General features: G+C 35.4%; 2 protein-coding genes across 5 annotated transcripts; one reads left to right on the top strand and one right to left on the bottom strand.

Annotated features, from left to right (window-relative positions):
* Window positions 1–11,590: 11,590 nt before the first annotated feature.
* On the top strand, window positions 11,591–59,584 carry LOC143235982 (uncharacterized). 4 transcript variants are annotated; one of them, XM_076474128.1, is made up of 10 exons: window positions 11,591–11,744; window positions 24,722–24,848; window positions 47,936–48,093; window positions 48,248–48,320; window positions 49,519–49,674; window positions 50,417–50,615; window positions 52,987–53,174; window positions 54,331–54,418; window positions 55,998–56,138; window positions 57,021–59,584. In XM_076474128.1, the coding sequence occupies exons 1-10, from the start codon at window positions 11,710–11,712 to the stop codon at window positions 57,131–57,133; spliced, it is 1,278 nt and encodes a 425-aa protein (XP_076330243.1). In that variant the 5' UTR covers window positions 11,591–11,709; the 3' UTR covers window positions 57,134–59,584. The 4 variants fall into 4 exon arrangements, with proteins under 4 accessions (XP_076330243.1, XP_076330242.1, XP_076330245.1 ...); XM_076474127.1 differs by lacking the exon at window positions 11,591–11,744 and adding an exon at window positions 17,603–17,759; XM_076474130.1 differs by lacking the exon at window positions 11,591–11,744 and adding an exon at window positions 22,227–22,354.
* LOC143239890 (uncharacterized) lies at window positions 28,082–29,327 on the bottom strand. The gene is made up of 2 exons (XM_076481509.1): window positions 28,936–29,327; window positions 28,082–28,813 (listed from the first exon to the last, which is right to left on the bottom strand). The coding sequence occupies exons 1-2, from the start codon at window positions 29,141–29,143 to the stop codon at window positions 28,539–28,541; spliced, it is 483 nt and encodes a 160-aa protein (XP_076337624.1). The 5' UTR covers window positions 29,144–29,327; the 3' UTR covers window positions 28,082–28,538.
* Window positions 59,585–71,936: the final 12,352 nt, after the last annotated feature.

The raw sequence follows: 71,936 nt of genomic DNA, 5'->3' as shown, positions 1-71,936 counted from the left end.
TCTGCAAGTGCAACATGTGCAAAATCCCTATAAAGGTGACGGGTTCTCGGTTTCCATAGCTCAGTGTTAAGCCACCGACACGCAATACAGTTACGCCAAGACTGACTGAAGCACAACGCAACAACGCCATTGTCGGCTTGGAAGCAGGCGAATCTCGATCAGATGTTGCCAGAGCTGTGAATGTCCACCCAAGCACTATCACAAGGCTATGGAATCGTCACCAACAACATGGATCAACTCGTGACCGTCCACGATTTGGCAGACCTCGTGTGCAGGATGTTGACAGATTTGGTGGTGGCAGCGTCATGATGTGGGCTGCCATCGCCTACAATGCCAGAACAGACCTTTTGCACATTCGAGGGAATCTTAAGGCTCAACGATACGTCGACGAGATTCTTAGGCCCCATGTGCAACCCATCATGGTGAACGTCAACGACGTTTTTCAACATGACAACGCCCGTCCTCACACAGCCCGACTCACCACTGTCTTCTTGAGACACCACAACATCAACGTTCTTCCTTGGCCCTCCAGATCACCAGATTTAAACCCCATCAAACATCTTTGGGACGAATTGGACCGACGTCTGCGACGGCGACAACCTCAACCGCGGACTCTACCTCAGTTTGCAGCAGCTTGGCAGGCTGAGTGGTCAGCCATTCCACAGGATGTGATTCGTCATCTCATCGCTTCCATGGGCAGGAGATGCCAAGCAGTTATTGATGCTCACGGGGGGGGAATACTCGTTATTGACGTTGAATGACGTTAAACTTTACCTAGTGAGCGTGGACTTCACCTTTGCAGACTTTGGATGTTCAGTAGTGAATGTGCAAAGTTTGACACATGTCATACAGAACTACCCGGAATAAACTTGTTAACAATTTGTCTCATATTTTGCCTTTTGCGTTTCTTTTTTTGAAGAGTATATAAATCCTCAAAGTTCGGGCACACTGTAATACTAGCCACACCAGATCCAAGTGTTAGGCTTTCTGCTATCTAATTAAAATGCTTATGAAAAGTTGATGTACAGATATGGATTATCAGAGAGAAATCTTTAAAAGAGCTGGAATAATTTGGCAGAAGTTTAAAAATGGTGTAAATAGTCTTTATTGTCACTATGTAATATGATTTGTAAGCTTAATTAATATACATATATATACACATATATCAGTATTATACAGTGAGTGTTACATGTACTGAATGAAACGAGACGACTCATTTATACGACAAATGCAGTCTGTTTATTCAGTAACCATAAACATGGCCTTATTTGGCGAACATACATTTGATAATAGCTATGTTTTCTCGTGTGTTAAAATATACAAGGTAAATTATTATTACAACTTATTAAAATGAAGTGATAAAGCAAACAGAAATCCTGTTTCGCCCGTTTACAGATTTACAGTATTAAAAATCCAAGTTCGATTCTCCATGATGAACACAGCCTAATGCGACTTTTTTGTGAAACTAACTATATTTAGCATTCAACAAGTATCTTTTTTTAACTAAATACACAATATGTAAAAGTTTAAGTTTTTATCATGTATTAGAAAGGAAGTTTTTTAGGGTTAGAATGATAAGAAATTCGTAGCAGTTTACTTGATAAGTAGGGTAATGTTGACATACAGGCGTTAATTAAAATTTTAAACTGTTATGATTGTGAGAGAGTTAAACAGAATCATACGAGGGCTGTTCAAAAAATACGCGGACTGTTTGAATTGCGCTGCTCCAGTTGGTTCCAGGGGAATCCGCTTGGTGTCGCTAGGTTTGCACAGATAAGCTAATTACGACGCCATTTCCCGATTGCAGATATCTTCATTTGTGTATTAGCTACGCGGTTTTAAGTGAAGTGCAATTTTTTCGTTTGGCGGATTTCAGAATGAATGACCTGAAGGAGCAACGACTTGCTGTGAAATTTTGTGTTAAACTTGGCAAATCTGCGACTGAAACTTTTGCTATGCTTAACACGGCTTACGGTGATGTTGCTATGAAGCGTACGGCATGTTTCAAGTAGCATGAACGTTTTAAGGATGGTCGACAGTTCATTGAAGATGGACGTCCTTCCACGTCAACTGACGACCCACACGTCGACAAAATCAACACCCTGGTGCGGGCAAATCGACGTCTGACTGTCAGGGAGCTTGCTGAAGAGTGTGGGATATCAGTTGGATCTTGTTACGAGATTTTGACCGAAAAATTGAAGATGCACCGCGTTGCTGCGAAATTCAGCCCTCAGAACTCGTGAGTTTTTGGCCAAACACTCGATCACTGTTCTTCCCCCCCTCCCTACTCACCTGACCTTGCTTCTTGCGATTTTACTTGTTCCCCAAACTCAAAAGACCCTTGAAAGGAAGAAGATTTGAGACGACTCCTGAGATTAAGGCAAATGCGACGAAGGAGCTGGAGGACATTACAAAAGAAGAGTACCAGGACTGTTTCAACAAGTGGAAACACCGTTGGGATAAATGTGTGCGTTGGGGAGGAGAGTGCTTTGAAGGGGTCCCAGACCTGTAACTTCTAAATAAAGTACATTTTGTTTTATGACGTCAGTCCGCGTATTTTTTGAACAGACCTTGTATGTGCGTCATACCCTCCTCTCAAAACAACAACAAAATCATAGCAAGTTGATGAAAGTAAGAATACAAGAGATATGAATCCACATAATTTATTTAATAATAATGGTTGATTTCCAATAAAGTTTGTTTCTTTAGAACAAGTACTAACAGAACGAAAGTCGACTAAGATATAAGTAACAATGGAACTTTATCTAAATGTGACGTTTATTTATTTACCTGGCGGAAATAAACTGTTTCAAATCACGTTATTTGTCAATTTATATTGATATATGTATCGTACACAGTAGTTTCTTAAGGGGGGGTTCATAATAATCATGGTTTTATTATGTTAAAATATAATTGAAGATAAATATTAATGGCAACACTACTGCTTATGCTTTAGCAGTGTAAGACTAGAAGGAAGGCAGCTAGTCATCACCACCCACCGCCAACTCTTGGACTACTCTTTTACCAACGAATAGTGGAATTGACCGTCACATTATAACGCCCCACGGCTGAAACAATTATTAAACCGTGTAACTATTAGGCCTAATGATCATTCTCGTTTGACATAACTACTAGTTTGTTTGGGCGAGCATGTTTGTGCGCGACTCGGGCACGAACCCGCGACCCTCAGATTACGAAGCGATTGACGCCTTAACGCGGCTGAAAGGGCGAGCATGTTTGGCGCGACCAGGCCCAACATAACTACTAATCCAACCGCATCGTGTAATTATTTAGGCCTAATCATTATTTTACGCTATGAGAAACCATATCACGTCTTTCACCCACTCAGTTCTAGAGCTTGTGTGAATGTTGTAATATTCAATGAACTAATTAATTATCTTACACCTGTGTTTTTTTCAAATGATACAGAAACTATTGTTTTCGGCCAATCAGTAAGAGTTAATTTTTAATATAGGAGTGTTTTCTAAAATATTTTGTGTCACTTCATTATTTACTTACATGTAAAATTTACATTATTAATGTAATTTTTTTTACAGAAAATAGGAACTTATATATTACATTATTATCGTATTAAAATACTTTATTGCTCACTTAGGCTTAGCAATTTCTATTTCAAAACACCATATGTTTCACTGGCGGTCAGAAAATCCCGACATCCGTGTTTTAAGGCGATACACAATACGATTGATCTCAGATATAACACAAAGACAGCGTATGTTGAAGGTTCATTGACTATAAAAAGAAACCTATTACATACCGATTAGAATGTCTGATGATGAACCACAAAGAAAAAATATAATGAATGGATATTTTGGAAGTAAGATCCTCCCGTTATATTGTCTGAGTGTTTCTGTATGTATATATGTAATTGGTAAAGGTATAAATTTGTTTGATAAAGTATTACATCAAAAGGAAGGATAGTGTGAATCTTACACAGCATATCCAAACCTTAGAAAAAATATAATTAAATGTAATTTTATGAAGAGAGAGAGAAAAAACACAGCCCCAAAACAAATATTCAACACCTGAGCACAAATAATAAGGTGTTTTTTCTTGAAGTACTGTTACCAGTAAGAACCGTCTATCGAGTTTAATGATGTGGTACATCATCTATCGAGTTTAACTTCAACTTCTAAAGACGGCTGGCATGGGTATTAAAACTTTAATTTTTACTTCAAGTGGGTTTCTCGTCAACGTGAATAACTTCAACTTCGTTGGTTTCACATATTTAGAAAAAAAAAAAAGAGATAAAAGAAGGAGATTGTGGGTGTTCTAGCCACCAACGTCCCAGATCTATACCACCTTTTACTGTCTGCAACCAGTGGTTACTAACAGAAAGTAACAAAGTGAATAAAATAAAAATAACAGGAAATAATTAGAATACAAGCCATCAGTGAATGAGATATCGAAATTGTTATTGAAGTTAACATTCCAGCTCCTTTTTACCTCTTTCTCTCGATAAAAATTATATTTAAATATATATACATCATACAACATAAATAATTTAAGCATTTAAAGTTAAAGTTTTTAAATGTATAACGTGTTTTGTTTCGAAGTACATTGAGAGACATAAAAAAGATCCTTACACCTTCAAAGTCAATAAACTTCCTTGAGTGTCAGAAAAAGGAGGTGTACGAATTCCGATGGGAGGAAATAATTTCATTTCCTCCGAATTTCAAAACCTGAGGTCTTTGTCTCTCAAACATTCCACAAGTAAAGAGCACCGACCCACCTCATCAACACCACCTCCTTTCAACGTTTACTGTGCCTCCCTTTTCGAGGGCATGTGATGAATGATTAAAATCATAACTCTCTAACGACCAACGTGATCTGATATATGGCACAGATATATGTTTGTAACAGGCGTTGCTAGTATCTTCATATTTCAGTCTTCCCAGTGACGGAAAGCCAATATTAATGCGATTAGGCTTACACATACACGTTGGTTTGTTACTGACTCTCCCCTGGCGGCAGGGGATAGTTTGATATCCTATAGGTCTAAGACATAAACTACAATAATTTTAATTTTTAAAATAATGTATATTCTAATAAAATCAATTATAAATAAACTGAAGTGATGTTGGACAATGGCTAAATAATTATACTTACAAAATGATTGATAGTTTGACTGTGTTTTTGAAAATTACACTGCACAACAATTTTTTTACAAAAGTTTTGCTTCCTGAAAAGTTTTTACTGATTGTGACAGGAACCTAGTGTGTATGCACAAATATAGGTATGTTTTTGCTTCATCACGTAGGGACTCTGAGAAATAGACAGTTAACTGTTTACCGGCAATAACGTATGTAATTGCGTTTATGTTTCTAATACGCTATTAAGTTCAACATAATTAAAAGTGTTTTGCTCCTGATTTTCGTTGTATTCATTGTCCGGTGCATCACGTTGCTATGTCCAACAGCAGTCAGCAAGCATTGACGGATTCCAGTTGCCCTGATATCGTTTTTCCATTGTAGTAAAACTGAATATTTCGATGAAACGGTACGTGATAGACAAATTGGAATGTGATTTTCGTGCTCAGCAGCTAAAAATCTATATGAAACACCCAACAATGTTCAAGAAGCAAAAACTTTGTTGTGCAGTGTTATTGAACTATATAAGTGGGCTAATGTGTTCTATTTGGTTATGAAACGTACTTAAACTTGGTTTCATGAGAAAAGTTGTGAGCGTATATTGCTTATTACTAAACCTTAGTATTATCCAATTATATCACTATGAGCGTGTTATTTTTGGCTTCGATCATAAAGGATATTAAGACTTAGGTTTCTTGATCTTTAGTTGGTATTGTGGGGTCACTATCATGCCTAGGGGCAAGTCACTAAAACATACAAAAATAAACTAATAGATGAGAATTAGAATTTAAAACGGATTATAAATAACAGTAACTGAGAAGTTTCTTGGAAAGTATGGAACATAGAAACAGAAGACAAATTCACGATTCTTCAATGGAACATAAAGACACAATACAAACTCACGATCATTCAATGGAACACAAAGATACAAGATAAACTCACGATCCTTCAATGGAACATAAAGACACAATACAAACTCACGATCCTTCAATGGAACACAAAGATACAAGACAAACTCATGATCTTTCAATGGAACATAAAGACACAATACAAATTCACGATCCTTCATTTAGAAACATTCAGTGTACAATAAAGTAAGCCAGTTTTTCTAGGAAAACTAACGTAACTCATGAGATTGAAAACAATGTTTGCGTCAGTTGACACCGAATATCCTCTTCTTAAGATACCACTTCATCAAGGGAAGGAGTCAATACCTGTCCTTCTTTTATTTTAGAACCAGAAAGTAAAACGAAAAAAACAAAGTGTAATATTAACATATTCATTCTTAACTTTTCTTTCATGAAGACTGTACATTACTTAATATAGGATTTACACCCGATTTTATTAGGAAGATAGTGTGACTAGCCGTATTAAAAAGTTTAAATTTATAACATTCCATACAACCTGAGACACAAGAAAAATTTGTAAGCAGAGAAATCAAATCTTTTTTGTCATAACAATGTTACAGATAAATCACTGGCCCCAGCCCCCACCCCCATGAAAGCCTTACTAAAAATTGATAGGTCTCACAGAACACCAACAGAGCTTACAGAGAACATTCCTCACTAAATCCCCTAGTGGTATAAAGACCATTCATCATCAGCCCACTACCCTTTCCAATTGAAAGATTTCATATCCACAAGAGCCCCACAAACCCCAACCAAGCAAGTAGCTGTCTAGAAAGCATCTTCAGGATGAGAAAAGGTTATACAATCACTACTGAGATGATTTATAACCACAAGGTTCCCTGTGTTTCTATATGTCTTTGGCACCATCGAGATCTGTGAAGATCATCCTAGACAGGAAACGTGTAGATTGGTTATGCAGAAAAAAGCCCGTGAGGACCTATTTAAAGTGCATATTGGGTGGTTATTTGTCATCATAGCCAATCATGGTTCCTGCACCACAGATAGCGACAGAGATAATTGGACATTCATCGACTCGTGAAGCAACAACAGTGTACTTAACGCTGATGGATAATTCATACTTACTACAAGGATGAGACTGAAAGCCACAATAGAAGCTCTTTGTTGGAGTGAAAGCTCTTTCCTCTTTCGTCTAGAAAGCAATCGGTATCTGGGAAAGAAGTCAGTGAGGAGTGAAATTTTTCACCCAGAAGACCCTCAAATTCACACTTCGGTCACATTAGGCCACTCCAACCCTTGTCACTTATTAACTGGTGTAATGACCTATTAAGTCAAACAGCAGGCACAAAAATAAAAAATACGACAGTTTCCAGAGAAATGATCATGCAATTCAGAAATACTAATACACGTTGTCACAACGAAGAACCCAATTTGTTCAAAAGCGCAGGCTGGGAATGGTGTCTACATGTGTAGCAACATTCTGAGAAGCGTTACTCAATGAAATTGCAAAATCGGATGATCAAATATTGGTCAACTGTTTGCCAAAGGATTTTGACCACAACTCATAGAAATGACGAAACATTAACTTATAAACTACAGTTTTAAATATCTTCATAATTGTGTCTCCGGACTCTTGACCCCGTAATCTTAGTTTTAACTGCACGAATTGTGTTTGGTGTTAATAAATACTCCGATAATCGTCAGGGGAATATACAATTAAACAGTGGTAAACATTTTGTGAACTGTACGGTAGTTTGTGTCTAGTCGTGGATTATCGCATGACCTTACTCGCCCACTCATACATTAACAAATCAGCAAAAGCCACATATATCTTTGTTTTATACTTTTTAAGTAGAATTAAGAACATCTTATCTGAATTAGATACTTTTCATTTAGTTTTGTGAACATCCGTTGATTCAACACTTCTGTATATATCACTTTCATATTATTTTGCTGACATATATCAGTATAAGTTCAATACTGGAATTGTAAGACCCGATGAAAATATTTGTTTTGAATTTCGCGCAAAGCTACACGAGAGCTATCTGCACTAGCCATCCCTAATTTAGCAGTGTAAGACTAGAGGGAAGGCAGCTAGTCACCACCACCCACCGCCAACTCTTGGGCTACTCTTTTACTAACGAATAGTGGGATTACCGTAACATTATAACGCCCCCACCGCTGACCTTCAGATTACGAGCCTTAACATATCTGGCCGTGCCGGGCCAACACGACGTCGCAACTACTAGCTGAAGAACTCTTGTATTTGGGCTGTAATATAAACAATAAAATAAAATATTCATAAAGCATTAGAACTGTTACTAGTTTTTTCAGTGGCCACCAGATGTTTTGATAACGACACCAGTGTATATGTAAAAACCGAGAGGAAGGCTTGAAAATATATATCAGCTGAATGATACATCATTAAACGACCACTTGAGGAATTCCTTTGACATTATCAATAACAATTAGTTAATTAAAATATCAACAAATCACGTTTTCGTTTGACCAACAAAATGTTATTTGTTTGACGATGGCAAACAGTGGTTTTTCGTATATGAATTGCACAAGTTTCCGTGACTAATTTCAAAATTACTTCGTTTAATAATAATAATTGTAATCTAACCACCTGAACCGTTCTGAACTGTGTTATGCATTGTCTTATGTTTAAATTTTAAAATGTCCGCTTTCACGTTTCATCACATAATGTTAGTAAGTATTGTTATAATGAACGTGCGTGTTTTAATATATATTGTTATACTGTTCGTCACTCTATAATCACTCGCACCCCTTCTATATAAACGTAATATTAATTATGCATATAATCACGATCTCATTTCGGTCTCTCAAACACTCTGACAATACAATCTGTGTAATGTATATATACATTTTTTTTTTCAGTTAAATTACATTTATTGTTTGTCATTGAAGCTGAAAAGGTTCTACAGCAGCTGTGACCTTTGGATACAGTACTGTGACGTGTGTTAGTTTGTGGGCCAGAAATAATTAACATTAGCAAACTGATAGTTTACTTAGTCTCAGACTCCCTAGAGATCCCATTGTTACTGTAAAGATTTGTTTGTTTTTTATATCAAAGTAATTTCTTCATCATTTCTTTATTTACAGGAGAATATGTGGTTGGTTATGTGTGGAAAATCGTCTGTACCTTGACAACTTTAACTATTATATTATTTTGTCCAGCACCAGGGATCATTCTCTATTTTCACCGAACGGCCCGGCATAGCCAGGTGGGTTAAGGCGTTCGACTCCTAATCTGAGAGTCGCAGGTTCGAATCCCCGTCGCAACAAACATGCTTGCCTTACACTGCTAAATTAGGGACGGTTGGCGCAGATAGCCTTTGAGGAACTTTGCGCGAAATTCGAAAACAAACAATGCTACGTCGTGACTTTATATTTGACCACTTACAAGTTTTTACGAAAGGTTTTTCTGGAACTGGATAGATACTACCTTGTGATATAAATTAACCATTGGAAACATCATACTTATCAGCTTATTTAATCAGGAACCTCATGGAAGTTATTTTGTACTGTATTAAAGAAGTAAGTTATTACTGCTCTTTGTTTTAAATCAAATTTTCCTTTACTATATCTTTTCTTCGTATTTTCAATTTGAAACATATCTACCCATTGTTTCTTAAAAAACAAACAGGCTTCTAAAACCTAATATGTTGAAAGAACTCGAAAGCCTGGTATTAAATAATCAATAGAAAAAGTCTAGAGGCGTTGATAAATGATTAAAAAATTCGAGTTCGGAGCCCAAAGTCATTGGAATTTTTAGGGTCTCAGTGTGACATTTATAAGACTTTTCTATTCTGATTTTTTCGAGACACCAACTGGGGACAAGCAACTCTTGTACCAGTGCCCAGCGACCCCTCTATGAAAGCCAGTTCAAATTGTTTATTCGAATCACTGTATGTACCTTCTAGAGACATCTTAAAGTCTATAGACTTACAATGCTGAGATCCGGGGTTCGATTCCCCATATAATGTGGCTTTACTTTATAAAAGAACAAACAAAAATCATTGCGTCTAAACTTTAAATTTCTAGCAAATAAACTACAAAAAGATTGAATTATTAATCATGTAATTATCAAAAATCGATCAAACTCTATAGGTTTTCTTACTGATCATGGTATACGAGTATAGGTGTAAGAAAAAGAAATTCATTTTAAAGAACACAGACCTGGTATTTTGTGATTATCAACTGTAAATAAAACTAAACATAGAGATTTAGGTTAGTTTCTTCATGTTATAAGGTTTTATTCTATAACCTTTTTTCTCCTTGCTAATTATTTTACTGTATCAGCTAGTTTCTCCTTGTTAGGGAGTTTTATTGTACAAGTTCACTCATCTTTCTATCATGATACAGTTGTGATTATAGTACAAACAGTATAGTTAACTGTTTTGTCTATGATGATACAGTTGTGATTATAGTATACAGTATAGTTGTAGTTACTGTTTTATTACTTGATTGTAGTTACTGTTTTCCTACTTAGTTGTAATTACTGTTTTATTACTTAGTTGTAGTTACTGTTTTGTTTCTTTTTTGTAGTCACTCTGTTATTACTTAACTGTAGTTACTGTTTTGTTACTCAGTTATAGTTATTGTTTTGCAACTTAACTGTAGTTACTGTTTTATTACTTAATTGTAGTTACTGTTTTGTTATTTAGTTGTAGTTATTGTTATAGTGCTTAGTTGTAGTTACTTTTTTGTTATTTAGTTGTAGTTATTGTTAGGTTGCTTAGTTGTAATTATTGTGTTATTACTTAGTTGTAGTTAATGTTTTGTTATTTAGTTGTAGTTACTGTTTTGTTATTTAGTTGTAGTTACTGTTTTGTTATTTAGTTGTAGTCACTGTTTTATTACTTAGTTGTAGTTACTGTTTTGTTACTTATTTGTAATTACTGTTTTGTTGCTTAGTTGTAGTTACTGTGTTATTACTTAGTTGTAGTTACTGTTTTATTACTTAGTTGTAGTTACTGTTTTATTTCTTTTTGTAGTCACTCTGTTATTACTTAACTGTAGTTTCTGTGTTATTCCTTAGTTGTAATTACTGTTTTGTTACTTAGTTGTAGTTACTGTGTTATTACTTAGTTGTAGTTACTGTTTTGTTACTTATTTGAAGTTACTCTTTTGTTACTTATTTGAAGTTACTGTTTTGTTACTTAGTTGTAGTTACTGTTTTGTCCTATTTTTGTAACTTCCTCCGTCATCTTTATTACTATCAATTTAATAGTCTAGTTTTTTTTTACCTTCTTGTTCGAACCGATGCTTTGTTGAAGGTTTATGAAAAACATAATATTTAATTTCTTTAGTTTTCAAAACGTCTCTTGTTTAGCTATTGTATTATAAACTGTTTTACAAAGTTATATGAAATTTGTGTTTTACATGAGGGATGTTTTCTCCGGAAATGGTGGTATGTTTCTTTTTTCCTTGTCGTATTTCTTACATTTGAAATTTGTATAACAACAGGATACAAATAGCATGAAGGTGATGCAATCTCTCTTAAACCTTAGGACCTGTGACATGTTTGTTTTTTAAGGATGGGCCTTCCGTTCTTCCAGACTGCCTTGCCGTTGGCATAATTTGTTCACTCACCTCATTCGGGTTATCTTCGTGACGTATAAGTACATCAGTGGTCGTGAGTTCGTGCACATAGAAGTTTAACTTTCTGACAGGTCAGCAGTGAAAGTTCTTTGTGCTTCTTTACCATGAGGGTCATCCGACTCTTTAAGTCAAGGCCACGGTAAGAGGACAGTTGTTTAAGAAACTTAATGTTTCATAATTATATTTAAGTATTTTTTTCTGTTGTCTAAATTACTGTTAGATTTTCAGTATATATTAATGGCTCAAAATGATACAGCGGGAATAGATGTGTTTCGATTTTTATCGGTAAATGAACAGGCGGTTATCTATACTTTATTTGCATAGTTCAGTTTACTAGAATTACGTTAGAAAATCGCACATTCAGGGTACATAATCTATCTGTAAAAACATTGTAAACTAGCTTAGAATTAAGACCCTTGATAATACTGAACATGGATTAGATCTCTGCTTTTTTATTGGCATTGGTTTAAGGATGAGATTAAAGAGTATCCGCATGGGTTTGGACTGGCAAACACAGCTATTGCTGCTTTTGAATAGTTGGTTTTAATTAACGATTTACCCTAAGTGTGTCGCTGTTGTATATTTTGTATGCATTATTTGTGTCCGCGCTATTCTAGCAAATGCATATGCACTGCAGGCTATTGAAGAACATATAGATGTGTTATGCAGATCTAACAAAGGAAAAATCTTTGTGCATCTGTTTACATTTAATTAATTGTTGTATTATCTCAGAAGAAACATTATTTTGTTTTGATAAGATTGCTTTATTACTGCTCGTCTTTTGTTACATTACACTGTGACATTGATAGAAGCCTATCTTTAAATTTTTGATAACACTGTGTAACACAAATTTTGTTCCTGGATAGTATGTGTTATTTCTTAATTGCTTATATTGTAAAAGTACAGAAAATGGCCATTATTACCTTCAAACTTTGCTTTTGTGACCTGGATAATGAAATTTAGAAATTAACCTATTTTCTATGTAAAAACAGGCAAATTTCCACATTTTTATTTACATAAGATCTAAATAAAACAACATATGAATCAAGATTTACATGTATTTATACTAAAGTTATACAAAAATGTTTAGAAGTGAGTAATTGTTTTTGAGATTTGCGACTATGATGTAACTCACTTTCACGTGTTAGCCCCCAAATATAGTCTCCCAACATGTTTTTGTTATACGCTTCCAGGTCACAAAAGTAAAGTTTGAAGAGAAAAATAGGTCTTTTCCATTTACTTTAGGCATAAGGAATTGGGAAATAACCCTTTCTGCCCAGGAACAAGAAAAAGTAGAAACTTTGTTACATAGTGTAATACAATCTATGTCTTCAGAATAATTCTTTGAGAACAGTACCCTTAAGTGTGTGTTTCTTATAGTAAAGCCCCATAAGACTATCCGCTCAGCCCACCAAGGGGAATCGAACTGCTGATTTTAGCATTATAAATCCGGAGACATACCGCTGTACTAGCGGGGGACATTTCGAAAACACCTTTACATGTTATTTTTGTAGTTGCATACCAGTACGTGTGTTTATTCACTGTTGTTCGTATGTTATTTTAAATAAGTTTAGTGTTGTTGTTGGGTGGGAAAAAGAAAGAAGCCATGCTAGAAAACATGTTGTAACGGTCTAAAGCGAACACACCGCTACAGTCAGGGTTGAACAACAAAAGCTCAATTTATTCACAATAAGAATAATTAAAAATAAGTTTAATATAGTTAATAAACGAATGCCTGACTCAATAGTAATATTAATAAACACTTTATCATAAGTAGCAGTTAATCAGTAATAACAGTATCGAAAAAAAATTAGAAAGAAAAACTTAATTAGAAAAAAATCCAGCAAATACAGTATTAAAACAATATTTTTCAATATTAATAACTATATGCATGAACAGTTCTTTCTCTCTCCTCGTGAAACTTCTGACAAGGTGTTTATTGACAGAGTATTTGTTTTGTTTTGTTTTTGAATTTCGCGCAAAGCTACTCGAGGGCTATCTGTGCTAGCCGTCCCTAATTTAGCAGTGTAAGACTAGAGGGAAGGCAGCTAGTCACCACCACCCACCTCCAACTCTTGGGCTATTCTTTTACTAACGAATAGTGGGATTGACCGTCACATTATAATGCCTCAACGGCTGAATGGGCGAGCATGTTTTTGACAGAGTAGGTCTAGAGAGTACATTTTCATGTGGTTATAAATTAACATACTATTCTGCTACATTAACAGTATCTGTACGTCACCGCTAGACAAGTTAGTGTCGGTTTCATCGTACAGACAGACATATATATTTAATAAAAGTAGAAATGATTATGAGTTAACGTTTTAATGCAACAAAAAATTAACAGAAAAACTAAACGATATAAGAAAGTAATAAATAAACGGAAAACAATCATAATAATAAAAGACATAATTTGCTATTTAACAGTGCGTAAAATTACACTTTTAAATAACAAATTTTCCTAATATATTTTTCTAATAATATGATAAAATGGGTGAATTTTTATTTTATATACAGTCACTGGTTTTGATTGTTATCAATGTTTGGGTGGTCTTTACTATTGAGAAAGAAGGTTTTTATTGTTTTTTTGAAGAATAAGTCCACTTTTAAGGTAATTTTTGCTCGAATATTCTACTAGAGCGTTATCCCTATTATGAAACACTGTCGCCGTTCATAATTAACATGATGCACATTTTAGTTGCTATTGTTCTCAAGTTTAGTGTAAAACTGGTTTAGAATGAAAGTGGGTTACATAATATCTTAAGGGACAGTTTTGTTTATTTTTTAATTTAATGAATTATAAATGAGTTAATAACAAATACCCAAATGTACTTTACTTTAAAGAAACTTTATTTCTATTAAAAAAATTTCATCTGTTATTTACCTTCTTGACTATACCGAAGGTAAGCATAACTGCCTTTAGCTTTCTAACACCAAATGCTAATTTGAAATTTGGCTAAAAAGAAAACACATTATTACGACAAACGAAGAATAATCCTTAGGACTAGTTCTATAAATTAGCTTATAGGGTGTGATGCATATTATAATCCTTAAGCCTAGTTCTATCGGTTAGATAATAGAGTGATGCATATAATCTTTAGGCCTAGTTCTATCAATTACCTAATAGAGAGTGATGCATATTATAATCTTTAGGCCTAGTTCTATCAATTACCTAATAGAGAGTGATACATATTATAATCTTTAGGCCTAGTTCTATCAATTACCTAATAGAGAGTGATGCATATTATAATTTCAGTAATTTGTTACTGAAAGCTGTTTAGCCAATGTTTAAAGAATTGTTGACTTTTGACTGCATGCAGATAAATTTTCAGTTCTTCCCGGTGACATGAAATGTGCATTAAGAAAATTTCCTAAAATTTTAAAAGTGTGTTTGTATTTTTCGACAAAGCTACTAAAACTGTATTCCGCCATTTGTAACAAAGCAGTCAGAAACACTCTACCATTCACCTTAGCGAACTGACTGCCAACTTTGTAATGCGTCCAGACTTAAAGCGCAGGAAATATTTTGTGATATCGTACGAATCCAAACACGGGTCTTCAGCTCGATATCCGAAACTTTACCAGAGGATCACTCAGCTCCCTTTGAATAAGCCACGGAGAAACGATGTTTGCCCTGACAATTTTTTTCATAATTTTGAAATTTTTTTTAACAAGAACTTGCGCAGAATTGAAGGGAGAAGAAGTGACGAAGAATGGAACCCAAAACAACCCTGAAATGTAAAACAATTAACAAAAGAATTAGAGGGAAGGTAATTGTGAAAAAAAAATTATAAATCAGTTATAGATTCTCGGGAAAAAATGTTTTTATTTTATGCCTATTGGTGGAAAATTGTATGTATGAAATATATATTCATTTGTACCTGTTGTAACGATGTATATTAGGTAAAAAGTTACTAAGAGATATAATTATTATTATTAATAGATAACAGTTATTGTGAAAGTAAACAATGATAACTACCTCTTGTGCTGTCAATGTTAAATCATTTTTATAATAAATGCAAGATAATGCATGTGGGTTATCATAGTTTGAATTATAAGTATAATTTGGATGGGAATCTTGGTGTAATGGTTGATCAGTCTCTAAACCATCCAATCAGTGTGCTGCTTATAGTTATAAGAGCAAATAGTATTATATTACAAGTCTAAAGAGGTTATAATGTTATTCCGTAGAAAACTGGTTAGGCCATATTTGGAGTATTGTGTTCAGTCTTGGGTTCCTTACCTTGGGAAAGACGTTAAATTATTGAAAAGAGTTACTAGAATGGTGCCTGCGATGGAGGATTTGTCATACGAGAAGAGGCTGAGATCTCTCAAATTGTTTTCTCTTGAGAAAAGAAGATTCGGGGAGTTTCTGATTAAGGTGTTTAAGATTGTAAAGGGAACTGATAGTGGGTCACAAATGCAAAATAAGTTTAACAAATTGCTTATTTTTTAATTTATTAAAAAGCGATCAGTAAGTTTTCTCCATTTATTTTGATTTCTTAGGTTTATATTTAAGTCGTACATTTATTTTCCATGGAAACTCATTTGAAGCCCTTACCGCATTTATGAAAATGCTCACTAGATGGCACTGCCATACGTATTTGATTTAACGTGAATCCCGAAAAACCAACAATCAAATTTTATCCACTTAGAGAACGATGAAAATGTAATGAGATATTTTTTAAAATAAAAACAGTACATAAATAAAACCTCAAAACTTATCTGTAAAGTTATTTCTTAGAAACACTGTCTCTCGGTGTCACCAAAGGTAAAAAACGTATCGCGTAACTGATGTTTACAAAATATTTGAATAATAATAATGAACAAATAATTTAAAATTCTTTTATCCCTTTGGAATTTACACGATTCCCCCCAGTGGCACAGCGGTTTTTCTGCGGACTCACATCGTTAAAAAGCAGGTTTCAATACCCGTGGTGGGCAGAGCACAGACAGACCATTCTGTACCTTTGCTCTCACTTCCAAACAATCAGAATTTACCCAGTGGAGTTCCTCTGGTTTTAGCTGTTACTGTGCCTCCCACTAAATTTCGCACGTATTATTATGTAAAGTTAGAATTGTAGTTAAACTAAACATTTTTTATTAAAACTGTAATCGTGTGTTTGCTTTTAAGTACACACACCACATGTTTAACATAACACATATTATTTTAGTCTGTTGAGTTACACTGTAAAAGCTGATCTCCTACATGGATGGCCCGGCATGGCCATGTGGGTTAAGGCGTGCGACTCATAATATAAGAGTCGCGAGTTCGAATCCCCGTTGCATCAAACATGCTCACTCTTTCAGCCGTGGGGGCATTATAAAGTTCAGTCAATCTAATATTCGTTGGTAAAAGAGTAGCCCAAGGGTTAGCGGTGGGTGGTAATGACTAGCTGACTTCATTCTAGTCTTACACTGCAAAATTAGGGACGGCTAGCGTAGATAGCCCTCGTGTAGCTTTGCGCGAAATTCAAAAACAAACAAACAAAAAACAAACTTCCATACATGATTTGCTCCATCACTACCTGAAAACATTTCTTTAATCGCCCACGCTTAAGGTTCAATGCAACATTACAACAATATTATGGAATGAAACAATTTTATTGAAGCAAGCATGTAATTATTTTCTATGTGAACTTCAAATGTTAAAAGTTGGGCTTTGATACCCACGTCGGGCAAAGCCTATATATAGCCCAGTACTTACGTAGATTTTCCCTTGACGATAAACAGACAAACTTTCTTGTTCCCTTCTTTAATGGTGCAAGCAATCAAATAATACTGTTACGTTTTGTAACATTAAGGACAGGAGGGTGGGGCAAATACAATTTCAGAGAGTAGCCAACTCACTCAATAAAAAAATTTTGTTTCATTTTTAACACGCCGTTTCAAAGTTGTTAAGCTCTGATTGGTCTATCAGACCAAGGACGCCTCGATTCAATTCCCCGTGTTGGTAATAATTTATGTAGGTCAGGTCTTATTAGACTACAATTCGATGTAAAGGTAGATTATATCTGGGGGTTTGTGTCCCAAGAGTTAGGTCCACTTTCTGTCAGTGCTCTTCGATTGCAGGTCTTCCGTTTTAAAGCACGCTAGAAATGGCAGTATCTTCCACTGTTCGGTTCATCGTTGGCAGTGGAGAAAACAACCGGAGGTGAGTAGGTTGACAAATGCTGTGGCATTTTCATCATGAATAACGTTCATTCCTTGATCACAAAATTCCAAACTCGTGCTATCAAACGTTCATTTCTCTGAGTCAACCCTAGTGGGACAAACTGTATTCTGAGTTTGGGTGTGAATGCGGAGAAAGTTAACAAAAACACGGTGTACTTTTTACCAGTTTAGTTAATAGAAACACTGTGTGTTATTTCCATAGTTTATACTTCGCACAACGCTCTTAAGCGCTGCATATCGCACAGTGGTATGTTTATTGTCAGGTATGTCCGTATGCGCATGCCTAATAATCGAATTCAAATCATTCTTACAATATAAAAGCATACGTATTGCTCCCAATCCCGTGGCTCAACGGTAAGTATGCAGGCTTAAGATTCGGGTTTGAATATCGGTGGTGGTTTAATTTGTATTACTTTGTAAAAATAACTCGAAGTTAAATCCATGTAACAATAACGAAGGAACTTGTTTATTTCCTGAGTTTCTTCCAGTCTAAATTGAGTTGCAAAACTGTAGGCCTAACTTTAGATACGAAGGTAATCCTTTAACAGAGCTTCCGAAAACTGACTCTGTTCCTCAACTACAACTGGACCACAGACGAACTAACTCGCTGTTAAAATGACACAATAATTTATTATTAACTATCTCCTCAACTGGCATTTAGTTATATCGTTACTCGTTTTCAAGTTAATACAGCAAACTTGCAGTTTTTAACCGCGGCCTAGGGGCTAGTAGAACAGCTGTTTTGTTGTTTTTCCTCTTTAAATACAAAGTTTTCGCTCGTAGTTCCGTCATTTCTGCCTGGCATGGCCAAGTGTGTTAAGGCACTCGACTGGTAATCCGAGGATCGCGGGTTCGAATCCCCGTCACACCAAACATGCCCGCCCTTTCAACTGTGGGGGCGTTATAATGTAACGTTTAATCCCCCTATTCGTTGGTAAAAGAGTAGCTCAAGAGTTGGCGGTGGGTGGTGACGACTAGCTACCTTCCCTCTAGTTGTACACTGCTAAATTAGGGACGGCTAGCGCAGATAGCCCTCGAGTAGCTTTGGCGAAATTCAAAAACAAAGAAACCATTTTTGACTGATTTTAAGTCTAATAACTGTTTTGGACTCGGGAGGTCAAACTTTTTCAATTGGTCTATTTAACCACCCCTTAAGATTAAATCACACTGATTGTACCTTAAAAAATAAGTATGTACCTCATACTTGGTATTGCTGACGTAGAAAAATATATTTGCTAAAGAGAGAAAAAATTGCCATAAATTATTTCACTTTAAACTTGCCTAAAATAGTTTCAAGCGATGTGGCCATTATGGATTTCCTCATTTTATTTTTACAAAGTTTACTTACATCAAACCTCTAAATTCTATTGTTGAAAATATAGTTTAAAACAACTTATAAACTAAGGAAAGAAATGTTGGACGGTAACTTTCTTATCATTAGCCGAGGGCAAAATAACATGCAAAGTGGTTTCAATTCCGCAACTCGACTACCACTGCGTTCTGGACGAACGGAGAAACAGGTTTGTACTGTTGTACAAGGACTGCGCATAATAAATAGCACGTAAGACTTTCTGCGTGTCCTAAATAGTTGTTTAAGTTAAACCTTGTAGACTCCTGCACAGCGAGTTTTACACCTTTGATAGTTTTTATATGAAGTATCTTGATTTTTAAAGTTTAACTGGCGAATAAGTACAGTCGCGGCCCTGTACGGCCAAGAGGTTAGGGTGCTCGAATCAAATTTTGAGGGTCGCGGGTTTGAATCGCGTCACACCAAACATGAGGTGTTAATCCCACTATTCGTGGGTAAAGAAAGTAACCCAAGAGTTGGCGGTGGGTGGTGATGACTAGTTGCCTTCTCTCTGGTCTTACACTGCTAAATTAGGGACGGCTAACGCAGATAGCCCTCATGTAGCTTTGCGCAAAACTCAAACAAATAAACAAACAAGTACACTCGATGCTCACCGTGACGAGTTTGTAAGTAAGTACAAAGCTACACGGTAGGTTATCTGTTCCACACACCACGGGCGTCGAAACCCGGTTTTGTATGTCCACAGAGATAACGCATTACGAAGAATAGATTCTTGTCATTTAATTGTATAAAAGAATGGACGGATCTAGCTCTTACGTGATACCAAACGTATGATGTCTTACTTATTAGGTTGTGGTTTTATGAACCAGTTATTAACCAATCTCGCTAACGATACAGTTTCAATAATGGCCGGAGTTACCAAAACGATCAACTCCCCTGAACTTGATAATCGTATTTGTAACTGATACCACATCTATAGAGAACCACACGATCTCTGGTTAGTAGAATGTATCTTTAGAAACACACAGCTAACTCTTTACAGTCTGCAATATTTAAAGCAACGATTGTAATTGTTCTGTTGTCATGCTGTTGAATGGTACACGACATACGAAGTTTGACCAAGTGAACCAGGACACTTGCAATGTTTCTGTTGGTCTTTCTACGGACACTTGGTGCTAGTCTTGAAGGATTGTGATAGAACAAGGTCACATCGGGTTATTGCTGTGTCCACCTCGGGGAATCGAACCTCGCATTTTAGTGTTCTAAGTTCGTAGACTTACCACTATCCCACATGAGGTAACCTTCTGGCCTGCTTGGTTTCACAATGATAATACTTAACGAGAAAACCTAACTATAACTATTTCAGGATTTGAAGATGTCACTGAAAAAAGTATTGAATAATTAGACAAATCAAAGCATACTTCGAAATTCAGGTATTTTAAAATCGTCCACAAGTTAACAATGTAAATTTATCTTTGTTAGGCTAAGGTCAATGAGATAGTAACAATATTAACACAATCTGTTCCTGAACAAGAAACTGTCTTTCAACATTCGTAGTGTATACTGGAGGGATTTAGACACACTGGCGTATTGTGTACATTAAACTTAAACAGATAGTGGAAATAGAACATGGTAAACGTATGAAATTTATCGATTCTGGATAAGATTATATATAATGTAGCATACGATGAGATATGGCTATTACAAGATACTGTGGCTGGTCCCATAACCACTTGCAGAAAACCTATGGTTCATGTGTACTTGTTGTGCAGTTCAAGTCTTTTCATATCGTCCATTCTATGTTTTGTCTGTGCGTGTACTTGGATAACATTTTACGATAAATTTGGAAAAATTCTTGAAAAATATGTAGTTAAATTTGTATCTTTGTTAAAAGATAACTTCTTTAAAAGTTAAATCTAGGATTTCCAAAATAGTACAAAATAATTCTAATCGCAGACACATATATAACGGAAAGCCACCCGTCTTAAGCCTTACGTTAGTTCCTTTAAGTGCGGCCCAATTCGATAAAGCAACCCTAATTTGTATACGTATTTTGCGTTAGTTAAAACTAAACTTTACTGTAGTAATACTATCGGTAAATACTTTTTTTCTTATTCTATGACCTAACGTTAGACCTTTATAAGAGCTTTAAGCTTTTAATTTTTTGTACAAAATTTCTACCAATGTATATTTGTTTCTTGTTCACATAATTTGAAATAAAGCGCATACGTGTTTTTTTTTCTTATAGCAAAGCCACATCGGGCTATCTGCTCAGCCCACCGAGGGGAACCGAACCCCTGATTTTAGCGTTGTAAATCCGGAGACATACCGCTGTACTAGCGGGGGGCAGCGCATACACATTTAGATAGTAAGGTGTGCGAGCATTTTTGGAAAAGATAAAAACTTAGTATGCGGTAGAGATCTTCCTTCGTTGATTAGTGGGTGTGGTTTTATTCCCTTTTCATTCGTGCTCTTCAACCAACTATAATACTTATATCCATTCAGATTCAGATATTTCAGAGTTTAATTTTGATTCGCGAAAATAGATTTAAAATTCTCAACTAGTGTATCAGTTGATTTTATGTACCAGTTCTGCCTTTACTTAATGTTAGTCACAATGATAAAACCCGAGAACTGTATTTAGGTTTGAATCAATGAAATATTTCGAGAACTCATAATAGAGGACAGGTTCCAGTGGTTGAAGGTTATTCGAACAGTTTATTTTGAAAATACAAAGATGCACATTTATATTGGGAAAACAACGGGAAATGTCGTTAGGTTTATATCAATAGGAAACAACACTAATTGTTGAGAACTGTCTCACGCACGCACACACACTAGCGCGTGGCTTGTGTAGATTTCCGATTATTAGGTATTAACCCCGACCCCAAACCCGCTATGAACTTTCTCAAGTCATTTTACGAACGGGATATTTGCAGTACCAACCTCTTGTCTTAACAGGAAAGATGGGTTACGTAGTGTTAAAACAAGATTACACTAGGATATTTGCCCTAACTATAACGGGACGTCCAAGTAACCCACTTTACGATACGTAATAAGTGACGTTGTAATTTTCAGAGACCGGACAAACCTGTCGTATAGATTATGTATAAAAAACTGTCAGGAAATTATTGAAAAAGGTTCTCTTTGTACAAAGAGAAACGATTTCTCGCGTCGCGTGCTGTATGGGATCTAGGAACGTGCTCAACAAAGAACCCCCTTTTGAATGTGTGTTGGAGTTTGTAATAGGTTTTTTGATTTTACAGGTGAGTCTGATTAGAGTGTACGTTATTTTTAAGTAGTGGTATTTTAATTCATGTAAAACTGTAGTTTTAGAAGGTTTAACGGTACAATGTAGTCATAATGCAATTACGTATTAAATTGACGCGAATATATAACGATAATTTTCAGAGTTAATTACACTCGTTAACATATTTTGTTTAATTGACCCACGTGTTAAGTTATTGCGTATATAAACAAGGTAATCTAAACAGTACTTCTTTTTTAAATATTTTCACTTTCAAAGAAAAGTGAGCCTCAACCAGTGGAAGTGAGATAAAGTAGTCCTGGTAACCACGAAACGGTTTCTAACCGAATAGTTCGAATAACCAGAAAACCGTTATTGACTGATTTGAAACAGATTTCCAAGGAAAAATGAAATAGCATAATTTACTCCAGTTAATGCTTGGTAAAGTATAGAAACTTAACCACCAGCGACAAATTAAACAGTTGAACATATGGCTAATTCAATGAATGAGAAATATATTTTATTCAAATAAAACGTGCGACTCGCGACTTTTTACCCTTAAATTAAGTCGTATTTCCATTAGGATTTCATAAATTGTAACTTTGTATTAAACATTCGAAACGCTTTCTACCCATGATCCTCCAGTGGAAGCAATCTTGCCTGTCGGCAAGAGGACCGGATGTGGCTACAGTATCCGGACTGTGAATTCATGGTTTGTGTCCCGTTGCCGTGAAAATATACTCGTACTTTGGGACTCTGCTATAAGCAAAAATAATTTCTCTTTGGATTTAGCAGGATGAAGAAGAGTCGAAATGTTTCTACTTCCGGGTCCGGATATCCTGGATGTAAAAATATCTAACTGTTGGACACATAGCTACAGACATGGCTTATCTGGTTGTCAGCATGTTAAAAACCAGTAGACCTGCCGTTGAGTCACAGGGTTGAATGGTTTTGCGTTAACAGAACTCTGATTTGTTTGGTTCGGTACCATATTGTCACAGATTTACATTACCCTAAAATATGTATATAGAGTTATTGGCTATATAATGATGTCTCGTGTTTCTATTACATACATAAACCTTGTTTTAAATGAGTAGCACTTAGCCATAAAGATAATTAAATACTTCTGTCAATAAGAGATGATAAAAACTCGTTTTCTTGATGAATGCGTAAGATAAAACTAGGCTGTCATCGAAATTCCTCAAGATAAATTAATTAATCTTGTTAAATATAAAATGTTGTTCAAAGATCCCGTGATGGGCATACCGTAAAGTGCTCATTGAGTAACTTTGCATTAAAAAATCTACGTAACTACAATATTTCGTTTCGAGTACAACTGTTATCGACCTAAGAGTTTTTATTTTTTCTAAGAATCAAGGTATTTTCTTGGAAAATAAACTTAATTTGTTTTGATAATGTTTTTAAGAAACGTTATTTCGTGTTTTTCAAATATTCCTTTATTATTTAGCACTAAATTAAATCGGACAGTTTCTGCCAGTAGCTTGGCGGTCAGTGTTTGTTGGTTACTTGTCGCTTCGCTACCCTTGCTCCACGGGTAGATGAATACGAAACGCTGTATTTATACAATATTTATTAATTAAATATTTCAGCACAGTAATGTGAAATTAGAGTTGCTCGAGATCCTTTAATTCTAGGATCGCGCGCGTTGAGGTGTGTATTTTAGCCTCACTTGACTGCCTTCTGTCGTGTAGAGGATGGAATTATTAAAATATTATTGTTTCCCGATAAACTGAAGGCGAATCCGACCTTTAGCATACCAAATGTTTGGTTCCGAATTAAGTACTTTGGCCTAGAACCTGTGCCGGTTTAGTATTGTGTTTCCTGTCTGTCTTACGTAGATTTTTTTTTACTGTGTTATTGGGAACACTTGATACAGGATTCTGGGTATCGTCGTCACAGCGGGACGAAAACCACGAACTCTTGGATTGACATATGGCACTATAAATTCTAGACCACACTGGCTTGCTATCTAATTTACATTAATTAAAATAGCAGATAGATTTTCATTCAGACTATAAAGTTTAAAAAATTTTACTCAGAAATGATTTAATTTCTAAATTAACCCTTAAACAGCGGAAATATAGGTAGCGCCATCAGTTGATGATGGTCGCTGTTGAAGGGTTAAAAACTCACATTTATATCAGTTTTATTCTACTATAGGGCACAAGAACTGTTTCTTAGTACACTAATTCCGTATATGTGGTAGTTAACTATTGCGAGCGCCAATCTTAAAGCAATAGTTTTACAAATCATTAGTACATGAAAATAAAACTAAAACCTATACAAGTATAGTTAATAGGTGTTATTAAGCCTACTCCATGATGTTGGGTCGGGTTTCTATACCTTGTTACATTTATTTGTTCAGTGGGAAACAATCTCAGACTGAGATGATAAGTAGACGGAAGATTTTATCTCGATCCAGGGACGACTTGAACTCTAACTTTGGTATTGAAGAAGAGGATGTGTGGTTCCAGAAGGATAAACTCTTCAAGGTAAGGAAATTTGGTTGTCTGACTATCTCGTTAGGTGTAATTGTGTACGATTGAATTTAACTAGGTCTGCTGGTTGTTTGACTGTCTCGTTAGGTGTGTGTGTGTAAGATTGAATATAACTAGGTCTACCATTGGGTTACAGTTTACACGAATAAATAACAACCGGGATTGTTTTAATTGGTAAGAAATTGTGGGTTAGCTAATGAAAGATCCGCAGGGGTTAGGGTTGTATAGGTTGGAAGGAAGTTATCAGAGGTTTAATTTTCTCTAATGTGTATTTTAATTTTTTAATATCGTCTTCTTTTTTACATAAATATACTAATTTACATAAAACTGTACAAAAGCAACCATCAATCCCCTAGCAACGAATATAAGATAAAATGTAATGTGGTTTGCTTTATTACTTTCAATTCGATTTTCACAAGGACGTCCGTAATAATCAGGCTGTCAGACATTCAACGATGATATAAACCTGTATATAAAACCTAACTCTTCATTCTGTGTATGGGGATATTTTATTTTTAGAAAAATTTATTGTTTAAAAATTAAAACAAAAAACATATTAATTTCAGGCTTGTTATTTTTTATTTTAATGTATAACACTGATATATTTAAGATACTTTCTTGGACGCTGTCTGAGAACAATTTGCAGTGTTTCAGAATTTGCAGTGCCAACCGAAGAAATGTGGGCATGACAATAAAGTACGAAAAACGCGAGATTTCGACCAACATTTCGTCATTGCGGTTCGTAATTTTTCTTTTCAGGGTAAGGCTATGTTGTGCTATCTGCTATGTGTACCGCGAGGAATTTAACCCCATATTTTAGATTTGTAAGTCCGTAACCTTACCGCTGCCCCACCGGGGGACAAGTTGGTAATACACGGACTTTCTTTGTAGCACTGTCCATGATGAAGGGCAGTGGCGACACGTTGGTTGTAACAGTCGATTTTTATAATTATGTGTAGAATTTCAAGTCGTTTCTCTGGTTGACGACATATCGATAAAACTATATATGTAAGTAGACTTGTATCCTGGTTCTATACTATTTCACTGATGTTTTTCATGGTCCCCCAACCTCTATGTCTCAGACTAGTGTTACAATCAAGTTCTATATTACAGCTTCTCCAGTATGATCGAGTCGACTCGGGTCTAACTGGGTTACTACAGACACTCTTTTACTTGCAGGTTTATAGTAAATTGCAATTTTCATTTTCACGCATAACCCCCCCCCTACAAAAAGCAACCAAAAAACTACAGGGTTGACTTGTAACAAGCAAAACAGGTCAACATCTTAAATGGTAAAAGTTAACTACTCATTGTTTTTAATGTTTTACACTCGTGTATTAGCATGTTATGTAATCACTGCTCACTTACTGACATATCTTGGATATAGCCTTGTGAATTGGTCTGTTTGGAAACATAAATGACCTATTGTTTATTACATCTGGTTGTTCACCCTAATTTTATTTTTAATACGCCCACATTTGTGTTTTTAGGTTTAGGTTACATAATACACAGCCGTTTTTCATATCTGTGTTTTTTAGGTGATAGGTATTAACGTGATAATACTGTTGAATTATGAGTTTAACCTTGTTGGTAGGCTTTCTAAACACTACCCGAGTGGGTGGAACAAGTAGGTGTGGTCATTCTTGCGGGTACATGTGGATGAACAGATTAAAGAAAAAAAATTTCTTTTGTTTGATAATTCTTTCTTTCAGCGTACAAAAGATACAGACCTGTCAGACGTGATATTTATTAATTATACAAAAGTCAATCGGTTAACCCGTTACGATGAACCTGTCACTTCGCGGTATTCGGTCAGGACGTACTACACTTTATTTTCACAAGACTTATCGGGTATTGTTGTCATTCGACAATAGGTTATATATGTTTGGTTAAAATATAAATCAATTCACCATTTTAAACAATGCGAACATAGGTTATTATTTTTAACAATAGTTTTATAGAATCCGTTAATAAATCAAACCGTGTAAGTTGTTGAATCTCGATATTGTATTTTGGTGTTAACTATTTAGTCCAGTATGTTGTTCACTTGAATAACATCCGTTTTTCAGAAGGTAAATTTCTGACCGTGAACAGCTCCATACTTCATGACTGAATGATATAAGGAATAGGTTAAAGTAGCGGGTCATATTCATGTATTAGCTATCTGTAACCTGCTGCCATAGGTCAGTGTTTGTTTGTCCAACAAGGTAAAATGTATGATTTCTACTAAAATACTTGTCGAACTAAAATAATTCTTATATTATCTGGTTTTATATCAATCTGCTGTAAAATAAAAACGCAATTAATTTGTATGATTTAATACGTATACGTTTATGTTTTTAAACAGTATTCTAATGACAAAGCGATTAACGTAGTATCCTCTATTTTCTAATGTTTTAACGGATTTTTCGGGTAATTGTGTAACGTGTAATATCGTATGGACTGTGTCCTCGATCAACTTGTATATCTAGCTTTACTAAGTAGGTCAACTCCATGTAATGAAACAGAGCAGCGCGTAACTGCACAGTAGACAATCGTACAAAACATAAGGCGTTGTCTTATACCACTAGTTTAACTTTTACTTTGTTATCTGAAATTTGTCTCTTCATTCTACATCATTAAAAATAGATACTTTATTGTTAAAGCCACAAAAATGGCAGACGTAAAGTAACATCTTTGAAATATTTAATACATTTTTAAAAATATATACTTGTGAACAGGAGGTGTTTATGTGTGACTCATTATGGTCGTCAGAACAGACTCAGCTTAGTCTGTTTGTCATATGTACCACTCCTCTGTAAGGAACGTCTGATAATTTTTCTAGACTAGTAACGAACTGGTCCAAACGTGCGTGTCGTTGAACTGTGAAGCACGTGAGATCAAAGGCACGTTGGACAATCTGCCGTGTCCGTTTAAGGAATAGAACCTCGGATTTAAACGTTTTAAATCCATAGACTTGACGCTGTCCCACCGGGGAAGGATTATGTGGTGGGGCACAGAAAATAAAGCACATTGTACAAGTTTGTTTTGTTTCCTGTTTATGTGCAAAATTTCCGTGTAAAGTCAACGTATCTGAAATTGTGTAAACTATTTTTGAACGTGTAAGTTTTGGAAATCAAACATCTATATTATACTTGTCATAAGACATTAATGTTAGACCTAGTGTATTTTTAACACTATGATAAAAGAATTAGAAGTATGTAGTAGCATTTCAACCATACTATTTAATAAGCAATTAAGAAATAACACGTACTATCCAGGAACAAAATTTGTGTTACATAGTGCAATTAATCATATTTGTGTTGTAAAAGTACAGAAAATGACCAGTATTCCCTTCAGACTTTGCTTTTGTAACCTGAATAATGAAATTTAGAAATTAACCTATTTTCTATGTAAAAACAGGCAAATTTCCACATTTTCATTTACATAAGGTCTGAATAAAAGAACATATGAATAAAGATTTACATGTATTTATACTAAAGTTATACAAAAATGTTTAGAAGTGAGTAGTTTTTTGAGATTTGCGACTGTAATATAAATCACTTTCACGTATCAGCCCTCGGATATAGTCTCGGCATTTGACTTTGTTAGACCAAGATCTCTGATCAAGTCATTGAGGTCTCTTTGGTTGTGGTAGTATGGGTTTCTCTCACCAGCTGCACCTCTGAAATTGTAATCTGGATCTTAAACGTCTACCTCCTCTTCTGATTTTTTGCTCTCTTCTGAGGATGGCTGCTTTCTCTCTGGTGGAGTGGGTACAGGGGGCTCAGGGCAGTGTGGCAGTGGGGTGATGGATGATGGAAGGTCCGGATACATTATAGCAGATGCATTCTTGCCAGTCCGACGTTTGATAGGGTCCACCATGCAGAAGTAGCAATTGCTTGAGTGGTCAGTGGGTTCACACCAAATTCTTGGAATAGCGAACTTCATGGCTCTCTTTTTTTCCCCTCTGTACCATCCTGCAAAAGACCAAAATATTGTTATTATGAAGAATAAATTTATTTCATCCACAACTAAAGGGTCTAGAATTTGTATAATATAAAATCTTACTATTCAAGCAAGCAAAAGTTGTCTGTCTTACCTTCTAGAGTTTTTTTGCAGTGCTCGCAGGTAAAATGAGGTACCCAGAGTTTGTCTTGATGTCCGACAGGCATGCCGAAATATGCCTTGTAGGCTTCACACATTTTAGCATATGCTGTCACAGAGTACATTTTCGCTCTTGTCTTGATAAATTGGCCGCATACGTAGCAGAATGTGTCTGGAGAATGCTTGCAGCTTCTTGATGCCATCTCTGATAAAATCAAATAGGTCTGTGTGTTCACTTAGGCAGCTAGAACTAAACTGAAGTAGCGAGTGGTGAGCCCTTGTATATATATTTCTATGGAAAGTTTTAGAAATTTCTAAAATGTTTTTCAAAATTCTCGTTAAGTTCTACAACATTCTAGAAAATTCTTGTAAGTTCGAGAAAATTCTCTATCAGCTACTCGGCACTGAATCTACCTGGAATGTTCTACAAAATGGGTACATTTGAAATTTCATTATCCAGGTCACAAAAGCAAAGTTTGAAAAGAAAACTAGGCCTTTTCCATTTACTTTTAGCATAAACAAGTGGGAAATAACACTTCTGCCCAGGAACAAGAAAAAGTAAATATTTTGTTGCATAGTGTTATAATTGTATTTCTCCAACTTAGAAAAGGGGCTGATACCATATCAGTTACTATTTATTGTATTACGTGAAGAGAGGTTTGTTTATTTTGGCTATTTTAAAGCAAAACCACATACTGCTATTTGCTGTGTTCACCAAGGAGAATAGAACCTCAGATTTTAGAGTTGCGAGGTCAAATATTTATTGTGTAAGGGGATGGTTTGGTACTATTTTAAAATAACTATTCTGGGTGTAGCAGGCCAATATATTATTTAGAAGTAACAAAAATGTATTTTTTACTAGGCCTAACTAGTACTAGATACTGTGTTAATTTAAAATAACCATTTTCTGATATGACATGCAAATAAAGAAAATATTGTTTTAGGCCTAATTATTACTGTTTCTTTTTGAGGTGATGACAAGTTTTTGACTTTCCTTTAAGAAAATTACTTCTGTGTGTATTATAAAGTTGTTAATGTTTCTCACGTTTCAAGTAAGATGTAGTGAACTGTAAGTTGTGAAAATGTTAATAAATCTTGGAAGAAAAGTATCGTCCAATGACGTAGCATGATTGGCATGTACACATGTGAGACGCGTCAAAACTAAAAAATAAAAACTAAAGATAGAATACTTGAATTAGATTACAAATCAACATTTTCACAAACCTAACACAGTGAAACAGTTTTTACACTGTTTTTCTAACTGATTGAAAGGCAAGATTTGGGAGTCTGTCCAAACTTTCATAATGCATGACCTATGTTGAATTAATATATTTGTAAATGTTTTACTAATATAAGTTCATAATTATTAATTTAAAGTATTTCAATGCTTTGATATATTAATGTGTGTGTGTGTGTGTGTACAAACTCTCGGCTAGTCAGCGGTAAATATATAATTTGCAACTCTAAAATCTGGGGTCGATTCTACGGGTGGACGTAATGTAGATTACTCACCTTGTGTGTGTATGCGTATTTTTTGCTGTAAACAAATTCCCTTTACACAATAAATTTTTCAAAGCGGATACTAGCACCATGCATGACGTTACTTTATCGGGAACTCAAAAGTACCACGTGTTTCAGTTCACATGAAATGTAATTTTGTCCAATCGGATGTCAGTTAATACGTAACAGGAAAAAACAAACTCAATAGTGAAATTAATGTTGAAGAGAGCTTTGTTTATTTTGGCTATTTTAAAGCAAAACCACAGTGTTATTTGCTGTGCCCACCGCGGAGAATAGAACCTCAGATTTTAGAGTTGCGAGGTCAAATATTTATTATTTATTCGAATGAAAGGTAGTGGTCAAGTTAGCACATGAGACACCTTTAACGCAACTGTTTAATGTTTCGAATCTGCTGGTTTTACTTATTTCATATATGGTAAAGGTTAGTTACTACATCAGTTTTTCTGAAGTAGTTCAGTAGAAGTTTCATTATCAGTTTACTGACTTCAAATGTCCTTTCTTGTCTCCGGTCACTGAAGTTATTCCTTGTCCCCTCGGTAGGACAGTGATGGCTTTACGGACTTCCAACGCTCGAATCCGAAGTTCGATTCTCCGTGGTGGATGCAGTAGATAACCCAATGCGTCTTTATTCTACAACATTTGCTGTAGGTCAATTAACCGCTACATTACAAACATCTACCACAAATAAACAGTCTTGTCATTGTTTAAGTAGACCAGGGCTACCTGCCCTGGTTTTGGAATAGATTAAAGAGAGATCACCTACCACCCATTCATGGGCTATTTATTTACCAACGAAAAGTTAGATTACCCATCACTTTATAGTGTCCTCATGACTGAAAGGGCGTACATGTTCAGTGATGGGATTCTAGTGCGAGTCTACTGCCCTAACCACCAGCCCATGCCACGCCCACAGTAGGAACAGCATCGCCAAATAGCAGTTTTTTTCATAGGTCATTTCAATTTGAACATAATTTTCAAAGTATTAAGTGTTATTTCGCATATTGGTTTTAGACTTGCCCAGCATCACGTCTTTAGCACAATTAAATGCAAACACGATAGCCTTTCACTGGATCAACTTTAGTACACTATAACCAAATACTATACTTGAGACCAGTCTGACTTCAAAGTAAAGCTTAAATACAGTTTAAAAAAAAAGGCTGAAATTCGATGCACGTAACAAAAAACTGTGCATCCGTTCACACCGAGAAACAAATCAACTTAGAAAAGTCAAATATCTAATGTGACGTCATCGGTTTCATCTATTTCGGAGCACAGATAATCTCGTATTTGAAACTGGTAATTTAGGCTATTTTAGTAAAAATAAATAAATAGGTCTTTATTCAGTTGCACTGAGACAATGAACTTGTTTTGTGAAGTGTAAACAAAGATGTTTGAAAAATAAAACCGGATGAACACTTTCTTTTAAAAGTTCTACAGAATGGTTTTTGTTCTGTCTACGGACAGAAAACTCGCTCTCTTTGTTTAATGATATTGTTTATTTTTTTATCTGCTCAAGAATTTGAACACACACACACACACACACACACACTTCAATTTGTGATAAAACTTTTATTCGTACATCCGTCAACTGGTGTACTACCATGCTCAGGTCTGAAGATCCAACCAACAACATATGACCTGTTGATTTAGTTGGTATGGTAAACCGTATTAGGAAATACAAGAACAGGTGAATTACCTTTCTACAATCGAAGCTTATCTTGGACTTTCCTTGTTTTTGGTTTGGATCATCGCTACTGCTAATAACCGTGACTAGGATAGTTGTGATAGGCTTACCACATATAGCCCATTCTTATCTGTGGGCTTAAATAGCAAACAAGACATATTAATAAGATATTTTCATTCAATAACTGGGTGGGGGTATTAAATAGATAGTCCACAAGATTATTTCTTGTATGTCAAGCGACGTACCACAACTACTTTTCTTAGTAAACTGACAATTAATCCTATCTTTAGCAACATAGAAACATTTTGACTCCGGACCTGTCGCTACTGAATAATTGAGTTGTGTGTCATTAATATTACCTTTAATACTTTGATAAAACTAGGGTAAGGGTAATAAAATATAACCTTCTGTAATTGCCTATACACTGCAGTTGTGAATTAGGCTTAAAACCAGCATGTTCCTAAATATCTTTTTTGGCAGTCAAACCATTTTAAATAAATAACCTGAAACGTTAAGTTGGTGACAGAAAAAAGATTACCTGGACCAAATCTACAGTTAGATAAGTAAATATAGCGTGTGTGTGTATTCCTGCATGGTTATTTGTTCTATCAGAAAGAACGTACAGATAGTTGTTTGTATATTTATAACTAGTTACCGGCACCTATCACCATTTCTTGAGTTGCTCTTGTATCGTCCTCGGTGTTCGAAGCTTGACCGTTGAGTACTAGGCCATACCTACCCCATACAGTTTTGCTGGATAAAGTGGTGTTACTATAATTATTGCCCCTCGCTAATACAGCGGTAAGTCTACGGATTTACAACACTGAAATCAGGGGTTCGATTCCCCTCGGTGGGCTCAGCAGATAGCCTGATGTGGCTTTGCTATAAGACAAACACAAACTACAATTATTAGTGTTAGCACATGTATAGAAATGAAGGTAGAATATGTTTAGTGATCGATGTTAGCAAAGTTCGGTGGAAGTAAGGCAAGAAGATGTATTAGTTATGTTGTCCTTTGTTGTATTCGTAAATAAAACATGGACTACAAAGTATCTGTCTTATTTTTTATTGCACTTTGATACACATTAGGTTAATATTGTTTATAAATTTGACTGTTTCTACTTTTTTAATTCATTAAACGTCCTCTCAATACGTAAAACCTTTTCCAACTACCTGATAGTTCAGTGTTTCTACGGTTTACTTTATTTGTTTTGAAATATACGAGAAGCAAGAAAAGTAATTATTTCTATCTAGTGTCAAATTACTAAACAAACTGAGTTATTCTTGTAGGGTGGAATGGTTCTCACAATCACGAAGTGTCCTACAATGTTCGAGCTTTCTTGACGACACCTACTTTAGTTATCCAGTTTTACCACCAGGAACAAGGAGAATGTGTAGACTTATGTGTTCAGTGAATTACTAGGCTACATATCTGGCTGTCATAGTAATTGCGGAATTAACCATAAAATAAGACGAGTTTGAAACTTGGGGAAGGGGTAGTGGGTGGTAATGTTATATCCCTGCTATGTATCTTTTGTGTAACTTATCACGTCAGATTTAAACCTCTGTTCTGGTTCTCTTATCTCCTTTACAAAAAATAAGAGAACGAGAGAAGGAAAGCCTGTCGTATTCGTGATGACTAAAGTTTTGTCGTACTTAACGACAAAAGATAAACTTGCTATCGTTTCGTTAAAAAATTGGGGTTCGATACGAGAGATGGGCAGAAAATAGACAGCCGTTAGCTGCACGTGTTGTTCAACTGGTTTCGTTGTAAAGTTTTGAATGTTGGCAAGCGTTGTAACCCTCAGTAGTTACCACGTGTAAGACCTTTTGTCGCTCCGCGAGCAACGTCACCCCATCTCCCCACCACCACCATCTGTTTATTTTACTTTATTAAAATAGTTACACATTTAAGCCTTGTTTACTGTCGGGTTTACAGGGTATAACACTTTCAGCTGTATGTGACGATAAACATGTTTTAAGATACTTTCGTGTCATTTAAATATTCAAAACCTTCTAAATGCCAAAATGTTTATTAACAGTTTAACTAGAGCTAACGAAAAAAGAATCTCGTTGCCATAGAAACGGAAATACTTATTTTCTGTGTTGTAATATGAGTGCGTTTTGTTCTTATAGCTTAATGTTCCCAAACCAAGAGAAATGAAAACTTTGACAGTTCATTAACCCTAAAGAAACAGGTTATAATAGGCAGGAGCGAAGTAATGCACGTGGCTCGGTGTACTCCTCTATTCAAGATATCAATTTTGGTCGAATTTTTTAAATTATTTCTATCTATCTATATTCTGTATTTCAAGACTTCCCGTTTAATGCTTGTACGTCCCATCGTCCCTCTGCCAAAGTTAATTCCCCTCTGTACACTAATTAAATGTCTGTCTCTTCCCAGAAGTTTCTCCATATAACTTGTTCTACGTTTGTATCCATGACTCTTCACCATCTGTGTTAATATGTAATATTAGACTAATGTGCATGACATATTTAGATACCATACATTCACCTTAATCTTTAGTTACCGTGAAGGTTAGGTACATCTGACTGTAGTGAGGGTCACGTTGTTGTACCTGTGTGACTGTAATCATATTGTGTCATATATTTTTTTCTGTTGGTCACAACCTATCTGTGAGACGAGTGCATGAAACCTCAAACATTACTGCTAATCCAGACACAAATTACTTTGGTATGAACGACACTGAGAAGAAACAGTACATTAAATATAGAACATAATATAGCCCTAAATATTATCAACTACGAAGTATAAACAGCTGTTGACAAACTAGTTTTAGTAGTTTCATTTTTAGTTTACTCGCAGAGTAGGTTTGTGTGTGTGCAAATAAAAGTTTTTTTCTGATGTCTCATGTTTCAAGCTTAATTCTTGTAAAACTAGGAACTGGTATCAGTTTGGAACTATTTACTATCATGATAATAAGATACAAACCGCAGGATAAACCATGAGAAACATTGAAGTGTTACTCAGCATTTGAACACGTTTTTTTAAATATGTCTGGTTGAACTTAGCATCTGGATGCTTAAAGATCCAAAATCGAAAAACCGGATTTTATGAATTGTACACGAGGAAGTAGAGAGGTATACAATGTTTCATATAATACATTAAATCATACTGTTTATTCTGTATCATAGAAGGAGGTTTGTTTGTAATAGATTACACCATCCGAACGCGTAGAATTTCCACTCGTGGTTAAGCTATCTTGAAGCTCTGTTTTTATAACAAAACCAGTTTGAGAAACGCCCATTTCTCGTGACACGTTTTATCTCACTCAAAAATGGCATATCAGTTCTCTTCTTTTCGCTAATACCAGCGATGTCAGTACCAAAGAACCGATACTAAAGATATAACATGTAAGTATGGTAGGTATGGCCAGGTGGTTAGGGGGCTCGACTCGTATTCTGAGGGTTGCAGGTTCGAATCCCCATCACACTAAACATGCTCGCCCTTTCAGCTGTGGAGGTGTTAAAATGTGACGTTCAATCCCATTATTCGTTGGTAAAAGAGTAGCCCAAGAGTTAGCGGCAGATGACTAGCTGCTTTCCCTCTAGTTTTACTTCATGGGTTTCGTGGCTTTTCTCTTTGGTTTTACATCCAAGATAGAATTTAAGACCAAACCGCCTGCTTTCTAAGCCCTTGAGACTAATATTAACCACCACCAACTAATATTAAAATCACCACCAACTAACCGAGGGGCGGATTTTACAGCTTCAGGGGGACAGGGCGCAGACAATCCTTTATGTTTCTTTACGCTTAAAAATGTATACAAAAATAATAGAAATATCTACTTTTTCATTTCCACAAACGAATTTATTTGTGTAGATGTGATAGACTTCCGTAAAGTCTGTATACTTAGATGAATGCATATACATAAGAAATATTGTGTGCCTCGAAGAGAAGTTCTGTGGAAGACCATGGTTACCAATGTTCTTTCTGGACATGATACAAAGAGATGGAAAGACTAGCCAACAGGGTTGTTCCGGTCTGAATGACTGGAAAGTAAAATCTTCAAATATTATTGGGCTTGGCATGGCCTGGTGGTTAGAGTACTCGAATTGAAATCTACGGGTCGCAGGTTCGAATCCACTTTGCCTAAAGTATACTTTCAGTCTTGGAGCATAACAATCCGGCAGTTTATTTCGCCCTTTGTTCGTAAAAGAGTAGCTCAAGAATTGATGGCAGGTGGTGTTGACTATCTGCCTTCCCTCTGGGCTATCGCTGTTAAATTAGAGACAGCTAGAGCAGATGATCCTAGTGTAACTTAGTGCGTAATTCGAATCATAACAATCCAGTCAAATATGATTAGCTTGTATGATGCTGTCGTGGACTGGACATGTTGTGGAAGGAATATATTAACTTTTGACTTCCTGAAAACTGTAAACATATTAACCCTTAAATGGTGGCCATCATCAATTACTGCTGCTACCTACAACGTTCCCGCTGTTTAAGGATTAAAAGCTTATCTTTATAAATCGTCCCATTTTTAAAAATCACTTCGTAGGAGTTTTGAGTGGGCAGAGCACAGATAGCACATTGTGTTATCTTTGCGTTAATCTACAAACAAATTCTTCTAAGAGGTGCACCGGTAAAATAGCTAAGTAATTTATGCTGCGCATGATTATTACATAATGTCTTTTATCGTATATTTAAAGATTTTTTATCGAATATTGCTAGAAAGCTATATTGGAGCCTGTTTGTTAGTATTGTCACAGTTTGAGGCTTGCAAACTGAAATTCAAGTGTACTTGAAGATTTTCTTTGTATTTATATACACATTGCTAATGTTACAAACCTTTGGCAATAAACGTCTGCAACATGTGCACTATCAGTCGACCAGAATTTGTAGGGACACTTGAGTGCATGTTGTTTTAATGTACAAATGTCGTTAAAACTAATTTAAATGTAACTTTCTCCAACTAATGTTTCCATGAAATGTTTCCATGTCATTTTAAGGGGATAAAACTGGTATGTAATGTGTTCCTCTCACTTTAGGGGAAAAGCAACTGATATGAAAAGGTTTAATCACACTAACAGCTTGTCATGCCTGCAGGTTTATGACATTTGATTAAATAGTATGAAAGCGTTTTATTTTGTTGTGGTTTTCATTTTACTGTACTTTTGTTTTCTATACTTTAAATAAACAGAACTGTTTTAATGTAACCTAGAACTATTTAACTATGAAACCATGGTATTACGAAGTTTAATAAACCAATGTGAGTCTAAACGTGCCACACGTATCTTAGCTCAACTGATATTAATGTACTAAAACTCAAACTGATTTAAATGAGTTTAATGAAAAAAAGTTAAAATATTTTAAGTAGTTTTATAAATAGCATGAAAGAGTTTTATATAAAATATAATTTATAAATTTTATTGCAGAGGAAATAGTTAATATTTTATATAGGTGGACTAATGTAGTTGTATTACCATTCTTCTATAAGTCCTACTAGTGTGTGGAATTATATGGAACCGTAGAACATCTAGATAGTAGCATGTAAAAGTTCAGAAGAAAAATTATGTTAACACTTTAGGTTAGGCTTAGCATAGTAGTACTTTAACATATTGGTATTTATGTCCAAACATGATATAGGATACTGGAATGTTAGCTTCAAGGACAGCTGATACTTTAGGTTAGGCTTAGTAGAGCAGTACCTTAACATCTTGGGAGTCAGATCCAAACGTGATATAGAGGACTGGAATGCTAACTTCAAGGACAGTTTTCCTGTTTTAATATATAGTTTTTTTGATTATTATATTTGTAACAATTGTTGTTGTTGGGAGCAACCGTCTTCCCACATCTGGCTGCAGACGGCGGACGGTGATATACCAGGGACGCTGTGGGCTATAGCACCCACACTTAGGCCTTTCTTCCTCATATCTTCTAAACATGAAGTTGAGGTTAAAGTGGATAATGGCCATTTCTTCCGATACATCTAACAACTTCTGTGCGCTAGTGTTGGATTTTTGTATTGTGGATGTTTTTATTTATATAAATTGTTATATTCTCTCTCCTTGGAATATCTCTCACGTTGCCCTCCTGGTTTAGCGATAATTCTATATAACACAAATTTTGTTCCTGGATAGGATGTGTTATTTCTTAATTGCTTAATTGCTTTTGTGATCTGGATAATGAAATTTAGAAATTAACCAATTGTCTAGGTAAAAACGGGCAAATTTGTACATTTTCATTTACGTAAGGTCTGAATAAAACAACATATGAATCAAGATTTACATGTATTTATACTAAAGTTATACAAAAATCTTTAGAAGTGAGTAGTTTTTCGAGATTTGCAACTGCAATGTAAATCAGTTTCAATAATAGCCCCCAAATATAGTCTCCCGTCATGTTTTAGTTATACGCTCCCAGGTCACAAAAGCAAAGTTTGAAGTGAAAAATTGGTCTTTTCCATTTACTTTAGGCATAAACAATTGGGAAATAACATTTTCTGCCCAGGAACAAGAAAAAGTAAAATTTTGTTACATAGTGTAATTCTGAGGGTTTCTGATACAAAATATCGATTTTGATACCTGCGTTTGGCAAAGCCCAGATAACCCAAAGTTGCATCATTGCATGTATGTGTAATAAAGAATGTTGGTTGTGTGAACATTTTATTCTCGCTGAAGAATGTTTCTATTACCAACGATTTCTGGTTACTTTTTCTTACAATTTGAATTGCACATACCACTTGCCGCTGTTCAACTTGGCCCCACTCGATACTTCTAGAAAACAGGCCAGTGATATAGACTCTCACATAGGTTCAAAGACCGCTTAATAATTTCAACAGACATAAGAGAAAACATATTTTTCGCTTCAGTTATCATCAAAGCGACATACTTGCCACGCTGTCCTCAGGAAACTCGTTCAGTACGTGCCTGGTTCTTAACATTAAGAAAAAAATGGGAATATTTTATCCGACAACGCAATAGTTTTCATAATGAAATACCAGACTTAAGAACACCATAACGACATGTTCTTTCAGTGAAATTTTCTTCATGTAATATTTACTCAAATAGATTTCAATCAAATTGGTACCAAATTATACGATAATTTGTGAAGCCTAATGGCATTTCCCGGTAATTGTTCACTAAGCCTACTGACAATTATCAATGTGTTCGTTACGTAAAATAACGATATTTATAATTCGTAATGCTTGTCCGTAGAATATGTGTGTGAGCTCTGAAAGCGAGTGGTTAAAAGTTCATTTAACAAATTGTTCTATATTTACACGAACAGTTGACAAATTTTCTATAAAAGTAGTAAATGTATCCATAGAGCTATTTCATTTCGTTATAATTACAACAGTTGTATCCACGTTCTTAGTGTATGGAAAGAAAGGGGGAAAAAACGTAATTAGCTAGACGGCAATTGGCAGAAAGTATCTAGATGTACAACACTTAAGTCTGGAGCTCGACTCCCGCTAAAAAACAACTTAAATACTTGGCTAGAGACGCGCTTTCACATAAGTAAAATGTTTTAGAAGATAGAACAGTAAGTGAATGCAAAGCTACTGAGAGCCACGAGCTTTTTCGTTGTCAATAACAACGAACGATCTGATATTATTATGTTTAATAGGTACTTATTTTTTTTATGATTAGTGTAATGGGTTTTATAATAGAAAGAACATTACGTCTCACTGAAACAGCTGTGCTTGTGAAAGAAAACAAAGCACAAAACAATTGCAACATTACTTCTTGGACACGTGTGTGTGTGTATTTGTTTTCTTTCACAATCACAGTTGTTTCAATGAGACGTACGTAATGTAGTTTCTATTTTAAACACATTAAACTATTCAGTTCGTTTCTTTAAATCGTGTCTGTTATTTGGCAAGAAACAATGAGTATTTTTATATTTTTATTTCTTGAAGTAATTATCATAAGATCGTTACAAATCGCGTGGTTGGTCAAACCTACGTTAAGATACGTGACTTTCTGGCACAAGATAATTAGCACATTAATATGCTTGAATCACAAGATATTTAGTTTGGTATCTCTCCTATAGACGTCTCCTTATTATTTTAATTAATTCGTGTTGGTAACCGACTGTAGTGGTTGATACTGTTTGACAGTTATTCTGGATATCATTTCTTCCAGCCGTCCATTCTCAGCTCTTTTCGTTTCACGTGACACATATATTATGCTATGCACTATTAGATTCTACCGAGTGTGTAGTTCGTGATGTTCTGTTTGTTTTGTAGTTTGCACATGTCAGTTGACGTACTTTCATTTAATTTCCGCCTAATTATAGCACATTTTCCCTACGGCGTCTATACTGACACTAAAACCTTGTTTCTGAAGGCAATATATATATAAATTCCTTCGTTAAAAGAAGTGGGACCTGTTTTTAACCTTACTTAACGTTATCAAACAAAATAATTAGAAAAAACAAATAAAAACCCTCGAGTATTCCTGAATGTGGTTTATACAAATAAAATGTTTAACTTTGATCTATAAAATAAAAATGCGAAAGCTGAAAACCGAAGAAATATTGAAAACAAAAAACCCTGACATTCGTATTATGTGATTTGATACAACGCTAATTGAAGGCCATAAGCACTAGCCAACCCTACAGAACTAGAAGACGGCTAGTCAACATCATTCCCGCGGATTGCGAATAGAGCTCCCTGGCTACTCGACTGTACCAGGCCATTTGTTATTTGTAAATAGGGTTGTCGGAGCTCCTTGGATACTAGCTTGTACCCATTTGTTATTGATAAACAGGGTTGTTGGAACTCCCTGGATACCATCCTGTACCAGACCATTTGTTATTGGTAACTAGGGTTGTTGGAGCTCCCTGGATACAAGGCCATTTGTTATTTGTAAGCAGGGTTGTCGGAGCTCCTTGGATACTAGCCTGTACCCATTTGTTATTGATAAATAGGGTTGTTGGAACTCCCTGGATACCATCCTGTACCAGACCATTTGTTATTGGTAACTAGGGTTGTTGGAGCTCCCTGGATACAAGGCCATTTGTTATTTGTAAACAGGGTTGTCGGAGCTCCTTGGATACTAGCCTGTACCCATTTGTTATTGATAAACAGGGTTGTTGGAACTCCCTGGATACCATCCTGTACCAGACCATTTGTTATTGGTAACTAGGGTTGTTGGAGCTCCCTGGATACCATCCTGTACCAGACCATTTGTTATTGGTAACTAGGGTTGTTGGAACTCCCTGGATACAAGGCCATTTGTTATTTGTAAGCAGGGTTGTCGGAGCTCCTTGGATACTAGCCTGTACCCATTTGTTATTGATAAATAGGGTTGTTGGAACTCCCTGGATACCATCCTGTACCAGACCATTTGTTATTGGTAACTAGGGTTGTTGGAGCTCCCTGGATACAAGGCCATTTGTTATTTGTAAATAGAGTTGTCGAAACTCCCTGGATACTAAGCCATTTGTTATTGGTAACTAGGGTTGTTGGAGCTCCCTGGATACCAGACTATTAGGTAACTTAATTCATTAATAAATGTGGGTCACAAAGCACCTTGATACTATGCAACGTAATTTTGATTAACGTTTCTCAGATAATCTTAAAACACAGATATTGGACCACTGTTTTATAGAATAACAAGTGTGGTTGTAGTTTATAAAGATTAACTTGCTGCTAGTTGAACCTGAAGTGGTTTTGAATTCTGGATTGATATAATTATATGTGATGTCATGCTAGATAGATGATACTCTGGGATACGTAGGGGTCGATTGGTTCCTTTTCTGAGAAATTAGCACCGATGTCCACTTGGATCAGTTTTGGAAGTGAATAAGCATTATGAATTATCCATAGGACATGGATCACCTTTTTGTTTCTTAAGTCTTTATTTACACAGACGGATGAAATCATTCTGATGTTACAAACTGTGATACTGTCAACCAACCCAGAAATTCTCTCCTAAAAATAAAATCGCATAAAAGGTTAACTTCTAATCTTACAGCCACATTTAAGTGCTACGTAGCTGCCTGTTTTATCCAAACCTCGTGGCCTTTCATGTAACAGATGTTTGCATCTAGATAATTACTCTGAATTATGTTACATGTGCTTTATTCTGTTGCTCAAACTACAACTAGTGGACTTTACAGTTGACGCTATTAGAAGGCCAACTTATTAGGGTCGGTAGGCAATTATTTCCAGATATGACTTTTTTCTAATAATTCCATTTATAACTGTATATGTGAACCAATAACACTATGCAACAACATTTTTACTTTTTCTTGTTCCTGGACAGAAAGTGTTATTTTTCAATTGCTTGTGCCTAAAGTAAATGGAAAAGACCTATTTTTCTCCTCAAACTTTGCTTTTGTGACCTGGGAAGGTATGACGAAAACATGATGGGAGACGATATTTTGTGCCTTATACGTGAAAGTGATTTACATTGCAGTCGCAAATCTCGAAAAAAACTACTAACTTCTAAACATGTTTGTATAACTTTAGGATAAATATATGTAAATCTTGATTCATATGTTGTTTTATTCAGACGTTATGTAAATTAAAATATGCAAATTTGCTCGTTTTTATATATAAAATAGGTTAATTTCCAAATTTCATTATCCAGGTCACAAAAGCAAAGTTTGAAGGGAATAATGACCATTTTCTGTACTTTTACAACATAAGCAATTAAGAAATAATATATACTATCCAGGAACAAAATTTGTGTTACATAGTGTAATTAAAGCACTTGTAGATTTGAGTTTCGTCGTGGAATATGTAGTACATTTTTGAACTAACTTACCTTTAGTTACTTGAAACTATCATGTAAAACATTAAGTTTAGAAACAACTATTTGTTTCGTTTCTATAAAACGTTTCAACTCTGATCACGTGACATCGATGATAGGTCAAATGATGCATTTGTTATAACTTCCTTAAGTGTTTAACATCTGTTCACTCACACGACAATAACAAACGGCGAACTTGGCTGGCTGGCGTGGCCCTCTGGTGTGTATTACAAAAATACTGCTATGAATTTTTGAACAACGCGTCAGCTTACAGTCTGCAAAGTTTTAATTTTGCCACTATTTAAATTCTGCCAAGTTTTTTTTTGTCGTCGGCGATCCTCTCGTGTCTAACATAAAAGTACAAGTTAAAAAACAGCAAAAAATTATCCTTTTAATGTACAGTTGTAGTTTTAGGCAAAATCATTAGGAAAGTTAAAGTAATCGTGTAGAGAAGTAGGAAAACCACCAAATACGTCAGAGAGAATTAGGACGTGAGCAGGTTCTATACGTTTTATCGCATCTTAAGATCTTAAACCAGTTCAGATCCACACCCTGCCCTTGGAACCGAGTTTATTACAAGTATGTTGTGTTTATTTACCTTGTTTTAAGTATTGGAGTCTGTCGGAACTAGATCCATTTCTTTACAACGTTTCGTCTCTTCGATCACATAAGGTAGAAGTACTTTCAAGTTGTATAATACCTTATTAACGTCCAGTTCAAGTCTACCATGTTCGGTAACAGTACTCGTAAGATGCATTTTTAACGTCCCTGGTGTAGTTCATGGCGTTAAAGGGTTCTGCATACTAAAAGAATGTTTTTCAACTTGCATCCATCAACTTGTTAGGGCAGGTGTTGAGGCCTAGTTTAGCGAAGCTTTTGAAAATCCGAAGTTTTTCATAACATTTCTTAAAACAAGTAAGAACCTGTTGGCCACGACTTCAAAACAACCAGAATGTATATTACAGAAGGAAGTTAACACAGGTCAGACAGCTGATATTGGTCAGCGATACGTCTGTTTCTAGGTTGAACAACTTGTAACTGTCGTTGTTGACTGGTGAGACACGTATTGTGTCTACTAGAACATAGAACCAGCGACATTTATATAACTAGAACTATCACACCGTATCTAGAAGCAGAAACTAACTCTTACCATACGTAAAACTTTTCGTATTGGAATTTACCATAAAGTATCCCGTATTTAAAACAACAACAAACAAAAACCGTTAAACGTGTCTGAATGCACAATACATCTGAGTAGTGGAAGTTGTTTGTACAAACAATTATATAGTGAGGAATACTAGAAGTAAATATTACTTTTAAATCAGGGTTTACCAAAAAAAAACTGTAGTCTCGTATTCGCTTCTTCAACTTAATAAAATGTTTGGGGGTGCAAGCACCCTCCTGTTCCAACGTGTAAGATAGAAGTAACAATAGTCTTAGATATACGAGAAAAGTGTACTGTTTTCAGTTCATCGAGAAGGTATCTCGGAATAGACCAGAGTATTAATAATGGTTAGTCATCATGAGGTAGCACGTTCCACTTAATAATAAAATGCCATAGTTTTCTTCAACATAAATAATAATTTTGAAGAGTGGAAACAGAGATGATAACTTGTCGGTTAAATAAAACGGATAACCAACATTACTAAAACCTTTAATAGCTTTAAGTTAAATACATAAGGAACTATACTGATAAGGAAATGTCAAATTTAGCTGTGAAGAGAAACTGTACAATTACTAAAACTATTTATAGAGAGACGTATCGAGATCACGAAAGTACCGGACACCGTCTTGAACCAATACCAGCATCACAGAAGCGAGATGCACAGGGTGTAATTTATCGAAGGGTTTTCAGTTGATTACTGTAAGATACTTCTACGATTTTTACACGGCTGTATATCTTTAAAATATATTTACTGTTAATTCTCTTACACTAGAAATTTATAACTGGAGAATTCGATTGACGTCGAAGGTTTCCCCGAGTTGTTACGTGTCAAGGGTTATTCGGATGTTAAAAGTAAAAACCAGTTTAACCCCAGCACCACGCCACCACGGTGCAGTTGTCACGAAACGCAAGTTGCGTGATTCGGTGAATTTCAAACCTGTCTTGTTCACCTGGTGGCGGTAAGAATAAAGATTTCCTTGGCAAGACGTTGGCTGGTTTTGTCAGAGTTCCGTTCGATCTCGACTAGTTCTATGGTGCCCAAAAAAAAATTGGGTCAAGGAACAACTGGTTTTGCTCTGTGTCCCGTTATTTCACGGAGCTCGCCCTCTATAGTTAAAAAACCCAACAACAAACAACTAAAAATTAATATTTAGTAATTCACGTCGACACTAATGTAGTGACCGTTCTTGTATTTGCAGACCGAAACTATTAATTAAGACTATGATATAGTAAATAAATAGTGTTTTTTTGGTGTGTTATTTAATTATTTAGGTTTTGGGATTAGTTGTTTGACAATCAGTGATGTCGAGAAAACCCACTTGTAGAGAAATATATATGCAAAAACGGCTCGTTTGGGTTGGGAAAATATTTTACATAGAAGAGCGAACAACGTTTCGACCTTCTATGTAAAATATTTTCTCAACCCAAACGAGCCGTTTTTGCATATATAGTTGTTTGACAAGTCTCAATTTCCACCTAAAATCAAAAATAACATTTCGATTATATTAGTGACATATACAACAAGAAATAAGTAACTCTGTGACGTCTGGCTTTCGAATTGTATGTAAACGTGCGTGTTGTAAAAATTGAGTTGTATTTAACAGTGCATTTTTTCTATAGGATTCACTCCATTCGAACGTTCATGCAATTAATTAAGAGATACAAGATTATTGTGTATTTAAAATTAAAAAAAAAAAAATTGTTCGGGTTTTAGGCGCCAAGCTGCACAATGGGCTGTGGGTATCGAACTACGAAACCTTAACACATGCGTACCTCGTATTTCCGAAATGAGCGAAAAAATAACCAACATTTGGAAAAAATCTTAACAAAATGCAACATTCCAGTAAACACAAAATTTATTCAAAAACCAGGTACAAAACTAAAGTCCATACTATGTAGAGACTACACTGACAAACACAACACCAACATTATTTATAAATTACAACAACTGCCATGACTTCTACATTGGAGAAACAAACAGAAAAATGGAGACTAGATTCAAAGAACACAAAAAAACAACACCTTAACACGTTTTTGAACACTGCAAATGAAATAAACACAACATAACCATAGAAATCACCCAGATATTAAGTATGGTAACAAATATAAACAAACGCAAAATCAAAGAGGCTCTATTTATACAACAATTAAAATCAAAATTAAACCAATATAAAGGAACGCCTTTATACCTTTTCTAATTAATAACTTAACATCTAACTGTACGCCCCCTACCATCCCGTACCCGTTTACACACTCGTACCTAAGATATATGTCCGGCAACGGTCAGTTGCAAACTCTCTGTTAACCCAAAGATGACCTGAGGAGCTCGAAACGTTGTTCTCTGCTTTTTTAAATTAAAGTGCTAATACCCATACCAGCCGTCTTGAGATTGCACATCGAGTATCTCGTTAAACTGCTAGGGTCGTTTCGTAGGCACTGGTCAGAGATGTTACTGTGTGATTGAAATAGTATTGTATAATCTTTATTTATTTACTTTCACCCACAAGTTTTTAATAACTTAATTTGTTATTAAAATGCAGACTTTTTTTTTTCATGTTCTGTAACAACATGTCTGTCACCCATGGTTTATCTATAAATTTGCATACCTTCCTTTTAACGTACAGACTCCCGTGCTTTGCGTGTTCGTTACGTTTAAGGTCGGTGTTTTTGTGAGATAAGAAATGAAAATAGCTTTACTTAACGAAGTGTTACTGTTAGACGGAAAGTGACCTTGCCGCTGGCCCCTTCTGGTTAGTCTTCCGAAACTTAGATTAACAGAATTGAATATTTCGATAATTACGTGACAGCACGATAGTCCAATAAGTGTTGTTGGTTCATTAAAAGTTCAAGTGGAGGAAAAACGGCGGTGTCTTTGACAATAAATGTTTATATGTAGAGGTTGCTGTGGGCCCGGCACGGCCAGGTAGTTAAGGCACGCGACTCGTAATCTGAGGGTCGCGGGTTCGAATCCCCGTCACACTAAACATGCTCGCCCTTTCAACCGTGGGGGCGTTATACCAACGAATAATGGTAAAAGAGTAGTCCAAGAGTTCGCGATGGGTGGTGATGACTAGTTGCCTTCCCTCTAGTCTTACACTGCTAAATTAAGGATGGCTAGCGCAGATAGCCCTCGAGTAGCTTTGCGCGAAATTCAAAACAAACCAATCTCTCCACGTGAAGTTTGGTATTTTTCTACCCTATAGAATTAATTATTTTTGTATAATTCCCTAAAAGTGTTTGCGACATTACATAATTTCTGTATACAAATCAAAGCAATTGTTTAAATTTGTATTCAAATTTTAACCATAAATTAACCCTCACACCTTGCACCATGACTGTGTTCCTCTACTGTAACTATTAGTGCTAGACTTTCCTGGTGCAGTCAAGCAACAGTGGTTGAAACGGAAAACTATATATTAAACAGGTTCTGTGTGGAACAGACAAGGTCCAATATAATAATCGGTTCCTTCACTTAAAAAAAACAACTAACATATAGCAATGCATCCAAGGGTTTTAACGCACTGATAGGCGGCACTGTCTTTGCCACACTAATCACAGAAGACGACACATATAAACAGTACTAGCACAGTCACTGTGGTAACGATGGTTATATCTCGTGTCACTGCTTTTTCAAATTTACAAAAATTGTAAAATAATGTAACAAGAATAACGACTTAGTGTTGTAGGTTTACACACTGTTAGAGATAACGAGATACACACTACAAATCTCCCAAAGCTAAATTAGTGTTATAGCTCAACACATGATTACGAACGAAACTGAGATGTATGCTATAAATTAACATTTACAGTGCTAAAATTTCAATGTTTATCTTTATAAAGAAAATACTTTGATTTCCATTATAAATTTTGTATGTCACTAAAGTATTTTCGTTCCAGGATCACGTGCAAGAAGTTCTTAACAAATGGGACCAAATAGACGATGAAATCTGGGCTAAAGTTATATGTATGGAGAGAAACAGAAGAGTGGCTAAAGCATATGCCAGAACCCCTGTGTTAACCATTAATGGATCAGATGAAGGATTTGATGGTTATAGGTTAGCTCAGTCTTGTATTGTTGTTTTTATATAAAATGTTTATTGTTTACAACGACTAATTGAAAAGCAATCCTAACTACTCATAGTTAGTTTAATGCTTGTAACGTAAAACAAGTCTTTTTAAAACATGAAATGTTGTTGTTATTTATTTTAGAATCGGTCTTTGTGGATTTGACAATCCAATGCGAGATTCTGAAACGGAAGAAGTTAAGAGACATATTGGAAATGTAAGTACATTCAGTTAACTACTTTTAAGATGAGGTCCCTGTGCCTTGAGTTGGCAGTTCGGTGTAGATCCTGGTGTGGACAAGTGTATGATAAAGTTAGTACCATATTGGGTTAAACGTAAACACCAAGCGCACCTCATTGTAACGTTTCTCTGGGTTCAGGTGAACCTTATGGTCGAGAGCTGAGTTCGAGTCAGTGCGATGCCACGAAATATTTACCTCACTGTTGCTAAAGAGCAAGAGAGAACATTGGCTTTTCTCTGTTGTATGGATATAAATTTTATTTGTCCAATTATGACCCCAAAACTCAAATACTTTTGTAAGTTATGACCCGATAGTGAGAAAAATGTTTGGTTATCAAATACATTAAATCTACTTGGCCCTAGACTGGAAATTAAACTAACTTAAACTGTGACTTTCTTTTTCTCCAAAGTGCTAATTTTCGTTGTTTATTTGTTCTTAGGTTGACTATCCATGTGCTTGTTAACTTAGTTAATCTGTAAAACTGGATTAATTATCCGATCAGCTCGAGGTTGTCACTTATGTTTTTCTTTTGAAACTCGTACGTACTTGGTTAATTATTTAATTGCCGATAGGCGGAACTGTGGTTAGGTACATTGACAGCGTGGAAGGGTAAGACACCACTGTGCGTTTCTTAAACTTTATACGTAGGCGTTTTGAACTCTTCCAAATTCAAAACACTGCTGTGGACTCAGACTTTCTAATTAGAACTGTTTCTAAATATTTACTCTTAAGGAACGTAATTTTTGCGAACAACCCTCAAACACGGAGAGAATGAAGAAAGAAATATGTTTACTGGGGTGGGGTTGGATAAAGAGATGTGGTTGGCGGAAGGTTTTAGATACAAATTAATAAATAAGATTTTAAAATAATACAGAAACTGTTTACATATTACAAAGGGCTGTCACAGGGATCTAACCCCAAATTTTAGCATTGTAAGTCTATAACCTTATCTACAGGAAGATGACAAACGGATTCATCTAGGAGTTTGAAATGTAAACGTTAAACTAAGGTACCATTTCAGTATATATAAACAACCCAATAGTGAAAGAAATATATAATAGATAGTATCTTCATAGTTTTGAATTTTTAATTATCTCTGTGCCTCCACCTCACACACACACACATAAGACTAGAGAAAATTACACATATAATGTTTTATAATTTACTCCACCAGGGAGTAAAATTCAAAATGGACGGCAACGGAAACATCATGATGAAACGAGTCAGTAAATGTAATGTGAACGTGAAGGAGCTTGAGAGTGGTGAAACGTCGATATCTTCTGAAGTTATCAAGAATAATGGCCAACTGGAAGCAGACAAAGCTGTAAAGGTAATGTGGAATATTTTAATGTTTCACTGAGACTGTGGTTTGTTACCAATAACCAAAAGAGAACCAATAATGAGGTGAACTGCATAATAACAATGAATTGGTTTAAAAAATTGCTTTCAGGGAGAGAAAAACATCTGGCCAGACTTTGACCCCAAACACCCTTCATCGAGCCGTCTGGCCGGATATAAAAACTACGTATTTTCATCTCCTTTATACTAGTTTTAACCATTTTATTAACGTGAAACATTTTCGCAACACAAAGGACTTCAGTTTCAAACTAGATGTTAATTTTGTTTACTACCACCTCACATAACGTCGTGGAACTGCGACCTACAACTGTTGTAAAACTGTTGATAAAATTATATTAGAATGTAATACACAAAGGAGATGTTATAATCTGTGTGCTACTGAGTTAATATACTTGTATATAATCACTTCTTCGTGAAAACTAGTAAGAAACACTTACTAATAATTCAGATACTGGCGTCTTACTTACTTCTAACTCCACGAGTGGAAACATTGAAATGGATAAACGACAGAGATTTAGGTTTATAATTGTTTGTGACATTTTAGAAAACGTTCATAAGTCACTTTCTTCCTTCCTCTATCAGACAAGTAATTTAAGAAGCCACCTGGTGTAAGAAAGATTTATCATAACGTGCAGTAACTTTTATATTAGTTATTAAGATAAATAAAGTTGCATAATTTTCTTCAATCAACCTTTTCCTATTTTTCTATACAGTTATTTGACATGAGAAAGTTCCAGAACAACATCAGCAGGGAAATTAGCAGAGCTTATCCCGACAGAAGAAAATTAGAAAGACAGTGTATATCTGTTGTGGCACTTGTTAAAGACTGTGTTGAGTTACTGGAGTGTCCATGTTGGGTGATGATGATAAACATCGTAGCTATGGATATGCTGAAGTCAAAACTGCCGTTAAGTAAGTTTCACCTTTTCTTTCTGAACCTGTTGTTTATGGGGCGCTCGACTTGCAGTCTGCAGGTTACGGGTTCGATCCTCCGTCATCAAACATTATCGCCAGTTTAACTGTACAGGCGTTATAATGTGATGGTCAGTCCAAGTGACTAATTGGTAAAAGAGTAGCCTGAGAGTCGGTGTGTATTGCTGACTAGCTGTATGTATTCCCACTACTGTTACTGCCACATTAGGGACGGCTAGCGCACATAGTCCTCGTGTAGCTCTGCTCTAAATAAACAAACGAACCTTTTGCATTTATTTAGCAATAAAATTTCTTCACTTAATTACACACACCGAGGGTATGAAATCTCTGATTGTTCCTGGTGTTTAAAGTTAAGTGATATCGTCAGCCGTGATTACATCTTCAAGTCTATCTTTACTGCCCTTCAAAACGAACCAAACATTAAAAACAGAAATGAATGAAATACTTTCCTTTCTTTCAAATTTATTTCCGAAATGTCGACACTAACTGTTATAACATTCATAATAATAATAATATATTAATCGCCTGTTTCATGCCATTGTTTAGATGCCAATACTGAAAAAAAAAATCATTTATATTGTGGCTCTGAGTATTGTTGGTTGGTTTTCTTGGTACAAACGTTTATCTGGTAGCTCTATCTGTTGACTGATCTGATATCTTATTACAGCCGCGGCCGTTAAACATTTCCTCTTGTTAGCTAAGTAGTTTTAAATGTGATAGTGTTTTTGTTTTGTTTTCATTTTTAGGTGTTACCAAAGATCAAAGAGTGATCCGATATAAATTGTTAAAAGAATGACCATTAGCACAGTTCGGAAACACTTTATTGTTAGAAAATTTTCAAAAACTCTCCTCCTTTTACATTTAGATAAGCAAGTCGTTTAGAATGACTATTAGGACTTGGTCTCTCTAGGTTTAATCTTCTCGTGGAGACTACGAGTGTGATAATTGTAACAGTTTACGTATAACTATTTTTATAAGTGGAATAATATCCATTTACAGCTAGCCCCTCAAGTTAGGGTGTACTGTTTCCAAATGATTGAAGTCTATTATAATGCTTAATAGAAGCTTCCAAATTAAATAATAAAAAAGAGCTTTTGATTTAAAAGTGGATACAACTGGATATTTTCATTTGGTTATTCTACCTGAAGATGTTTTTCTCTATCGTTACTGTTATGTTGACTTATGGATTCATTATCTTAGTGAATTTTCTTTAACAAAAACCTAATGTCTCCGGTTTTAATTCGTAGTCTTGCTAGCTCTCATTGAATAACGACATTTCTTTTAGAAGGCCGATCGTGAAATGTATTTTATGCAAACAAAGTATCTTAGATATTATGTATAAATAGTATCCGATTTTTGTTAAATATAACAAAATGGCCCCTGTAATTAAAAGCATAACCACTAGTAATTTTAAGAGTGCAAGGTAGGCCTAATGAACGCTAAGCTAACTTTACTGTTTAGCCTTTTTACCACTTCCATAAAGCATAATTTTCAAGGCCCCATAAATTGGTTTATTATCCTATTATTAATTGCCTTGAGCATTGAAGAATGAATATTCGCTCAGATTCGTCTAAACACCGAATAAGGTGAACCGTTTTTTGGCTCCATGAATAATAGATCCCTTCCTACACACACACACTCTCTCTCTCTCACACACACACACACTCTCTCACACATCCACACACTCTCTCTCTCTCACAGACACACAGTAACCTGACGTTAAACATGCTGGATTTTATACAATAAATTAATTATTTTGGTATGGATTATGTTTTGTTCAAAGCAGAATAAGTAATATTAGCTTTGAATCTGTAATAACTATATTTTCCTGGAGATTTTATGGTGGATGGTTCTTTGATCTTTACACAAAATTTTAAGACAAAGATTTTGTCCAACACCAAATTAAAGAGATTTGAATACAATAAAACGAATACTCCGTAAGAATAAATCCAGGCAGTTTTCTCTGGCACCTACATTATTCTTTTAACCACAATAAATATCATGCAATACAAACAGAAAACTGATCCCACCTTGTCTTAGGCCCCATATCCGTCAACGTTACTACAGTTTTACCATCTCGATCTGCATAAATGTATTTAGTTCAGACCTAACCAACACCATTGTGTCAAAGAAGAAATCACCAGATTGTCAGTGGTACTACAAAAATCTGTGATGTCAAAAAATAAAAAGATCCCGACGAAAATTAATCAGATGTTTCAGAATACAGACCAAAACGCCTTTCGCCACAAAGCTCAACGCAGACGTAGTCACTTCAATATTGAACTCTAGTATGGTTCTCGTTATCATCTCGTGTAATGCTCAATTGTGTGTGGTTTCTCCTTTTTTACAGTTTCTAAGAAACAAAGTGCCCCAAATTTAACAAGTGGGTTCGACCGCCCTCGACTCTCCGTTCCCGAGGAAGATCCATACAGTGTACCTCATCTGGGAACATCACGGTCCTCGAGCTTGCTACGTGAACCACGTGATAGGCCTCCAATGTTGCCACCACGAGACTCTTCACAGATGTCAGTGCCAATGGTAAAATTTTACTTCCTTTATCACGATGTATTTAAATAATTTTTTATATCAGTTTGTTGTTTCTACTTATATTTATTATTACACCACGTGTGAATAATTGGTGAGGTGTTTGATCAGTGTCAAGTATTAAGAATACGAAGAAACATTCAGTTTGAAGTGTTGAATGATAGACGTATGGGTTCGAGTTTTGGAAAAAAATTCGTGATTTTATTAACGAAAAAATTTTTTTGACCTTCAGTAATCTGGGTGTTAGTTTGAACTTGTTTTTCTGGTAGATGATTTCTCGTGTAGAATATCGGTGCGTATTTTTCAAGAACCGTTTGTCAAGTATTATAGACTGGTGCTACTGTCTCTTTACGATTATCAATTGAAAATATATCTTGAGCCTCCCTTTGTTATGAACCAGGCATGGCCTTGTTGTTGTGTTTTGGGCTATAAATTGTAGTGTCTGAGGCACGAGACGTAGTGCCCATAAACAATTTTCCCACTTTTACTTGTGGGTGAGTTTTATAAAAGTGACAGTCAGTGTCGTTATTTATTTTAACAACCTGGACAAAGTCCTTAAAACGGTGGGTGCGGTTGATTGGTTGCTGTCCCTCAAAATTAGTGATTCCTGTACTTGAATCCTGGAGTCTCTATCTGGACTAGATAGAAATCTCAGTTCATAGTTCGTTACTCGAAGTCAGAAGATTGGAAAAACCAGTTTGTCAGTCATGGTGAAAGCATGTGTTTGGACGCGGATTGTTTTTAATGGCGGAAATATTTGATTAGGTATAGTTAAGTAAAATGTGTGTTAGAAAGTCAGTTTTAGAGAAGTATTTCTCCCTTCTTTCCCTCTTGTTAAGCCACTAAGCATTTCTCAAACTTTTGAAAACACTCGAGAATTATGTAGTTAGTTTTATATTAAAAATATTATGCAGGCCTAACTTCTTCAAGTGTCTTCTTTTACTCATAGTTAAGAATTTAGAAAGTTACGAATACAACTAACTATTAAATCTTAATATATAGATAATTTTTCAGGAATGCAAAAAGTTTTCTTGTAACAAAGGTTTTTATCTTTATTATTTTAAGAGTTTCAAAGTATTATGATGCATTGAACAAAAAATGCTGATATTTGTAAACAAAGTTGCATATTTCGTATTGTTTGTTTCTTCAGCCCGATTATGATGATGAAAGGCAAGAAGAAAATAAGAGACTTCAACCAGTGCAGTCATCCAGTCGAAACCAGAAGTCGGGATATAATGGTAAGTAATGTCTTTTGTTACTGATACTTAGTCTAGTTGATGGTAAGTAACGTCTTTTATCCCCGATACTTAGCCCAGTTGATGGTAAATAACGTCTTTTATCCCCGATACTTAGCCTAGTTGATGGTAAGTAACGTCTTTTATCCCCGATGCTTAGCCTAGTTGATGGTAAGTAACGTCTTTTATCCCCGATGCTTAGCCTAGTTGATGGTAAGTAACGTCTTTTAGCCCCGATACTTAGCCTAGTTGATGGTAAGTAATGTCTTTTGTTGACGACATTTAGTCTAGTTGATGGTAAGTAATGTCTTTTGTTACTTATATTAAACTGTCTTTTGTTTGTTTTTTATACCTGCTGCAAAGAGTTTACAGAAGAATATTTCATGTGATACTAACAGGTCATGACGTTGGATAAGATGACTCTTTATTATGATCAGTTGATTCTGTTTTCATCTATAAGCCGACAGACAGTATTCATGCTGAGAACTAAACTCGACCCCTCGTGGCATTCATTTTGTAACAGCCAGGTTTTTATCAGTTTGGTAAACAGATGTGGTCGCGTGATAAAAATTGTTCTCGAGATTCATCGAGTAACGTAAGAAATTTCAGGTGTAGACACATTTCTGACGCTCTACAGTTTTATCTTTTCGAGTGTGGTACTACAATAACTACTTTTTTCATCCATTTTTGTTCTATATTAACTCTATTTCTGATCCATTCCTGCACGAACCTTTCTAGTCGCTTACTACACCTTCAAAAACAACTTTTCTGTTTATAAAATAACCCTAACACACTGGATTTATACTTCAGTTGAGTGATAACAAAAACTTCTCACTAATTTATTTTTAAATTTCTCTCACAGGGTTTATTAGTTTTAAAAATCACATTATCTGTTTCACTACACAGAATAAACCTGTCAGTGGAAATGTTACTTTCTAACTAATGATAGTTCTAATCCTTTATAATCACACTTTTTCTCCAGACGTCTAGTTGTATCACAGGTTCGTTTATTAAACATTAGTTGCTTACCTTGACACTAGAGAACTACGACCTTTAAGTTTGGTTTTCCTTTCCTTACACATCTGCCCTCCCTCTTCCACTGTTTTTGATTGGCAATTATAAATAGTTAAGTTGATATAATGTTATACGAGTAAGAGAATAAGAGATGACTAGAACAACGAAATTAACCCAAGTGACCTGCGCATGCGTGACTGTAGAGAAGGATACACGTAAAATAAAGTAATAATTAAATCAATCTAAAGATAATTTTGGGGAAATTTCAGGACTATCATACCTGTATATCGCAGGAAAATGTCTAAAACACCGAAAACAAAGATAAGACGACTCTTTATGATGATCAGTTGATTCTGTTTTCATCTATAAGCCGACAGATAGTATTTATGCTGAGAGCTAAACTCGACCCCTGAATACCATTTGTCCACTGTGATAAAACTGGCTCCCGATGCTTTAATATATTAACATTGTTACATTTCTAGAGGTTTTATAATTGGTCCTTGAATCTTCTGACACGGTAATACTGTCATTACGTAAACACTGTACTCTTTATTCCTGTAATTTACAGACGATCCCTATTATAGTGGATTCCGAGCTCGTGTGCCCAATTATGCCAAACGTGAACAAGATTCCGTAAGAAAAGCCCATAGCGCAGGGTACCTAAGTCTTCTACGGTCCCAAGAACGGACATCCTATACGTCATCACTTGGTAAGTAAAGGCTCCGGTTGTTGAGACATATTACTGTTGTTTACTTCACTAAACACTCTATCACCAACATTAGAAGGATATGAGAAAAACCCTAACTGATTTTAATACAACGTTTTTGTATGGGGAACATTGGAAACGGTGCACATTCATGGCTATCTTTTAGTTACACTCATAAACACCAGAAGTCGTCGAACTGTTAAAAAACACACCTAAATAATAACTACATAATCAAGTTACCTGCGGGTGATTTTTTTCACATTTCTGTTAATTCTTCTGTCGAAGCTGAAAATAAGAGCTATCAAAAATAGCATACAAGATCTACGTTTTGACTTTCAGAAGTTGTAATACAATAAGCTTTTCGTTCAATACCAGATCTACTCAGTTGGGCTGGACAAATCTATTTAAATAAACTGTATGATACACTGAAAACCGACTAAATGAGAGGTGTATAAATAAAGTACAGCATATCTTTTGTCTTCCACAATTTGCCGCCTTTTAAATGAGAGTTCTAGTAATGTACGAGAAACTTCTTGGGCAGCGACTTCAGGAAGACAAAAGATACGTCTAAAATGTTCGTTTTAAACTGGTTTTAAACCACACTAGACCAGTTAAAATGTATGTAGAAAAATAAAGTTTACGGTTAACGTGGTTTTTAATGATTTTTGTACACAACTGCAAAACTTTAATATTCTTGTATTAATTTTTGTAATAGGCACTGGCCAGGTTCTTCACCGTAGAACTACTCTTAATAGTAATCTGACTATGGCTACACTTTGTAAATTAAGATATATAAAAGATTTAAGTTTTTATATAACAAAATGTAGTAGAAATCAGGTTGAAGCTAAAAATACAATCAACCCAATGATATTTTCTATCCTGCAGGTTCTGAGGAACTAACTTCTAGCGAGGAGGAATACAGTCGTATTTTCAGACTTCGAGCACCGTCTCACCACCATTATCCACCTCGAGAAATGTATGTGGGGGAGTGGGAATGAATTGTTGGGGGAAAAGCAATTGAAGGAAGTGACAGAAGGATTATTTATATGCGAACCATGATTGGACTATATAACGCTAATAACGTTATTTCTTAGTCGTTCATATTTATGCTACTGTTATGTTGTGATGCCTGAAAATTATTGGACAGCGAGAGACCTATATAGTTAGTAAATAACAGCAGACAACTCAAGGTAACGCGAGTGAAAATCTTCATGAATATGACGTACGGAAGTGTAGTTTTATAATAACGTAATTGTTTTCTTGCTCCAATTAATGTTATTAAAGCCACTTGCGAAGGCTTACCAAAATGGTTAAATGGTTAAAACTGCCATAATTTTTCAGACATCTGTATAAGTCAGTGAACCCTAAAGAAAGAGCGCGCCTTAGAACTTTTCCCATAATGCCTCAACTGAACAATACCTCTCTCAATATGACGACTGCCCCTACAAATATAAAAAATACTAACCAGTCTCTTCTATTATTGACAAGCGTTTAACTGGGAGGGGAGAATTCTTTCATTTAAATAAGAGAAAAAAACAAAAGCAATATGTTGAACTGATTATCTGTTTCTTGTTACCACATGCCATCAGTTCTTCTATTGGATGTTTTTAAGTACGAAATTTAAGGTTTACTTCGAACTTGACATAGGGTTACCATCCTTCATGAGGTTGTACATAACCACGTTTTTCTTTGGGTTTCTTAACTGATTCAATACAACCACAGCTATGAGATTGTCTCACGCGCGGGTTTTGGATGTTTGTGTCCTATTTAAAGAACTTGTGAGTTTTAAGTTAAGCCTAAAAAGGGGGTCAGATTCGGATGAATGGGCCAATAAGACAGCACTAAACCGATTGTCATCTTGTAAAGCTGGCCAGGCCTCGTGAGATGTTATTGGGTTTATGTAGAACATATTGATAACAACTAGAGTACCCAACTGATAAAATAATATAATGTAATTAAATATACCTTTCATGAGACATTAGAATTAGGCCTATTACATTTTTAACATTGCGTTATCTCTCTAGGTCTACAGTGGACAAGGTGAATAACGTATTGTTAACCCTATTTATGACAAGTATAGTTGATTATAATCGTGCTTCGCCATCTTGGAAAAGGTATTCACACCATAAGACTACATTCTAATGTTTACATAAATAAGTATATTTGATTAATTATCTCTACTCGTAACCGGTTTGTATGTTTATCTTCCTTCTAATCATAAATTCATATTAACTGCAACTGGCCTGCTCTCTAGAAAGTCCGACGTCAATTCACTCTAGTGTTATATGATAAATTTAAAGTTCTCCCAGAAAAAAAAAGGTATTAAACTTATTTTATACTTATCTTAAAGCAGACCTTCATAGCCGACTTATCTTTTCCTACTTAATGTAAATGCCATATAAGAAAAACCCTACTGGTATAATAAATAAGCTGTTTAAGAACTAGATATGCTTTTATAAAGGTTCTGTAGCTAAAAATGAAAAAGTTACCATGGAAGTCATTTTGTTGGTTTCTGTGAATTGTTGTAATAGCTGTTTCTATTTGAGAAGGTATTGATTTGATAGTTTTTGATATTCGTTGTCATAACTACTACACTATTTTTGTACTTTCGGTAACAATACTTAGGGTTAATTATTTTAAGTGGAATTTCTATATTCATATTTGGAAAGACGTGTTTGAATATGATATGACTATATCTTAATATCGAGTCACTATAAGGTGAAATGAACAAAATCTTGCATAGTTAGTAGAGATTTTCTGTCAGCACGTGTAAATGTTACGATACAGAGGTACGATATGTTACCATATCCATCACGTAAGTTAAAAAAATATATAATTAGTTTCTAGATCTTCTAGATTAAGGCTAATCCACATGAAAGTTTCTGTTAATGCAATGTAAGGTTTATATACACGTCGTTAGGCTTAGAACAAGTTAATTCTAATGTTTACTTACATTTCGTTAGGCTTAGGACAAGGTAATGCATTATCCAGTACCTGAGGCGCCTTTTCGTCTTTCCGTTACTTAGCGGTAAGTTTGAGGGCTTAAAATGCTAGAATTTGGGATAGTCCATTATTCATAGTAATTTATGTACAGAAAAAACACACGGTAGAAAAGAACGGAAGACGTCGAAAAATAAAGGAAAAAGTGTTCAAACTAAGTAAAAACACACGTTTAAAACAAAAGCTTTATATTAATGTCCAACATTTTGAGCAGTTTAAACAGTGAACCAATCCAGAAACTTTGTTACAGCTGTTGTAGTACGTGATTTTTAAATCTGCATTACCTATAGTTTCAGACGTTTTCTGCTGTGTGTACAAAAGCGTATATAAATATGTACTACTGCTAAGGTTAAACTAAAGTAGTTATGAAGTGTGTGTGTATATATAACATTTAGTTCGATAAAAATATGTTTTATTTCTGTTTACTTAATAAATAGTTTTACAGTATATTTACTGTGCCATCAGTTATTACCAACTTATTTAAAATTAGTAGAAATATCAGGATATTTTATGTACAACAGCTGATCTGGTTTTTAATATCACTACCACCAAGGGTCGTTTTAAACAATATAGCAGCACAATGATCATCAGTTGTTAAATAGAAAATGTTAACGGGTATTAGTATGGATACCATCAGTGGCCAGTTTGGTAATTTTCAACATGTCATGACTAACAAACATCAATGGCATTGTACATGTTCCAGATGTATCGCTATCGTTAAGAATCGGTTGGCATACTTTAGAAAATGTAAGCACAGCTTCCATCTGGAGGCGGTTGGTTACTTTTTAGGAGGCTTCTTGTATTTGATGTTTTGACCAGAATATTCCAATCTTTCCACGTAACAACACATTTACTTAATCTAAAACTGACTGTATTTTAATATCGCTCCACTACAAAATAAGTTTCAGTTTAATGTAATATTTTCAATCTGACTTGTTAATACGTTCCTTAAACTGATACCACGAGATGTTAATACCCTTATTTACTGGTAGAAATGTTAGAACAATTATTCACCACCAACAAGGTCAGAGGGGTATCAATGGGTATTAGCACTTTTACTAATAAAGCAGAGAACAACGTTTTACCTTCTTAGTTCATCTTCAGGTTAATTTTTACTTCAAGTGGGTTTCTCGTCATCATAGAAGGATAGCAATGTTAGTGCCCTCGTTGTTCAGTGGTAGAAATGTATTGTAATTTTTAAAGAAATTATAAATAAAACTAGACTACACATTTGTTTTTGTGTTAAAGCTTTTGTGATAAGATGCTAGTTTCCAAAACTTTATAGATGCCAGAACAAATGTATGAACAGATTCGCCACCAGGGTGAAGATGCTCTTACACACTCTTACATACTTGGTATAATTGTTTGCTCCCGATAAGCACGTATTCGGCGATAAATCAACTAAGTTACTAAACCCTCCCATTAGTTTCAAGGTCTTTGCAAAGTACATTGTCAATTGACATCAAACTGGCTCCTACCATGCCATCTGGCGGGATTAAATGAGATCTGACAAGTTCACCTTGAACTGTTCCTCCACTCCTTAGGAAGAAAAATTCCATTATGTACATCAAAATAAACATTATCTTTTTTCGTTATTTTGGTCCTTTACGTCTTGTCTGACGGGAAGACAAATTCAATAACAGCTAGGCCTTTAATACATATTTATGGGTACCTTTCAGTTGTAAAGAACGTCTAACAAGGAAGATGTCATTTTAAAATCATACACCTATCAGTTATCTCCTTGTTTTTATTTATTTTTTGAAGAAAAGAATACAAAACCGTTTATCTTACCAGTATCTATTAGCAAAAGTAAGCGTTCTTGTTATTAAAAAACTGTATAGAATGTTTACTGTTTATTAATGTCAAATTAAGTGCCTTTTGTGTGTTCTTTAACCATGACAAATACCAAAACTACCTCTTATTTTCTATGGACATTTCTACCAAATGTGACGTATCGTTGTAAGTCATGTCTTTTTTGTTTTACAATTTTTTATTTGTTTCGCCAGAGGGAGTGTTGATGAAAAGTAAAGAGCGCGCTAAACGTTTGGACTTTTTTTTGAAAGGCCAGGGTATGGCTTGAAAATATAGAAATACGAATCATGTAAGAGTGGGTTATAGAAATTGTCGATTGAGGAGTTTATTACAGTTGTTGGTTGGATTGGTTTTTGAGTCGGTGAATGTGTTGCTTTGTAAATTCAGTGCTAAAGGTTTAATTAGATACTTATTCAACAAGAATGGAGGGGGGAGTAAATAAAGGTTTAATTAAACGCTAGAGAAACTGTAACACAAAAGCTGTTAGAAAACGGATACTATTGCCAAAGATATTGGTATAAACTAGAAAACAACGACATTACATGTGAAATTTTGGTTTACCAACTACTGATGATAAACCAAGCAGATGATTTCTTGAACATTAGGTTACTGCATCCTTTTCAAATGAACAATACCATGTTCATAAAGACCAGTCAGTGGGTTTATTAATGACAAATGAACAATACCATGTTCGTAAAGACCAGTCAGTGGGTTTATTAATGACAAATGATTTTGGTTGGTTGATTTGGTGTTTTATGGCACATGAACAATACCATGTTCGTAAAGACCAATCAATGGGTTTATTAATGGCAAATGAACAATACCATGTTCGTAATAAAGACCAGTCAATGGGTTTATTAATGACAAATGAACAATACCATGTTCGTAAAGACCAGTCAGTGGGTTAGACCAGTCCACGAGTCAGTGGGTTAATTAATGGGAATATGTTACTTAGTGCTGTTTTAACGCTACTATTGTTGGAAGTGATCTAGTTATGAAAGCAGGAAAATCTTCCAGGGATGGATTAATGTGAACAGAGTTCATAAAGTTCCAGCAAGCAGAAAGTTGCAAACCTTCCCTACACATCATGATCTGTAGATATTAGACATAGGAAAAGAGAGCTTGTTGGAATAGATGAGAGGTTCGAGTTCTCCCAAACAATATTGCAACACATGTAAATTCTCATGAATTGTTTGACAGTTACGGAACTATAGGTTGGACTTCTGGGGCAAAAGGATGGAAGAACAATATCATGGACACATTCAGTCTGATGTGTAACGGGGCAGAAATGACTCATCACAACTCTCTTTGGAAGCACTTTGATGTCCAAATGGTCATCTTTAGAGAAGAGTCGACCGGAAGCAAGTCAATCTGTTGAAGGCCAAGTCAAGACCCCTTTCAGAGTATCGCTAGGAATAAAAACATTAGTGGATGCTCTCGATTATCTATCTGGAGAGAACTCGCCAATTTGTATGAATCAAGGGCAAGAAGTCGCTCTGTCATTGTACCATGAGCCACAGAAAGCCACCAGAAAGATTTTCACTGAACATTTTAGGGACAGTAAATGTATAAAGAAATGTTGATTGTACTTTGTTCCACATATTTAATAAATTACTATAATATTTATTTATGGATATAAATGTTGTTGTTTGTTAGGATTCTATTATTGTTAATTACGGGAGTTTAAAATTAGTTTGCCATTTTCCTTTGTGTAATAGGTTTGTAATAGGGATTTCATATAACAGAGAAGAGGCAGTGTTGTAGGCTGTTTTTCTTTAAGTTTAGACATTTGTATTGGTGTTGCACCAGAAAGAGTGTTGAGGTCTCATGATGAGCACGTGACTTAACTCATTTTCTAAACTTTAAAAGAAATACAAAGGTTAAGTACAAGAGGGCGAGTTAGATAAGAGAAGGTTGTAGAAATTGTTCAATGATTACCGAATATTGGTTGTATTGATAGCGAATGCTACTATTAATTCAGTACAGTAAACTTTAATTTGTCTTGAGGAAATACCAGCTTGCTGGAGAACTGGAACTAACTAGCCATCTCTTACCCCAAGGTTTAAAAGGAAGTCCTGTATTAACGCTATTAACAGTGAAAGGTAGAATCTTTATAACAAGGTAATTTTGAAATTTGCAAATTTATGCATTTCCATTTTTCGTTCGTCTGTTGACAAGCTGTCTCTAAATTGGGGGGAGGGGTATTTATTTATTACTGATAGAGGCTCAAAATCAACAACTGGGGTATCAATTTTTGATGTTTATTTTATTTTTTATTGAACAAATGTTAATAAAACTTGTATAAAAAGAAATTTTAATCTTAACATTTTAATTACAATTTTATACCCCAGTGGCTCAGCGGTATGTCTGCGGCCTTACAACCCTAAAAACGGGTTTAGATACCCGTAGTGGGTAGAGCACATATTGAGTAGCTTTGTGCTTGATTCAAAAACACCAACAACTACAATTTTATTTTCAAAAGGAAAATAGGTGAAGACACTGACACGTCATAGTTTTTGAAAAGTTTGTCATGATGTTTACTGGGGCTACATTGTTATGATGTATGTCTTTAACGTCACTAGAAGTACAATAAATTAATCAGCGATATTTGAAGAGAAAATTATTACCATTCACCTTAAAATGATGTTAGCAAAATTTAGCTTGGAAGTTAAGAAAAAAACAACATTATTACTAATAAAAAAAATATTAACCATGTAATCTGAGGGTCGGATCTCTATCTTACCAAAACATGCTCACCCCTTTTATCCGTGGGGGCGTTATAATGTGGGGTCAATCCAACTATTCATATGTAAAAGAGTAGCCCAAAAATGGTGATGATTAGCTGCCTTACGCTGCTAAATTACAGACGGCTAGCGCATTAACCCTCGTTTAAGTTTGGGCGAAATTCCCCAAAAAAGAAAAGAATGGTTCTGACATGGTTTAACTCATGTGCACCTCAAATACAGTTTGAGGTTTAAAATACTAATTCCAGTTTCTAATTTTGTTGTGTAAATCTTTCTTTGTTTTGTTTGTGTAAAATTATGGTTAATGTGAAACCTACAGTATTTCTGTTTAAAAAAGAAAGGCATGATCAGACTGGGTATACAAAAAATCATATCGGCAATAAATGTGGTTAGAAAAACACACAAGATAAACATAACAAACATAAATCTATTAAATTTGTTTTATGTATATTATTTACATTTTTATCACTTTTTTGTGAAAATAACTCGAAGAACTAAGTGAATTTAACATACTGTAAAACAAAATTTGCTTTTTTTCTTTATTAAGACCATTGTAACGGTATTTAGAATGTTATATAGCACGTTATAATGTGCTTTATTAATCTTATCTCATTCTGTAGCCCACGAACTTTCAGCGCTAAAATTCCAAGGTTCGATTCCGTGCGGTGGACACAGTAGATAGCTCAATATGACTTTTTTCTAAAGTTCACGGAAATAGTCTTGTTTTTATCTGAATAGTTTCAACTAATATTTGATAACTTTCAGCATGACTTAATGAAAATAATATAAATAATGTTCATTCTTTTGTCATGAACGTCTGTTTATTATAATCAATTGTTTCAGAACGATGTTACTTTATGTAGTGTCATTACTTTACAAAGGAAGAAATATGTGTCCGTCGTTACCATACTGCGAGACAGAAAATTCCATCATTTGTAGTGTCAATGTCAAAGTTAAAACGCTTCGTATCAATGGAATGAACTCGGTCATCTTTGGACTTAGTACATGAGATCCACAGATAATGTTTCAGTGTCAAAAGTAAGACTAAATTAGCAATAATTCTTCTTTGTAAAAGATTACATCCTCCTGATGAACGTGGATGGACTGTTACAGACTCGAGGTTGGAAAACAATGGAAGCTCAACAGTACCATCCTAGTTCTAAGATGGCTACAAGACAGGATATCAGCAGGAGTTCTATAGAAACCTAAGATATCCAATGTCTTTTTTTGACATCCTAGAGTCAGAAATGGACTCGGATTAAATTTTAGGATATTGGCTAGTGTATACTAATTAATTACAAAACAATCCGTTAATAAACAGTCGCATAATAATGTCATATAATAAACAGTCGTATCCACATATATTTAAAAATTATCCAGTAGAAATTTAAGCAAGTTTCAGTTTTGTTTGTTTATTTGTTTATAAGCACAAAGCTATGCAGGTTTAAGAGTTACCAAATTAATATGTGTTTGTTTTGCTTCACCGGGTTGTCCACACAGATACACGGATTTTATAGAAACGTGTGCCAACAAAAATAGTACTTAGAAGCAAACCAAGTGTTATTGATTATAACTGATACTTGAAACCATCGTGAAACTCTACACTTACAGAACTGATTAAAAAAACAACAACAAATACAACTGTACAGCGGTGTTTACCAACTAACGGATCAAGACTGCAATAGTGGGTGTGTGTCTGTATATATATATAAAATATAGGTCAAACAGGACGTTCCATAGAAGCTATAATTAAAGAACATTCTAGAAGCTGGAAATTAAGAAAAGGGATTCAACCTTTGCATCTCACCTTATTGAAACCAAGCACCAATTTGAACCAGAAAAACTGCAACATTATATGTATGTGTGAAGAAAATTAAAAAAACATATTAGATATTCATGAACTTTTAGAACTAAATAGATGTCTAGAAACAAACTTAGAAAGACTGTAAAATAACAAACCTATTAAAGCTCCTCCCCACTTCTTACCTCTCTAGGTGAATGTCAAGACCATTTATGTTTCTTTATTTAAATAGAAACCCGTCTACAAAACATTTCGGTCTCTGATTGATGATACTTTTACTGGCAAAACCATTCATGATCATGAAAAAATAATGTACTTATGATACGTGCTAGTTCTCTTTCTTTCCTCAGTTATGTTTTATTTGGTATCTTAACCCTTTGGAAATGTTGTACAATCTCCATCCACCAGCACCTGCAACGGTCAACCCTATATCGCCTCTTGTCAAGCTACAAGACCAGCTCCTAGAAAACGTCAGCAGTTTTTGTTATCTGGGTAGCCATCTTCCATCATCTGCAGACATCGACTGCGAAATACGGTATCATGTAAAATGTGCAGGAGCTGTTTTTGGACGTTTCCGAACACGAGTTTTCTAGAATCGAAACATTAGAACAGTCACAAGGATGCTCGTATACAAGGCAGTTGTTATCCCTACCCTTCTGTACGGATCTGAAACATAGGTCACGTATCGTCGACACCTGAACCAGCTGGAACGCTTCGACTAAAGGAACCTCCAGAGTATCTTGAATATCAAATGGGTGGAATAGAGAAGCAAACTTAGCGTCCTCAAAGAGGCCAAGATCAGCAATATCGAAGCCACCATCATCAAAAGCCACCTTCGATGGACAGAGACATGCTCCGAATAGATGACAGCCGACTCCCAAAACAACTCCTGTATGATCAACTAAAAAATGGGAAACAAATGAGAGGAGGACAGAAGAAGCGGTTCAAGGATGGCCCGAAGACAACACCCAAGAGCTGCAGCATCGATGTTAACAACTGGGAAACTCTCGCTCACGACCAAACCACCTGGAAATCCCTTATCCATCAGGGAACAGAATTCTTTGAGTTATCAAGAAGACAACATTTTGAAGAGAAGCGAGAGAAGAGAAAACAACACCAGTTACTACTGAAACCTCTCCTTCCCTCTGATCTGACCTGCCCTTACTGCCAGAAGATCTGTGCAGCAAGGATTGACTTCATTAGCTATATCTCCAGCCCCATGTATGAACTTGGAGGATCATCATCCTCGATCTCGAGGGATCGCCACAACGACGACACGCATTTTTTGGATATATTAAAACTTTGAATTAATTGGTAGTTTCGTTAGACAACTTGAACGCCATGTTAGATTGTAGCTCACCTCAGGAACAGACAGAAATGTTTAATTTCTTGCAAAGTTACTCGAAGGACATTTGATCTTAATTTAGAAGCGATAGACCAGAAAGAAAGCAACTTGCAAACGCCACTCACTCTCGAGCTATTCTTCATCAACGTAGAGTGGGATTGACCGTTTTATTTTAACACCCTAATGGATATGTTCGATTAAAGGGTTCGAATCCGTAGACTGCAAGTCGAGCTCCGAGCCAACAAACAGAACATGAGAATAATTATTAGGCGCATAGCTACACAGTGTTAAGACCACCACAGGCATCGAACCTGAATTTTAGTGTTATAAGCCTTCAGGAGAACTGCTGAGCTAATAGGGGTTAAGCGTAATTAATTGTATAAGCAATAGTTTCTTTGTAGTTAAGTGCATAGTTACGCATTAGGCTATCTGTGCTCTGTCCACCACGGATACTGAAACCAGGTTTCTAACAATCCACAGACATACTGATGTGCAACTGTGAGCGGTATAAACAACCAGAAAATCATGGAATTTAGGATTTAGAGTGGAAAGAACGTTTTATAAAAAAAAGTGTTTTCGGGTAAACTCGAAGGTTAATTGATAGGTACACAATGGGTATCAAAACCCGGTTTCATTAAGAAAGATACAAGAAATGTACTTTTGCTCTTAGTGTTTTCACTGTAGACAAGGGTAGAATGACACTGCCTTTAATAAACTTATTTTGTAAAACTAAATTAGAAGTTATTAATAATTTAACAAGATATAGTTGTCCTTGGTAGGGCCAATAACATCCACTGTTGACTAGTCATCATTCTAGCTAATCAATATTTTTGAAACTTCAGTTTGCCCATCTCGTGCTGGTCTGAAGTTATCGCGCCAGTCGCGTACTGAGAGGAAGACCTTGGGATGTCAGTTAACCCCCACCCCACCTCCTTTCCTTTGGCCCTCTGAAGAGGTGAATATTAATAAAGCACATCTGATATCCAAAGCACGTCACATAACATGTCACTAGAAGGAATATTTAGAAAGTTATAATTAAGTCTGTGGAAAAGGTTTAACAAACTCTGTACTACATACCTTAAAGGTCTGAAGATAGTGAGAGCTAAAGAATAAAAAAAAACATTTTTCGTTGTTTGATAAAGATATATTTTTTTAGAATAAAAATCTTCCATAGTCGACATTCGAGATATTTAAGTTTCTCATTAGATTGATAATTATAACTCATTGAAAACTGTGGTAACATTCTTAGTTAATTTTTTTTTGCAAAAAAATGGCAGAATATACCAAAATATTTTGTAAACATGTACTCTCTCTTTACGTTTGACTTAATATTAACACACTGGGGAAATAAAAAATAAAAATACATATTTCTTTAATTTTATTATTGATAGATGGCGATACAAATATTACAACAATTTGTACTTAAGCGCAAAGCTTGTTTGTTTTTGAATTTCGCACAAAGCTACACGAGGGCTATCTGCGCTATCCGTCCCTAATTTTGCAGTGTAAGACTAGAGGGAAGGCAGCTAGTCATCACCACTCACGCCAACTCTTGGGCTACTCTTTTACCAATGAATAGCGGGATTGACCGTCACATTAAAACGCCCCCACGGCTGAAAGGGCGAGCATGTTTGGCGCGATGGGGACCCTCAGATTACGAGTCGCACGCCTTAACACGCTTGGCGATGCCGGTCCAAGCGCAAAGCTATATAGTAGACTATCTGTGCTCTGTCCACCACGGGTATTGAAACCTAGTTTCGAGCGTTATAAGCCCGCAGACATATCTTTGTGCCACAGGGGGCATCCTTAATTTAATAACGCAAATCTTAAAATTGACACTTAAAGTTAGTGTGTGTGCATGTTTGTTACATTTGTTGGTTCTACTGTTTACTAGACTCAAACTCTCACCGAGCTGTTTAGTATTTATGTTGATTTGTCTGTTAGCTGTGAGCGTACAGCTACGCATCATGCTGGCCGTACTCTATACTCTGCGGGTATCAAAACCTGCTTTATAAGCCCTCACACTTACCATTAAACCACCAGGATGAAATTTACTTTGATTTTATTATTCTGAAACCTATTTTACACCATTTTAAAACATGTATAAATTATTTAAAGACCACATTATTCCATTATCTCATGTTTCTTTTCCCAATAAGGTATTAGCGTACAGTGGAAACATCAGGTCCAAGGCATTTCTGTAAAATAAATATGTTAATGTAATCTAGACTCGATTAAATTATTTGTTTCCTAGTCCATGGTTAATTGGCCCCGTGTGAAATATATTAAATATTATAAATGTTACTCGTTGCAATAATATAAGCAACATTTACCATATTATCCAATGAAAAGTACGCATAATCTGAAGTCTCTCTCCCTCGGTGTTTGGGTAAGAAATGTTTATAACCTGGAGGGTCAGATTCTCTATGACCTCTTCCTCCTCCCCATACTTATGGTCTTGCTGTATTGGAATTTGTAATTGTGTAACTGAATATTATTCTGATCCTTTTCAGGGCAATGTCCATGTGTTGTGGTACATATATAGTTATTATTTTACTCTGTCAGCAGAATGTCAAGTTTTTTGGTGGCACTTTCATTATTATCATTATTATTTAATATTTATTATTATTTTTAATGTATTTATTTATTTTTATGTTTAAAATATAAATTAACTGGGGAGAGATATTTAGGACTAGCTTCATCATGTATGAGGTACCTATCTAGTTCACATAGTAATTCGTTTTTCATCCAATTCTTATCAAAGTACGTTATTGTACTATGTAGGAGTATATCTGGTATGGTTGGTATGTTTCAATATTTGTGAATGAACTGAGATGATATAGTTCTTGGAACTCTGTATGCAGTTGTGAGGAGTGTGTTTGGGATTGTTTGTAGTTTGATTTTAATTATCTTATTGCTTACAGTTATCCATGTTGGAGCTGCATAATCTATTACTGGTCTAATATATGTTTTATAGATTTTTAGTAAGTTATCTGTAGATTCTCCACTGTTTTTACCAGTTAGACTCCTAGCATAGTTAGGTTTACGCCAGCCTTTATTTTTAATTTCGTTAACATTATTAATCCAAGTTAATTTTGAATCATAGGTTAGAGCTAAAAATTTTACCGATGGGGCAGTCTGAAGTAGTGTGCCATTCATACATAGTTCTGGCTGTTGTTTTTTGTGTTTTGTCAATCTTGTGAAGACTACGAGTTGTGTTTTTGCTGTGTTTATTTTTATTCTATATTTTTGACAGTATTCACTTATTCTATTTAGTTGCGGTTGTATGTTAGTGGCTGCTATCGTGGGTGTTGCGACACTTTTCCAGACTGCCACATCATCTGCAAACTGTGAAGAGAATCCATGATTAGGATCCTTCAGTGGCATATTGTTTGCATACATGATGAAGAGTATAGGGCTAACCACCCCGAGGAAGAAACAGCTTCTGGAGTAATAATGTGAAGTCACTGAAAGGTGTTTGTTTTTTGAATTTCGCGCCAAGCTACACGAGGGCTATTTGTGTTAGCCGTCCCTAATTTAACAGTGTAAGACAAGAGAAAAGCCAGCTAATCATCACCACCCACCGCCAACTCTTGGACTACTATTTTACCAAATGTTGACCGTCACATTATACCGTCCCCTCGGCTGAAAGGGCGAGCATGTTTGATGCGACAGGGGTTCGAACCCGCGACCCTCAGATTATGAGTCGAACGCTTTAACCCAGTTGGCCATCCCGGGCCTGATTTAGAACAAACTCACACTATGCTACCTGCTATACTTACAACGGAGAATCCAACCCCGGATTTTACCGTAAACATATCGCTGTCCCACCAGGTGACTCTTTTAATAGATGTAAATGGCACATAAAATATATTTAAGTAATTTACTACTAAAGAGACACCTTAACCCACTGGCCATGCTAGGCCTACAGTGAAAGGTGAAATCACAGCGTATTTCTTAGAACAAGTCATTACCCGAAAGTTTGCCAAAGGCTTATATGTCGGGTGATCTTGAACTTGTCAATGACTCGAAAGGAAAATATGCACGCATGCTTTTGACATATCATATTTAGCAATTCTAGGGTTTCACAAAACACCCAAATACATTATATAATACGCTTGTATGAATTCAGGAGATCGTTTATTTGCTTTAAGTAAAGCTGTCGTAACGTTGTTCTTCCGTTGGGCCGTCTATTCTTTTACATTGTTTTGTGGAAACGATTCGAAGTCTAAATCCTCGTAGCTGTAAGAAATTAGTTTATTTCTTTGTCAACATTTGTATAAGATCCCTTCATTTGTACAGTGTTGAAACTTGTAGGCCTAAGTTTTAAAAAAATGACGTTCAAACGGAAATATTTCGCTAATGGTACTAGAACTAACATAAAGAGAAACTTTCTTGGTGTACTTCCTCAGATTACACAAAAGTGCTCTATTTCAAGGGTAAATAAAACCAAAAGTAAAACATATTTGTATTTCTCGTTTTTCAAGTTTATATGCCATGCTGTGTTGTATCCTACAGAATGTATAATTTTTCTCGTGATTCATGCATGAGCACATTTTACTGACGCCACGACAATACAAATTACAACGTCAAGCGTCCCTCACTTTTAGTCTGGACTGACTAGCAGAGAACGCAGAACTCAATCGTGACGCTAGTGATTGAAACAGGTAACCTCTCCAGACGATCTTTGGTGTAATAAGTCAACCACCGAGTAACTGGACGTACGCATAAAAAACACTGATACAAATACATTACTAAATCACTAGCACTGAAAACAAAAAATACTCATTGATTTGCTGCTACCTTACAAACCAGCTGGTGTGTAAGAGGTCTGTTCAAAAAATACGCGGACTGACGTCATAAAACAAAATGTACTTTATTTAGAAGTTACAGGTCTGGAACTCCTTCAAAGTACTCTCCTCCCCAACGCACACACGTATCCCAACGGTGTTTCCACTTGTTGAAACACTCCTGGTACGCTTCTTTTGTAATGTCCTCCAGCTCCTTCGTCGCATTTGCCTTAATCTCGGGAATCGTCTCAAATCTTCTTCCTTTCAAGGGTCTTTTGAGTTTGGGGAACAAGAAACAATCGCAAGGAG

Source organism: Tachypleus tridentatus, chromosome 13 (assembly GCF_004210375.1).
Source record: "Tachypleus tridentatus isolate NWPU-2018 chromosome 13, ASM421037v1, whole genome shotgun sequence".
Taxonomy (NCBI): Eukaryota; Metazoa; Arthropoda; class Merostomata; order Xiphosura; family Limulidae; genus Tachypleus; species Tachypleus tridentatus.
Note: the sequence above shows the minus strand (reverse complement) of the source record. Positions and strands in the feature narration are given on the sequence as shown.

Coding starts and splice junctions, on each gene's coding strand:
- LOC143235982 (XM_076474127.1), top strand. CDS start 17,704: ATGGCAGTATCTTCCACTGTTCGGTTCATCGTTGGCAGTGGAGAAAAC. Junction 49,675..50,416: donor AAGCAGACAAAGCTGTAAAG/GTAATGTGGAAT, acceptor TTTTCTATACAG/TTATTTGACATGAGAAAGTT. Junction 50,616..52,986: donor GAAGTCAAAACTGCCGTTAA/GTAAGTTTCACC, acceptor CCTTTTTTACAG/TTTCTAAGAAACAAAGTGCC.
- LOC143239890 (XM_076481509.1), bottom strand. CDS start 29,143: ATGGCATCAAGAAGCTGCAAGCATTCTCCAGACACATTCTGCTACGTA. Junction 28,814..28,935: donor CTGCAAAAAAACTCTAGAAG/GTAAGACAGACA, acceptor GGTCTTTTGCAG/GATGGTACAGAGGGGAAAAA.